We start from the raw sequence: 72,089 nt of genomic DNA on the forward strand, positions 1-72,089 counted from the left end.
ATTATTTGTTATTTTAGGAATCAGCTAGCCCTGGGAAGGGCAATCTCCCCCAGTCAGCAAGATTCCCCAAGATGTCAAAACATCAAAAAATTAAAACATAACTAATACATCTCAAAATACCATTTCCCACTAAAACAAAACATAACAAAAATAACAACAGAAAAAATCAGTAGTTCTTGGAGAAATTGTTGGCTCCTGGAAATATATGAGATGAATCTGGAAGATCTTGCCATACTGTTGTATGTAAGGAAGCTTTCAAAGATGACTTGGGTCAAACCAAAGGGACTCAAAATCCAACTTGAGGAGCCTCCTATTGGCCAAAGATAGGATGACTTCAGAATCAATGAAGAAAAAAACCATAATGGAATAAAACACATCAAGTATATTTAAAGCTACGAGTTAATGTTACTAAAAAGAATGTACTGTTCCCTGTTGGAGGATGCTAGGGAGTCAACTCAGCATTTTGAAAACTGGTAAATAAAGATCCAAGTATGTATTCTGCCTTTCTGAATGAACTGAGCCCCTGGTAACCAAACAGTGAATGAATGGTATTTTCTTTCTTTAAGTGCTGTATAAGGAATGATGGAATTAGACTGTTGCCATTGGATAAGCCCTAATGTTGTAAAGGGTCTTGGTATTGAGTGTCAACATCTGCTATAACAGAAAGACAACCAGTCATAAAGAGCCTGCTGCTGGGACACACCACTACTCAGGAAGCAGCTTTGCAAGAATACTGAACCTGAATCTGGACAAGCCTGTAGCTCCAAAAACCAATTTATAAGAAATTCATAGGAAAGGCCAGGGAAAACACATGAAATGTTGCACCATAGAGTTGTAATCAGCAAAATCCAGGCTACTGGAAACTCTCCAGGCCAAACAGACTGTTGTTTCTGACAAATTAATTTCAATGAAAAAGTTTTAAATAGGGCAGGGATGGGGGACATATGGACTAAGAGACTAATTATAATCAATCAGTTACAGTATAGATCTAATACAGATCCTAATTCAAATAAGCCTTTTAAGAGTTTTAACTTATTTTGTTTAGGGAGGCAATTTAATGCTCGGAAACAAATATAGAAAGTCCAACAAAATGAGGAGACAGAGGAATATGCTCCAAACAAAAAAGTAAGACAAAATTCCAGAAAAAGAACTAAATGAAATGGAATTAAGCAATCTACCTGAAAAAGAATTCAAAGTAATGATCATGAAGATGTGCACTGGACTTGAGATAAGAGTGCATGGACTCAGGGAGGGCTTCAACAAAGAGACAGAAAATATAAAGAATGAATCAGAGATGAAGAATACAGTAAACAAAATGAAAAATACATTAAATCAAACCAACAGCAGATTAGGGGATGCAGAATGGATCAGGGATTTGGAAGCCAAGAAATGGAAAGCACCTAAGCTCAACAGCAGAAAGAAAGGAGTATAAAAAGAAATGAGGATAGGTTAGGGACCTCTGGAACAACATCAAACATCCTAACATTCACATTACAGGAGTTCCAGGAGAAAAGAGAAGAGTGGAAAACTTATTTGAAGAAGTAATAGATGAAAAATTCCATAACCTAGGAAATGAAACAGACATCCATGAAATGCCAAGAACTTTGAATAAGATGAACCCAAGGAGGTCCACACCAAGGCACATAAGAATTAAGGTGTCAAAAATTAAAGAGAAAGAGAGAATCTTAAGAGCATCAAGAGAATCAATGAGTTACATACAAGGAAAACCTGTTAAGCCTATCAGCTGGCTTTTTAGCAGAAATTCTACAGGCCAGAAGGTAATGGCATGATACATCTGAAGTGTTGGAAAAAAAAACCTACAAGCAAGAATACTCTACCCAGCAATATTATCATTCAGAATTGGAGGAGAGATAATGAGCCTCTCAAATAAATGTAAATTAAAAGAGGTCAGCAACACTAAACTGGTCTTTAAGAAATGTTAAAGGGACTTCTTTAATGGGAAAAGGAAGGGCCATAACAAGAAGCAAGAAAATTATGAAAGGAAAAAAGTATACTGGTAAAAGAAAACATATAGCAAAGGTAGTAGAACAATTGCTTAAAAGACAATATTACAGTTAAAAGGCAAAAGTAGTAAAGTCAATTACATCTAAAAATTAAGGGAATCACTAAATAAAGAGATGTAAAAGAAGACATCATATACATAAAACATGGAGGGGGAGTGAAAAATGTAGTGTCATTAGGATGCATTCAAACTTAAGTGGCCATCAACTTAACGAAGATTGCTATATATGTTGGATGTCATATTGAACCCATGGTAACCACAACCCAAAAACTATAAAAGATACATAAAAAATAAAAAAAAAGGAACCCAATCATAACACTAAGGAAAGTCATCAAGCACAAGGGTAGAGAGCATGAGAAGAAAGGATCAGAGAAAAACAACAAAAACAACCAGAAAACATTTAACAAAATGGCAATAAGTACATACCTATCAAAAATCACTTTAAATGTAAGTATACTAAATGCTCCAATCAAAATACATAGGGTTACTGAATAGATAAAAACATATAAACAAAAACCAAAACCTATGTAAATGCTGCCTACCAGAGATTCACTTCAGACTTAAAGACAGAAACTGAAACTGAAAAGGATGGAAAAACATATTCTATGCAAAAGGAAATGAAAAAAAAAAAGCTGGAGTAGCAGTACTTATATCAGACAAAATAGACTTCAAAACAAAGACTGTAACAAGAGACAAAGAAGCACATTACATAATGATTAGGAGTTCAATCCAGTAAGAAGATACAAGAATTGTAAATATCTACACACCCAACAGAGGAGCACTCTTCAAAGTCTCTTGAATGTGGCAAAAGCACCCCCATGAGGGAGGTTTATAGTGTACATGCCCACCTCAAGAAATAAAAAATATCTCAAATAAACAACCTAACCCTACATGTAAAGGACCTAGAAAAAGGATACACAAAGCCCAAACTTAATAGAAGGAATGAATTAATAAAGATCAGAGTGGCAATAAATGAAATAGAGGCTAAAAAGACAATAGAAAAGGCAAATGAAACTAAGAACTAGTTCTTTGACAAGGTAAACAAAATTGACAAAACTTTAACTAGACTAACAAAGGGAGAGGCCTCAAATAAACAAAATTAGAAATGAAAGAGAAGTTATAACTGACACCACAGAACAACTTTTAAGAGATAATTATGAAAAATTATACATGAACAGATTGGACAACAAAGAAGAAGTGGATAAATTCTTAGGAACAAAATCTTCTAAGACTGAGTTAGGAAGAAATAGGAAATCCGAACAGACTGATTACTAGTAATGAAATTGAATTTGTATAAAAAAAACTCCCAACAAACAAAAGTCCATAACCAGATAGCTTTACAGGAGAATTTTACTAACATTTAAAGAAGAGTCAAAACCTAACTTACTCAAACTATTCCAAAAAACTGAAGAGGAAGAAAAGCTTCTAAATTCATTTTACAAGGCCAGCATTGCCTTGACACCAAAACCACACAAAGACACTACAAAATAAGAAAATTGCAGAACAATATACCTGATGAATATAGATGCAAAAATCCTCAACAAAATATTAGCACACAGAATTCAAAAATACATATAAATGTCACTAACAACCAAGTGGGATTTACTCTAGAGATACAAAGATGGTTCAATATCCATAAATAAATCAACATGATACATCACATTAACAAGAGGAAGGATAAAAACCATATATATGATCATCTCAACAGATGCCAAAAAAGCATTTGATAAAATTCAACATCTATTCATGATAAAAGCTCTCAACAAATGGATATAAAGGGAACATATCTCAACATAATAAAAAGGCCATGTTATGAAAAACCCACAGATAACTTCATACTCAACAATTAAAAGCTAAAAGCTTTTCCTCTTAGATTAGGAACAGGACAAGGATACCTACTCTTACCACTTTTATTAACATCATAGTGGATGTCCTAGCCACAGCTATCAGACAAGAATAAGAAATAAAAGGCATGTAAATTGGTAAGAAAGAAGTAAAGGTGTCAATATTTGCAGATGACATACTATATATAGAAAACCCTAAAGATTCCATCAAAAAGCTATTAGAATTAATAAGTGAATTCAGTAAAATTACCAGGTACAAAATCAATATACAGAAATCTGTTGCATTTCTGCATATTAATAACAAATCAGCAGACAGAGAAATTAAGAAAACAATCCCATTTATAATTCTTCAAAAAGAATACTACCTAGAAATAAATCTAAAAATTGTACTCTGAAAATTATAAGATGTTGATAAAATAAATTGAAGATGACATAAGTAAAAGGAAAGGTATTCCATGCTCATGGATAGAAAGAACTAATATTGTTAAAATGACCATAGTACCCAAAGCAATCTACAGAATCAATGCAATCCTTATAAAAATACCAATGACATTTTTCACAGAACTAGAGCAAATAATCCTAAAATTTGTATGGAACTGCAAAAGACACCCCAAAAACCAAAGTAATCTTGAGAAAGAAGAACAAAGCTGGGGGTATTACTCTTCCTGACTTCAAGCTATACTACGAAGCTACCGTAATCACAATAGTATGGTACTGGCACAAGAAGAGACCCACAGATCAATGGAATAGAATAGAAAGTCCCCACACTTATATGGTCAATAAATATAAGACTGAGGGTGAAAAATATACAATGAGAAAAGGACAGTCTATTTAATAAAATGTGTTGGGAAAACTGGACAGCTTCATGCAAAAGAATGAAACTGGATCACTGTCTTACACCATACACAGAAATAAACTTGGAATGGATTAAAGCCTAAATGTAAGATGTTAAATTATAAAACTCCTAGAAGAAAACATAGGTGGTAAGCTCTTAAACATTGGCATTAATAAATTTTTTTCTGGATATGTCTCCTCAAGCAAAGGAAACAAAAAGCAAAAATACACAAGTGGGACTATATCAAACTAAAACACCACACAGCAAAGGAAACCACCAACAAAATGAAAATACAATCTACTGAATGGGAGAAGATATTTGCTAATGATGTATCTCATAAAGGGCTAATATCCAAAACATATAAAAAACTCATACAACTAAATGCCAAAACAATAACAAATAGTCCAACTAAAAAATGAACAGAGGACCTGAATAGACATTTTTTCCAAAAATACACAGATGGCTATCAGACATATGAAAAGATAGTCAATATCAATCATCATCAGGGAGATGTAAATCAAAACCACAATAAGATATCACCTCACACCAGTCAGAATGGCTAGTATCAACAAGAAATAACAAGTTGGTAAGGATGTAGAGAAAAGGGAACCCTCGTATGCTGCTGTTGTGTTAGTAAATTGGTGCAGCCATTACAGAAAGCAGTATGGAGGTTTCTCAAAAAGCTAAAAATAGAAACACCACATGACCCAGTAATCCCACTTCTGAGAATTTACCCAAAGAAAACAAAATCGTGAATTTGAAAAGATATGTGTGCCCTTATGTTTATCACAGCATTATTTACAATAGCCAGGATATGGTGACAACCTACGTGTCCATCAACAGATGAATAAAGAAAATGTGGTTCATATATACAACAGACTATTACTCAGCCATAAAAAAGAATGAAATTTTACCATTTAAAACAACATGGATGGACCTAGAGGATATTATGCTTGGTGAAATAAGTCAGACAGAGGAAGGCAAATACCACATGATTTCACCTACATGTGGAATTTGAAAAACCAAGCAACCAAGCAAACAGAACAGAAATAGATTAATAAACAGAGAATGGACTGGTGGCTGCCCTAAGGCCTGAGGGTTGAGGTGTGGGCAAAATAGGTGAACAAGGTAAAGAGCAACAAACTTCAAACTGCTGTCAGGCAGCTGCATCTGGGGAGGTCTCCCTGGGCACTTGGTGAAATCCTAACCCCAGGTGGGTTGAGGGTTGGTTCTTGACTCTGAGAAAGAATTCTCAAACAAGTCAGATGAATTTAGGTAAGGAAGGGATTCATTAAAGTGAGTAGTAGTGAATGGCAGCAGACATGCTGGAAGTAGAGAGCAAGGAAGAGCAGAGGGAGAAAAGGAAAGTTCTTTGAACTCCTGCTCTGCACAGGGCAGATCCCTTGTCAACTTCTGAAGCCAGAGTCACCTGACATCCAGTATCCACTTGAATCTGCATGGTGTGGGAAATAAGCACCTACCACCAGGATTTGGGGGAGCCACAGAGTCCTGGATGAAGTGAGATTATGTTTTCAGAACTTCCCAAAGGCAAAGAAAGGGGATTTTCAGGAAGGCTACTAAAGAGCATGATTGTATAGTTGCAGTTTCTTTCAGGTCCCCCAGGGGATGAGAACTTGCAAGCCCAAGTCAGAGATGTTAATAGCCCTTCCCTATTTGTCTGGAGTTGGACAGGTAGAGTGAAGACTACTGCTTAAGTCTAGAAAACTGAATGAAATAGCAAAGTGACAAAGACACGTACCACTGGAAGAGCGCAGACAAAACACAGTAAGTTGAGCAGCAAGAAGGCCTTATTTAAAGCAAAGAACACACTCACAGAAAGGGTAGTACAGGCAACCCCAGGGGGGAGGCACACTTAAAATTTAGGATTTGTGTCTTTTAAGGATTTCAGGAATGGAGCAAAGGGGGAGCATAGACTTGATGTGTGGTTTCATGATGTCTATGTCCAGTGAGAGACATGATGTCACCATCAGAGTCAGCCCTCTAGATATTCTGTAAGATGAACTCAACACAAGGAATTCATTGATCCTGTTCTTCAAGAAAGTGGTTATCCTCAAGCAGTGGAAACATACCATTCAGGACTACCTGCCCTGTTTTAAAAAGGGTATGTTACTGACTGATTACCATAAAATATATTAGTAATCTTACCTCCTAACTCCCTGGTTTTTTAAATGCAACTTAGCCTTAAGATGAAGTCCCACCTGTTCTACTATACTATTTATATCTAGGCATTTTTATCATAGGTAAAAAGAATTAATCAGGGATGGAAGTACAGAATAGGGAATATAGACAATAAGATTATAATTTCTGTATATGTTGACAGACAGCAAATACAGTTGTAGTGAGCATTTAGTAATGTATAGAATTGTCAAATCACTGTGCTATACATCTGAAACCAATATAATATTGTATATCAACTCTATTTCAATTTAAAAAAGAAACAGCATACTCCAAACCAATGAAAGATCCATCATATTATTGCTTCAGGCAGGGGGAGATGAAAGGAATGAAGTCCAAATTTGGATGGAAAGTACTTTTGTAGGAGTTGGTACTGAGAGAGAAGGCTTAGCCAACAGAAAGCTGACCAGCTACTAGTGCAAAAGTAAAAGCTCCCTGTTGCTGGAGCACATTGCCAGGGAATGTGGGTGCTGGTGTTGACAGGCAAGATGATCTCCTTGCTGGGCTGCCGCAAGGTCCCTGCCAGAGCAAGAGTCACCTTTACCAGGACAGAAGCAAACTGTCCCAAGTTCTCTGGAGAGCTGTTTAGATGAGTAAGAGTCCCCTTGCCCAGACTGAACACTCTTAGACAGCCCTCACCAAAGCTTGGATGGATAGTCCAAGTGTCCCTTCCCATAGCTGCTGCTTCAGAGGATTTTACCGAGTGAGCTCCAGCACCGCCCTCAGCAGCTGAGCTACTCAGTGCTTACCAGTGGGAACAAGTGAGATGAGGATGAGGATTTCCTGACACGACTTACTTCACTCTTATATTGAACTACTTCTAAAAACTTTATTTTGTCTTTGTTATAAACAAATGGATTAGGACAACTTAAGTCATAAAAAAGTGGATATGAAATAATATCAAACCAACACACAGCATAACTTTATGAAGCAACTGGAATTTGAACTCTGACTGGATGTTTGATTCTATTAAGAATTATTGTTAATTTTTTAGATAGAATGGAATTTAGGGGATATTTTAAAGAGTCTTTACCTCTTAGAGGTATATACTAAAATATTTACGGATAAAATTATATGACATCTGGCACTTGCTTCAAAATAATGCAGGAGTGGTTGTGAGTGGTTATAGAAGAAATAGGATTGGTGGGTGGTGGGTGATGAATCATCCATCGGTAGATGATGAATACATGAAGGTTCTTCATGCTATTCTGCTACTTTTGTATTTTCAAATTTCCATAATAATAGTTGTTTTTTCTTAAATGAAAGAACACAAGATAACAACAGAAAGTGAGCAATTATTTTCTCTGTTTCCAGCCCCTCGCTTCTAGGTAGCTTGTAACCCATTAATGTAAAAAGATCCAAAGACTAGCAATCCATTCGGCCAGTCAGGATTCAGTTTTCAAATTTTTCCTTCATAGAACTTTGCAGGCACATTTATAACATCTTATTAATTTTTATGGAAATGAGATAGTCTAGATTTAATTAATCATTTGGATAACTGAAAATGACCCCTTTAAGTTAAATGCGAGTTATTTTGATTAAACTTTTAAAAAAATCTCTTCTATCATCCCTCATCATAGGAAATTGAGTTACTAACAACTTTCATGACTCAGTCATTGTTAGGAAATCTCAGACCCTAAACTGGTTATAATCTAGCTTGAGGGCTATTTAATTATCTGGTGTTATTAGTGCTAATTCAAAAGCTCTGAGGTTTTTATTCTTCTCTAGCTGGTGATCTACCTGTTTCCTCCTTGCCGCAGTCAGCGTACCTGCTCCTCCTGCCCCCATGTGACGGGAATCTGTTCTCTGCTTCCCATGTACACCCCTCATCATGGCCTAATAGGTGCCCTGTTCACAGTGAGCACTCAATAACCATTTATAAACCTGAGGAGAATGGGAGGTTGCCAGAAGAAATCAAATAATTATGTTTATTAAATCATTAACCGTAATTTTAGACACCTCACTTAGGCTGCTGAGTGTAGTTTGGGAGTTCATACTTGAGTTCCAAATGGTTGAGGCTGCCAGGAGTCTGGCTGTTTAATTAAATGGGGGGTATGGTTCTATTATACATTAAAATGTATGTTTGCAGGCACCATGATGGCTGCTAATTTGTACCAGAGGAAGAACAAAAGTGGTAAATTGATAAAAAGAGTTCTATTTCTATTTCTAATATGAAGACCAGCCCTTGATTACCTTAAGTACACCCCCACCTTCATTGTGGAACCAGTGTATTAAGGTATCGTTTGTGAAATTCCAAGCTGCTTGTTGAAATCAAAACACATTTTTATAAAAGATGAAATATTTTGACTGAAACAAAGAATTAGGTACATTGTGTGGAAGGAAAAACAACCCATAATCTTCATTTAATTGGTCTTTTCTACTAAAGCATTTGATCTTTAACTATGAAATGTATCTTTGTATATCTTTAGTAGGCCGTTAATCATTTCTCACTAAATATGGTTGTGCCCAGGCACAGAATCGAAGTCATCCTAGATTCCCTAGATCTTGTCTCACATCCAACCCATCTGTAAGTCTTGCTGGCTCTACCATCAAAATCCATCCAGAATCCAGCCATCTCTACACCTCCACTGCTACACTCCAATCCAAGTCACTGCTCTTCTTCTCCTGAGCTTTGTTTTAGCTTCTCATCTGTTTGGCTTCCACCACTGTCTGTTCTCTATCTGAAGCTGGAGCAATGGTTTATAAGAAGACGGTCTTATCATATCTTTTCCCTGCTCAGCACTGTGCCCAGTGGATCCCATGACACACCACCTCTCATCACCGTCTACACAAGCCGGCCCCTGCCTGCACCTCCGGACTCATTTCCTCTACTCTCCCCCTCAGAGGCTCTGCCCCAGTCACAGAAGCTTGCTTGCTGCTGTTTAAGCACACAGTAAATATTTGTTGAATGAATGAAATGCAAGTTGCTGAATGAATGAATGAATGAGTTATCATCAATAACAGTTTGAGTTGTTGTGCTGGACCAGACCAGCCCTAGGAGATGCACTTTTACCCAACTTCACCTAGTACCAGAATCACCTGAGGGCTTGTTAAAACTCAGATGGCTGGTCTAGAGTTTCTGATTCAGTAGGTCTGGGGCAGGCCTAAAAATGTGCATTTCTATTAAGTATGGGATGATGCTAATGAGGCTGATCCTGGGACTCACTTTGGCCTAAATATTCCAGCCAAATTGGAAGGCCAATTCAACAGTCTGAGGAGAAATTTGGCAAATTTTGTCTGGATGTTCCTGTGTGCTCTTTGGACGAAATGATTAAATTGCATAAATGTATGGGGGGAGAAAACCTTAAACCACATTTTTTGACACTTAGCCACAGGGTGGCCCCCTAGCTCCATAATGACTCTATTGCCCATCCACTCCACACAATTAAAACAGCTTTTATTATTTGAAGAAGTTCCAAACATTTCTCCTAAAAAAATAAAAATGAAAATAAAAAAGTGAATTTAGCTGTAGGACCAGCAGTTCACTGTCACAAAATGCGGTCTTACGGGGCATGCTAGTGGCTTCCTCAGCAAAGTAAAATTCTGAACTCTTTTGGAAGTCACTCTGTCACTCAGATGGAAGAGACGCATGGGAAAGCAGGTTTGTAAGCATGAGAAGACATCCGGATGAGAGATTTCATTGTAAAGAGGAAGCTCACACAGGGCAAACGTCCAGCTCTGTGCAGCCCATTTACCCTACACCTCTTTACCCCTCCCAAGCCCTCCTTCACTATGGCGAGAAGGGCCAGCACCTTCTTCTGTGCCTTCACCTCACTCCCAGCCAGACAGGGGGCCCAGGACCAGCAGGAGTGGAAGGAAAGTTCAGAGGACTGGGGCCTGGGCAAGCTGCCTTCTTGGGCAAAGCATTAGTACCTCAGGAGGTGCTAGGCTGGCAGCTGGTGGGCCGAAGCAGTAGGACATGAATGGACTGAATGTATGGCTCCTCCCACTTCTCCCCTGCACAACTGTTCTCTGGCTTCTCTTTCTTTATAGACAAAAACCTGATTTCATGCATTAATGGAGTCTGGATAATGCCTCCAGGCAAGAATGTGCTAGAATATTAAAAATAGCCTTCCATATTACAAGGGGGGTTTCAAATCCCAGAAAGGTAAACAAGCCTATAAAATTCCTAATGACACTTGTCCACTGGACATATTCTTCAGTAATATAGTTTTAGCAATTTTAATGTGTTCTTTACATGTGAATAGGTATTTGATCTTTTTTCTTCAATAAGGGTCTCATTGACATCACTGCTTGACTGCTGTGGATACTACTGGTTATCTTATAATCTTTCACTTTTATTAAATTTATAAGACCTATGCTTCTTATCACACATTTTACCCTCATTTCTCTGTTTTCTACTCATTTGAGAGACTAAAAAAAGTACAAGAGCAAGTACAAGTTCAAACAGCTGTGAAAAAAATATTGCTGAACAAAGACAGTGACACTACAGAAACAGACCTGCCAGCTGGTGGACAGTGGCACTATGAGAGGGTTTGAGGTATTCATTCATTTGTGAAAGTCTGTTGTATGTCACATGACAGGCATTGAGGGGAATCCAGACCTTGTCGGGAATGGGGTTTGAGTCCTGTAGATGGGAGCAGTGGGAGGCCCTGCCCACTGGCCCCTCAAGACCCGTTCAAACTCCCTTGGGTGTCCCTTCCTGAGCAGCAAAAGCTGAAGAACCAGAAGCCACTTTCCTGTACTTCCTGAAGTTCTGCCAGGAGGTGGTGTCTGTGTGATACTCAGAAGGTGAGTCTGGGAAGGTGGAAGTGAGGAATACAGGATAGAGTTACACTGGGAGATTGGGATGCAGTAGCATGGGGGGCGCAGAGGAGGGGTGTGTGTGCATAGCCTGGTTGCTAATGTCCCATGTGTGGGGTGGTGGGCAGTGGAGCCATGGAACTTCTGTTAGGGCAGGTCTTCTAGAACTCAGAACTCTGAGCTGCATTGTTTCTAGCTACTAGCAACCAATATGTTTCGCTGTCCTCAGAAATTCTATAGTTTTCTTACTAGTACCCTGTAATCAGTGTTTTTTTGCTTTTCATAACTAGAGTGGATTCTGTCATCTGCAAGTTGGAATCCTTCCAATAGATTACTCTATCCAAATCACAGCTGTTCAGCCTGGGCTCAAGGAGATGTGTTGTGATACCATTTTTTTCAAATCCCCTGATGTTGTGACCAGTCTCCTATTACACTCTCTTCTAGTTACGGATCAGAGCCTTGATCTCTTCCTCCCACGTGCTTTGACGCTGAGCAGTCAGGGAGTTTCCAGCACTCCCTACCTGGCTGCTGATCTTTTCCTGTTTCCTCATCCTATTCTCTGAAGGTTTTCATTTCAACATCCAGCCTCACACTCTTCCTTGGCTCTGTTGAAGCATCTCCAGCACTGTCACTTGGTTGTCTTTTGACAGGTACAACCATGAGAACACAAACACCACAGAGAAGTAAATACATTGAGTTGCATGACTCAAAGTGGAAAAAAAACACAAGAGCTCATTGACCAGAGTTTCCAGTACGGCATCCCATGAGCACTCTCTTCAGCCAAGGCATATAATATTCCATCTACCAGCTAATGAGTGGGTATTGGGAAAAAATCTATGGTAACTCTATTCTTCAATACTGTAATTCCTCATGTGAATGACACTATCAGCTTTGCATAGAATACTACATGTAGTATACTTCTGTTGTACAAAAGGTCAGATGGCAGGAAAAGTGAATATAAGCCCTAAAAGCTGACTAGAGATGTTTCAGGTCAATAGCGCTAACTAGACAGTGAGAGAAGGCACCTGTGCTAAAAAAGGATGTAAAGTAGTTCTGATTCTAACACCAAATTCCAGTGTGTCTCAGGTTTTCCCTCACACCACCAAGCAATTTTCCAACATCAGCAGAGTGTCTGACAATTCATCTCAATTCTGACACTATCTACTCAGAGACAGAACAGATCCCACAGATTAAGGGCTCAGTCCCACAAGGCTGCCCCCACCTCAGATGCCCATTGCAAGCCCAGGGTGTTACCTGTGCTTCGGACTGATTGGCTGAAAATCAGTTTCCCACAACCCCTTCCTCAGGTTTGATTCGTTTTCTAGAGCAGCTCACAGAACTCAGGAAAACATTTACTTACTAGATTACAGGCTTATTATGAAAGGATATAATTCAGGAGCAGCCAGATGGAAGAGATACATAGAGCAAGGTATGAGGGAAGGGCGAGGAGCTTTCATTACCTCTCTGAGGTGCCACTGTCTCTAAACATCTGTGTACTCTCCAAGCCAGGAGCTCTCCAAACCCCGTCCTTTGGTATTTTTATGGTGGCTTCATTACGTAGGCAAGATTGATTTAATCACTGGCCATTGACGATCAAGTCAACCACCAGCCCCGTCTTCCCTATTCGGAAACCAGGGGGTGGAACTGAAACTTCCATCCCTCCAATCAGATGGTTTGTTCTCTGGGCAGCCAGCCCCCATCCCTAGGTGCTTTCTAGAAGACACCTCATTAACATAAACCTGGTTGTGGTGCAAAGGGACTGGTTAGGAATAATAAGACAACCATTTAACCTTTATGGCTCTGAAGCTATTTCAGGAACTGAGGACAGGAGATCAAATATTAATGACCGAGGATGCTCTCATTGCTCTTACAGCTCTGGAAAGTCCAAGAGTTTGGGAAGCTGTGAGCCAGGAACTGTGGACGAAGACTAAATATATATTTCTTATAAATCACAATATCACACTAGCCCAGTGGTTCGCAGCCTTGACTACACATTGGAATCACCTGGGACTTTAAATAAATGTAAATAGGGAAGCCTGAACCTAGACGAATTGAAGCAGAATTTCTGTGGGTGGAGCTCAGGCAGTTTTTAAGCTCAGGTGGTTCTAATGAGCCTGCAAGACTGAGAACCACTGGGAAGTGTTTTCTATTTATCCTGTGAAAGTGGATTCTTCTCTTTATGAGGGTGTCTTAGGATATGAGGCAAGGTAACCACACAGGTTTTTCTAGGAAGTAGCATTTGTGGCTGGAGGTTAGCTTCTGTTTGGACTCTTGCACAGATCAGGCGGATTTGGTGTGAATGAGAGCCAGACAAGGGCATGAAACTGGCAGCAGGGACCGCTGGGCTACCTTGGAGTCCCCCTTAGATGGTGCTTTGTCTTCCAGCCGGCAAAGACTCCAACAGCCAGCCCACAGACCCCATCCGCTGTCCTGGAATTGGGACGGCTGAGTCCTCTTTTCAGGGCTGAACCTGAAGGCACCATTCACAAGGCTTTTTAGTTTCTACCAAAGAACATCAGCGGCAAATGGGTCAGGAGAGTGGGAAAATATTTTCTTTAGAGCAGGAGTTGGCAAATTTTTCCATTAAGAACCAGAGGGTAAGTTATTTAGGCTTTCTGAGACAAGAGGTAAAATCAAGGCTATCGTGTAGGTTCTTATACGACAAAAGAGAAAACTCCTGCCCTGCCCTGTCCGACCCCAGACCATTTGTCTGGGGTGGGCCATCAGCAGTGCAACAGCTTGCTGGCATGAATGGAATCATACAACATACAGCACTGCACTCGTTCGTGTGGGCTTCTGTCAGTCCTGGCAATTGTTGCACTTGTGTTTCTGTAAGGACTGAATGTAGTGGACACCGCTCACAAGATTCTGGGGCTGCCTTTTTGTCATGAGATTGGCTCTTTTAGAGGAGCTTGGCTGGAAGTAAGGAAGGCCTGTGAGCGATCCAGCCGGCCAGCCCAGGGTGCTCTGCAGACAACCAAGATAAATGGTACACTGATGCTACAAAAGTGCCTCGCAACAAACCAGTTGCCTTGTGACAGGCACACTAACCAGGAAACTGAATCTGACCAGTGAAGTTGATTAGGGAGGTCCCTCTTGACCTGAATCCTACTGCCTCAGAGACTCATTAGCCTCCATTTACTTAAAATAAAAAAATTTTTTTTACAGGGCAGACATATTCTTTTTTTTTGTAGGAGAGCAAGGTACAGGCTTTTATTTAGAGATAAAGTGAGAGAATAGAGCTCCTGGCTCATGCCAGGAGGGGACAAGAGGGTCCCCAGGGCAGACATATTCTGCAGTAGAACAGCCTTGTTGTTTCACTCACATATTCTGCCCTGTGAGTGAGTGTGAGTCAAATTTTTTAACTACAACTCATTTCCAGAGTTCAGGGCTGCTCTGTATTACCGTGAAGGAGCTGTGCACTGCATAACTCCAGAGAGCACCATTTACCCAGGATGCAATGTGAACAGCTGCCTGTGGAACCAACCGCACAGTGCAGGCAGCAGAGTGTTAGCAGAATCCATTGCCTGGACACAGACTACATTTTAACTTAGCATATGGTCCTGATACATAAATCTTCATCAGTTATACATGCTTGGGGAAAAGGCTCTTCAAATTAGCTAAGTATTCTGGGTAACCCATTAGCCAGAAATCCTTTCTTAGAGGGCCAACAGATTAAAATGATTGACCTGTATTTGATAACTAAGATTGTACAGTATCTCCTTTGGGTGTGTATGTGTGGAGAATGAACTGTAGAGAAGGTGGGCAGTGATTACATTTTGAATATCCTGCTACTCTATATCTGATTTGAGAGTCAACACTGACAGGGCATGTTCCAGATGCCACACACCTTTCTGAGCACTTACATATGTTAGTTCCCCTATTCTTCACCATAGATTGTGCCATTGGTACAATTATCCCCATTTCAAAGATGAGGAGACTGAGGCCCAGTGAGGTTATCCTGCCCAGGGTCATACAGCAAGTTCTGGCCCTAGAACCCAGACAGTGCACACACCCACTTCCTACATTGTTCATGCCATTCATGAATGCACTCATGAGTGCTTGGAGCAGCCTCAGGTGACCCAACAGATCCACATACCTCCTCTTCGCCTGGGAAGGGGAAGCTTATGAAATTACTCCTCTTGATTTGGCTGCATTACAGTTGAAATCACTGAGAACTAATCGCAACCTCCAAACACTTTCCATGACAGAGAACCAGGGCAGCCACACTCCAGGGTGGGGATCTAGTAACAGGCCCCATCAGGCCCTTGATCTGTGCAAACTCTCTTCTAATCCCTTTGGGCCTTGCTCAGAAACTAAACCAGTTTCTGTATGACATGAAAAGCTGGAAATGTCCAGGTCAGAACAGGGACCTGAGGCCCCAGGGTCTAGACACTAAGGCTTCCAGTGTGAGCTTGCAGGATAATCCTATTATGACAGGCTTCTAAATCCCCTAATTGTGCTGGAATGTGGTATCACTAAAAACCAGATTACTGAAAAGAATGGGCCAGGCAGGTGTGGGGGTGCTGATGGTGGAGGCACGGCAAAATGTCTCATGCAGGGACTTCCTAGGTAACTGTATGGACAAGGGCATTCTTCCAACTTGGCTCTTGGCTTACAGATGTTGTTCAGTTAAGGTCTGTCAACCTAGTTGTTCTAACAAGACCTAACTTTATGGAAGGATGTGGCAAAACCACTCCCTTTTTGCAAGAGCTCTGGTAATGTTGAAGAGGAGGAGTCCAGAAGCAACCAAGTACAGCCACGTTACTGATGCTCTGCAGGAGCTTTGCCCATCTGAGCAGGTCTACCCTGCTTCAGGGGGTCATGCTGGCTAAAAGCAGCTAGAAAAATCAATTAAATCTTCGGCAGGCCATCCCCTAGAAGGGCTCCATCAGTAAATGCCATTTCAAAGCACAAGAAAGGAATAAAGGCACATGCAGATCCTAATAGAAATAGTGTATTCATTTTTGAGGACTGCTATGTTTTAAGGCAAATGTCACACACAGAAAACAGAGACGAACAGTATTTACATGTTAGGAGACAATAGTGGGGGAGGCATCTACAGACAATGAGACAGTGGGAGTTTCTCCAGCTGGGTCACTTCCGGTCTGATTCCTCTTGTGGACTAAAAAACAAGAAAAATGGCACCTCCTCCATCCCTGGGCAGAGGTGGGGTAATCACATCAGGATTTTACACAGTTGCACCATTCTCCAGGCTGCAGCACTCTCCTCACTGCATGTCAGGTCAGAGGATGCGAGGTCACTGGCTCTTACTGTCCAGCTCTAATTTCCATGTTTTGTGAATTCACCTTTAGAAACAGGAGAATCAGGGTACGAAAGCCACACAACCTGCAATCAGCTAGCCTCTGTCCAGCTCAAACTTGCTTGCACTGGAGCTGAAATAATACACCACACATGCATATAAATGCATATATATGTGGAAGAAGGAAAGATCTTCTTAAGCCTGGAATATAACAACTCTTCATGTGCAGTTTGGAATCAAACAGTGTGACTGTTTCCCCTTTAAAAACAAAGGGTACCATACCAGTAACACGCTCTAGGCAGAGGAGAAAGGTTTCCAGGCCCCTCTCGGCACAGTTCCAGGTCACTCCTGGCTGCGTAGGAAATGCAGGTGGCTTAGCTGATTTGAGTTGGAAGAACTGGGCCTTCCCACTGGTAGTTCAGCTCTGCACCCCATGGCTCATCCCCGCCATCCTGCTTAAGCTCACACTCTGAATTTTAAAGTGTTAGAGCTTGACTGTGTCTGTCCTGTCTGCCATTCTCATCACATCACCATGTGACACACATTGTAATGGCATGTTCCTCTCCTGTGACAGGGCCTGGGTGACAGCAACAGCATACACAGCAACAGAGAAAACAAGGGAATGAAGGAGGCCGAAACTTTGGGAGTGTTAATAATGGCCTGCTGTGGGGCAGCAGAAATGGTGCCTGGGTCTGGGAGTCACAGGGAAGTCAGGAGCCCGGAAATGTGGTGCAAGGCAGGTAATGAATCTAGGAGCACTTGAAGGACATTGGCAAGAGGCTGCATCTGAGCTATCCAATAACTACAAAGAGAACAGGTGGCGAGATGAAAGTTGCTAATCATACAGAGAACAAAGCCCTGCTCATAAAAAGCTGTCTTCACCAGAAAGGTATCATTTAGTGAAAAATAAAAAGAGTGTAGGGGTGTTAGCACTTGGTATCCAAGGAGTGAAATGGTTGTTTTCACGGATTCACTCAGTTCACCTGGCCACATCCCTCTGGGATAGGTGAGAGGCAGGTGACATCAGCCCCATTTTACAAATGTGGTAAAGCGAGGCTGCAGGACTTGCTCCATGTCGCACCACAGACACATGCCAATAGCCACAGCAGTGGTGTGCCGTTAGGTCTGCCCAGTCACTGGCAACATGGGTCTTCTTTATAAAGCCCCCTCACCTGGATGCAGACCAAGTCAGCAGGTATCTGGAGGAACGTGGACATTTGGCTTGTAATTTTAAACTTTGATGTACTGGCAGGAAAGGGAACCAAGTCCAAGGAAATTAGTGGAAGCCAGGGGATTTGGGGACATGGGAACCCAATTGGTGGGTTCATGATTTTTAATTTAAAAAATTATTTTTCTTAAGTGCAGCATTTTAGGGAGAGTTTGTTGAATTAAAATAATAGACTAGTAACCTAACAAGGGTCCTGAATAACATGGCCACATCTCACCTCCCTGGAGGAAGAGGCCCTTCTCTGGCCGGTTGCCAAATCTGAATGGATGGGGATAAAGCTACAGAGTTATCAGAGGCCCAGGTCATGGAAGCAGAAAATCTCCCCAGGACTGGGATGGGAATGGGGACAAAAGTATATGTGTGCATCCTGTCTTGATTAGGGTACTTCCCCACCCCTTGCAGACTGCACTTCCCTTCCTTTCTTGGACCTCAGAACTCAAATTGTCTCCCTAATGCCACTGACCAGGGACCTCAGCAGTGCCAACAGCCTCTGGAGTATTTCTGACTCGACCATGTGCCGCACCCCCAACTCACAACAACCAGATTCAGAAGCTGGCCACCCCTAGCTGTCGCACAACCTCTGCACCCCTCGTGAGCCCTGTCAGCAAATTCTAGCCAAGGCAAAGAATTTTGGAATTCTTCCAATTATTGCGCCTGGTGAGGCGAGGTGACAGATGATGGCAAAACCCCCAGGTTGCCCAGAAGGCACCCAGTGCAGAGTGGACAGGGTGCAGCGAGAACATCTGCATTTATTTTCCGAGCTTTAGCCACCAGGTCTCTGTGAGCCCGTCACTCCCCTGAGCCTGGCAGCTCGAGGGTATGTCTCCAAACAGAGCCCAGTGCACACACAGTTGTTGCACCTGGTTGTGGATCAAGCCAAATGTCAGTGTTCTGGTCCTTGGTAACCAGTTCCCACTGGGAAACCTGACGCCTGTGCCGAAAAGTACCCCTCACACCCGTGACCGGGCCAAAGCGCTGCTTGGGAGGCTGAGAGTGGCACCCAGGGTCCAGTGGTGACTGACAGGGTGGTACACCACAGCTGGCAGGTGAGCCCGAAGTCCAGCACCTTCACAGGACTGATTCCTTGGATTCCATTTCTGGGGCGCTGGCCACAGGGCCAGCAGGGTTCTGGTGTGTCACCAGCGGTGAGGTCTCCTCCTCCGACTTGGAGTTGGGGACGGCTTCCACTTTCACCTCGCTCAGCTCCTGCTCCCCCTTCTTCACCGCCTTCTGATTCAGGTAGTGGAGGATGCCCGCACCCAGGGCATCCCCTTCCACGTTCACCACCGTGGTGGTGCGGTCCCTGGTGGGAAAAGGAAAGGGCAGGTGTCATAGCCGATGCTGCCTGGCAGTTGGCTGCACACCGCAGAGGGACCACCACTCTGAGTGGCCCTGCTGCTGTCCAGGGAGCATGCTGCAAAGGACACAGGCCTTGCCAGACTCCAAATGGACCTCCTTTAAGTATTTTTACTCTTAAGAAAGTAATAGGCCCTCATGGTAGAAAACGTGGAAGAAAGAGAAGTAAACAAGTCTTTCACCCTTACACCACAGCTGAGCAAATCAGAATTAATCTGCTTCCTTCCAGGCACCTTCCTATGCATGTATTCTATGTGGAACGGACCCCATCATATAACCATTACATAGAACTGGGATGACGGTATAGATAGGATTTTGTGCCCAGCTTCTTCTCCCACTCACCATTACACAGTGGGAGCTTCCCTTCCTTTTCCCATTTTGACACCACATCTCTACTGAGTATCATCCTCAGATGCATTCCCTGGCTGTTGGCAACCAGCATCTCACAGAAAATAGCACTTTTCCAGAAGCTTACCTTCCCATAGATTAGCCCAATAACCATTTGTCGCTGGAGCCAGGAGGAAATATTGTGCCCATTTTGAAGAGAGGAGAAAAAATGTGGACTTGCCTGGGGGCACTGGAGAAGCAGGGGGGCCAGGGGAAACACAGGCCACAGGCTAAAGGGCTTGTGTGACTTCAAGTCCCTACTGGGCAGCCTGCCTGGGTGCCTGATTTCCTCCCCTAGTCCTGGCGAAGCACCCTGTAGATGCCTGCCTTCCCCATGCAGAGGAGGCAGCTGGTGAGGAAGGGGTCGGGGCCTTGGATGCTCTGCTCTGGTTGTGTCCAACTCACCAGCTCAGGGTTCCCTCTGATGAGCTGCCCCTTTCACCGGCATTGCTCTGAGGAGCCATAAGGATTCTAAGAAACCCCTTTAAATTTCTAGGGCTTGAAAAAAAAGGTGGAAACCCACTGTTTCCAACCACCATGGACAGCAGAGCCCCTAGCCCAGAGCCAAGCCCAATGTTTAGGTTACCCATGCCTGCCTCTGACTAGTGTGGCCACAGGTGTCTTTTTTCACTAGTGTTTGCTGAATGCTTTACCACATGCCCAGAACTGTTCTATGTGCTGTGCATGTACTGACTCTTTAATCTCTACCACACGTCTGGTATGGGTTCTACTATTATTCCCATTTCACAGATGAGCAGAAAAAGCACAGACCAGCTCTTACCACACAACTAGTCAATGGCAGATGTAGGATCTAAACTAGGTACTTGGGCTCTAGGACTCATTTTCTTATCCATATGCTCTACTGTCCAACATCAGTACCTCAGCTGACCTTCCCTATAAAACAGGTATTATTTATACCAGGAAAGGTATCACTCAACTCAAGGAATCAACACTCAGACACTGTTCTGTGTCTTTCCAGGAGCCCTGGTGCTAGGGGTCTGGGTCACACCTCCTCCCCTGAGCCCGAGCCAAGGCACTCATGTTAGTGGGGTTCATCTTCTCCGCCCTGCTTGCAGAAATCACCCTTTGGGCATTCCCGGCCAAGGACGATCATTCCTGGAAGCTCACTGCTCTAATGGCCATGACTCCTATACTGCCAATAATCTCCTTAGACTCTTGTGTCCCCCTGTGCCTGCACTGGGAGCCTGGTCTGGGCCTTGGACCCCCACCTCCCTGGATGCTCTAGGCAAGTTCTCAGTAATGACATTTCAGTCATTCACAGGCCTTTGACTCTCATATTGTTTAGTTTTTCCTACTCTAAATTTTGTCTTGCTGGAGCACTATGGGCTTCTTTATGAGGGAGGGAGCTTTTAAGTTTCTCTGCATGCCCCAGACCCAGCAGAGTACCAAACTCCCAAGGAACTCAATACAGACCTTCTTTTATTCGGTGCCCTTAGGACTTGCTACTTACACAATCCAGTCCACAGCCAGGATTAGAGAGAGGTCCCGCGTGGGCAGCCCAATGGCCTCCAGGATAATGGCGATGGTGAGGACTCCTCCAGCTGGTACACCTGCTGCCCCAACACTGGACGCCGTGGCTGTCACTCTAAGGGATGGCACAGCAGGGGCAGCTGTTCACACAGGGCATGGAGTGGGCGCCAAGAAATGCAGAACACAGCAGCCCTGGCTTGGAAATTGAAACCCACCCGACCCTAGGTTCTGCTGGCTGAGCCCTTAAAGATGATTCACTCTCATCAAGTAAATTCACCCTGTCCTCATTTTATAAACACCTGAGTACAGCTATCTGTAGATTTTATAGATACCAGAGTCATATTGAGATTGGTATTCATGAAGTTTTTCACAAGAAAGCACAAGAAAAAACTTAAGTTTCGACCCAGGCTTAAGGATGAAGGAAAGAATAATGAACTTACAGAATCGTGAAAATCTGTCCTGCTCTCAGCTCGATGTTGTTGAGCTGGGCAATGAACACTGCAGCCACGCACTGGAAGATGGCTGCTCCGTCCATGTTCACAGTGGCCCCAATGGGGAGAATGAACCTGCTGATCCTCTTGTCTACACCATTGTTTTCTTCAATGCACTTAATCATAGAGGGAAGGGTCGCTGAGCTAGAAATGGGAAAACCACCACCCATGAGAGCCATCCTTCCAGGTCAGGCTAACACATTACTCAGACTCGGGAACAGAGCAGTTAGCACCACCCTTGTTTCTGTAGTTCTCGCCTTGAAATTAAGAAAAATCAGAATTGTTTCAAAAGTTCTGTCACAACATGGGGTTCTGTCAACTCCCAAAGCATCCAAAATCTGAGTCCTTATGTATATGTGTTATGTTATTTGCCTTGATGTACCTGTGCCAAATTTCTCAAGAACCACACATTGCCTCGTAGTGCAAAATGTTCTCAAGAGAACAAAGAACTACTTATTCTATAGGTGCATCTCCTCTGTTGAATGTTTTTCCCTAAACACTAAACAGCATACTATTATTTATTTTTTTATTTTAATTTTTTTTGGTATCATTAATATACACTTAGATGAACAACACTGTGGTTACTAGATTTCCCCCATTATCAAGTACCCACCACATTCCCCATTACAGTCACTATCCATCAGCATAGTAAGATGCTATAGAATCCCTACTTGTCTTCTCTGTGCTATACTGCCTTCCCCGTGCCCCGCCCCCACATTATGTGTGCTAATCATAAGCATACTATTTTTTTTTCTTCTGAGCCAAGAAGCAGGAATGGCTGTGAGAGTTTGAAAGAACAAGGCCTGCCCTCTCCAGCTAGCTCAGTAGGCTTTTGCAGAGGGTGGCTGGCAGAGCTGAGAAGTAGGTGTGTTTCTGTCCAAGCCAGAGAAACTTACCTCCCTAATTCTTTTTACCACCACAACCTTGTCATACAAACAGCCATTTGGGATGGGAGGAAACACACAGCAGAGAGGTAAAAACTCTGTGTGAATGAAATGAAGTGCTGCTATCCTTTCCAAGTTTTCTTCAGTTCATTTGCAAAGCCAGATGTTTTTTTGAAGGATGTCCAATAATGACAAGGTCCGTATTCTGAGCTAAATCAGATGATCCCATGGTACTCTGGACTCCTAGAGAGCCAAGCACACGTCTGCCACCATGAGGCCTTGGTCTTGTTTTCTGATTCACACATCCAGAGTGAGAATTGGGCAGGTGTCATTCTAGGAACTCCCCTGCAATGCCTTCTGAGTTAAGTGGCTGCCTTCTTTTACTAAGGCAAAGGTTTTACAAATGATGGTGAGAATCTACAACTGGACTAAATAATAATCTGATTGACTTCTAAGGCACAAGATGGAGAAAGGAATGAGGCAATCCTTCATGCCGGCAATCCCAGAAATCCACTTCCAAAAGGCACTGGGGCTGGTAATACAAAAATACTGGTCAGAAGAGACCAACTTGGAGTTATGAAGGAATTAAAGTAAGTCCAAGGCATATGAAATACAGTGAAAAATACTGTTATATCTTTTATGTTGAGAGATGGCAACCACATTAGCATGGTGAGGATTTAGCAATGTACAGAATAGCTGAATCACTAGGTTGCATATCTGAAACCAACATAATATTGTGTATCAGCTGTATTTCAATGAAAACAAAAGTAAATGAGGAAAAACTATGATTCCTAAAGAATGAAAAACTTTAATTTATATGAAAAAAATTAGTCAAACAGGAAACTAAAAGACAATTATAAATCCATAAAAATTAAACAAAAAATTATGTCCAGATATCGGTTATGCATCTACTACTGGGCTCACGAGGGTCCACAGTAATGTCCCAGAGCAGCCAAGGCACCAAAAATCCACTTACCTGGAGCAGGTGGCAAATGCTGTTGCAAATGGTGTGAGGAGGCCCACAAGGAACCTGAATGGGTTTTTTCGTGTGAAAGCAAAATAAGTAAGTGGCAGAACAATTCCTCCATGAATAAAATGGCCCAATATAGAGGTGAAGATATATTTCCCAAGGCTGGTCACGAGCCCAATGATGTCCTTCATTTCCACAATCTTGCTCCCAACCAGGAACATGATGCCCACGGGCACATACCTAAGGCATGAGCACAGACTACTTGTGAGTAAGAGTGGAGTGGCAATGGGGCTGGGAGACGCAGGCCTGCCTGATGTAAAACATGGAGACTCTAACTAGGTGGTCTTCAGCTCTCCCTAGGATGACCCTGAGGAATAGAAAGGGTGGGCCCATTTTACAGGCCATGAAACTGAATAAAATTAACATGATAAATCACCAATGATGATGGAGTCAGTATCAAAACCCAGGCTTCTTTCCACTTGGATATATGATATTCTTGAGGATGAATGCTACAGACCACACAGGCTCCCAAGCAGGGAGCCCAGGAACTCCTCAAGGTCAAGCCTCTGGGACTGTGAGCTTGACTTGCACCTTTGCTCAGGCTATTCTGAGAACTCAGTAACATGAGAGACTAACACCTATTTTGCAGAATTGCTGTGGTACAGACTTGAGCCAAAGTTGGGACTTCTGTGAAGTTTTAAATTCTTTGTGGTTTGGAAAACATGATTCCGTGGGAAAAAGTCATTAACAATGACCCTCTGGGAACACTTGTGGAACGTGAAGATTTTTTTAATATTAGGATGGGAAGAGGGAAGGGAAGGAATGAACTATGGGAGCTACAAAAAACAAATATCAGTTGCTTTGAATTTAATATAAATCAAGTAAGAATTTTATAGCCATTGACTTTCTTGGTCAATTTTAATTATATTGATAATAATGTCACATAGTTCAAATTTCAAAGGGTACAGAAGGGGAAACAGTGTGAAGTCTCCCTTCTACCTCTGTCCCCCAAGCACCCAGCTTCCTTTCCTGGAGATAGCCAATGCCATTGGTTTCTTGCATTTTCCTTCCAGACATATTCTAAGGAGTATTGTTAATTTTAAATCCCATAATAGTACATGAATACATTCTCCTTTCAAAAAATTAAAATACAGTAGATAGGCCCAAATCCTCCTTAGGCACCATCCCAAGCTGGGCAGACCCTTCCTCAAATAACCGCTCCTACTTCCTATGCATCTGGACCCATAGCTGCATATTTAAATCTTTACATTTTAAACCCCACATAATGTCTTTGAGATCTTTTCCTATCAATACATAGAAATCAACCTCATTCTGTTTTTTTAATTGTGGTAAAATATGCATTTTTAACTACTTTCAAGTGTATGGTTTAGTGGCATTAAGTGCATCCATATTGTTATGCAACCATCACCCTATCCATCCAGAACACTTCCATTCCCATACTGAAACTTGGTATTCATTAAACAATAACCTTTGTCCCTTCTTCCCCTGTCCTGGTAACCACTGTTTCTGTCTCTTTGATTGGACTATTCTAGATTCCTTTTATAAATGGAATCATACAATATTTGTTATTTTGTGTCTGGCTTTTGTTGCTTAGCACGGCGTCTTTGAGGTTCACCCATGTGTCTCATGGGTCAGAATTTCTTTCCTTCTTAAGGCCGAATGATATTGCACTGTATGTATATTATCCACTCATTTGTGAGGGGACATTTGGCTTGTTTCCACCTCTACCTCATTCTTTTCCAATGTCATCCTCCGAACCAAAATACTATAAATTATTTTGCCATTACCCTGCTGATGGACACTTCCATTACTCCCAGGTTATCATCAGTACAAACAAGGCTGCAAAGAGGTTCTTTGTGCCCCCATACCTGGGTTCTCTAGAAGTGGAGCTGCTGAGATACAGGCAGGGTGTGTGTGTGTCACATTTTAAATTTCAGTGAATACCGACAAACTGTTCTCCAATATGGCTATTCCAAGTCACGTTCCCACCAGCTGTCTATGAGAAAAATCCCTTTCCTGGACCACTGACTCTCATGGGGAATGATTTTGCCCCTAGGGGAAATTTGGCAATATCTGGACATGCTTTTGGTTGTCAAAACTTTGGGGATGAGCAGGTGATGCTGGTACCTAGTGGGTGGGGGCCAGGGATTCGTCAACCATGTTACAACACACAGGGTGGCCTCCAAAGAATCCTCCGACCCCAAGTGTCTAAGCATGCTGCTGTGTAGACACCCTAGTCCCACCCTTATCAATGCCTGCTAAACCAAGCTTTCCATTGCCCTGATCTCTAGTAGGCTGGACAGCCCTCAAAATGTTTATTGGTCATTCAGGTTTTCTCTCCTGTGAATTGCTTGCTCACATATTTTGTCCATTTTCTAATAGTTTATTCAGCCTTTTTTCATTTTCAGCAATCAGAACTCTTTATATTAGTGCTTCTCAAACTGTCTTTGTGAAAGGCTGGTTTCTTTCTATCCAATCAGTCATGGCCCAGTGTTCTTACAAAAGACACTAAGAATATTAGAAAAATGATCATGTGTTTTGACACTGCAGCAATAGGAAATGGCTATAAAAGGTTTTGAACACTTATTACCTCTAAATAAACACCACTGCAGACAGTTTGTAAGCTGGCTCCAGTCCTTTGATCTAATGTTTTGAGACTGTGTGTGTATATATATATACACCATATGAAATAAATATCAATGTTTTTCAGAGTCTTGTCTTTACTTTGTTCAAGGTATCATTTGCATGCAAACCTTTTGTATTTTTGATACCGTCAAATAAACAGATTTTTATGGCCTTTAGTTTTTGTATTTTGTTTAAGACTTTCCTACCCCTGTATTTTTTTTAATACTTTCAGAGGAACTCCCTCCTTTTTTCCTCTTTCCTCCCTGGATAGAGTAACACGTGGGTTGACGGCATGAGTTTTATAGGAGCATGGCTATGCTCATTCACTTACAAATCTTCTAAGGTGCTTTTGTCCTACAATGGCAGAGTCGGTAGTCGCCATAGAGATCTCAGGGCCTGCAAAGTTTGCTGACCTTGCACTTAATCCATGGAGAAATTATTCCTGTGAATAGGTGCTTTGACATCAGAGTAGGTAATTAGCATAAAGAGCTACTAGTGAAGATACTTCCCACACTGCTTGAGATCCTTTAACCAGCAAAGGCATTTTAAACCCCAATTCTGTTTGAGATGTGCTTTCTGGGCCACAGGTGTCCCACTGTAGTTAGACGCTTTACAGGGTCTGCTTTAGTGAATAGTTGCTTATATAACTAATATCAAATTGAACGAAGGACCACTGATTGGTTTCCAGGATGAAAATAAATGTCTTAACAAATGAATATAATTTTCTTGCATAGAGTTTCCTTTAATTCAAAGTTCGGGAGAGTTTTAGACTAAAAAAATAATCCAGGAGAAGAACTTGACGTATGAGGAAAACACTTTTTCCTTTCTGAAAATATTTTTCTCCCCAGAAAAACAACAATCATATGTAGGGTCATGGTTGCAGTGACAGAGTCAGACTCTGGAATTTTTGGTTGAGCCAGAAAATTTAGTTGAGCAAGAAAAACACAACTAATGGGGGCTCTGATCATAGTGTCCCACTCAATTCCAAACTTTCCTACCAAATTCCAGACTTCTTCCCTAAAATCAGTCCAGCGGCCACCCCAATGCCATCTGAGATGAACTCCTGGGATGTTTAAGGGTTGATGATATGGAAAATGCTTTATGAACAAAAGGATAAACTAGTTTCTTGGCAACGAAGAGGCAGAAGCTAATACCCACAGAAGTTTGGCGTGGGTAAAACTTACTAATGGAATTGCTTTGATTTCTGAGACATTACTTTGAGGCATCTGGTCAAATTTTTACTTTATAGCCAGAAATCGATCTAATGGTTTTTATTAAACAATTACCCTTTCACTGATATTACATAAAGAAACATTTATGTAAGAAAAGACCATTTTAAGTTAATATATGCATGGGGTGAAGATGGATTTCTCTTACATGTTGTGAAGTACTAAAGCAGCCCCTTTGAAGCTTAAAACCTATCATTTTAAGGTAAATGAACCTTATTTTATGCAGCTGATAGCAAATTTATGGAATTCATTGCCCCATAAGATGATATGTGCATCCCATATGGGATGATAGTAGGAACTCATAAATACATCAGCAGTGATAAAACCATAAGGGGGTCACTAAAGGGTGATAAGGAAGTGACTGGTAACCATGGCACATACCTGACTCTGAGGTCCTGGGCAAGAAGAGAAACTGTCTCCCCCTCCATCACTCCCTATACCAAGACTGGCCCAGGCACATCAACCATATAGGGACCTGAGCCAGGTGACCCCGCAGGAGTGACCTGGAACAGCAAAGCCGGGTTCTTTTCTGGACGGCAGGAGAAGTGAAGGGGAGACTCACCACATAATCCAGGATACCAGCACCATTGTCGCTTCATTGAAGGAATTGAAGAAACGGATGAGTTCTTCTCCTTCAGAGCCAAGTTTCTTTAGGGCCACTCCTAGCACCAGGGCAAAAAGGACCAATCCTAAAATGTTCATCCCTTCGATCTCAGTGCCAATGGGGATCTGCAGGATCAGAGGGGACAGCGGATCTAAGTTTACAACAGATGAATGAGAATTAAAGATGCATCACTTTGTCTCCACCAGACTGAAACTATGCCCAAAATGAGAAAAGACTTATATTTTCTTGGATCTTCAGCAATTTCACAAATCAGGGGGTAGGAAACTCAAGGGATAATGGAATTGGAAGATACAGAGAGTTAAACAAACAAAAATTTCACCTAGTTGTTAACTCTTAAAGCTGTTCAAAATTGGCAGAGGTTGAAGCAAAAAGTAATGAGCTTGCTGTCAGTGGACATATTCAAGTAGAGGCTGGACAATCACCTCAAAGGGTTGCTTTTAAAAGAAGAGCTGGTTGGTAAAAAAGTTCCTTCAGATCAAGTGTCAATGACTGTAACTTTTCTTCTCAAATGTCAACAATTTCTTTGTTGTTAGGCTGTTACAGTGGCCTCTTAGCTAACAATTTTCACAAAAGATTTTCAGGGTCAACATGGGTATTTTCAGGATATTTTTCCTAAATCACTGACTCAAAATGTATGGATATACTATATTCTTCATGTTTTCCAGTAATGCTGACTCTCACTACTACAAGCATATATTAGACAAACATTTTATTCCATCAAAACACATTATGAAATTCTGAAATGGAAACATGTCAGTTTGATCCGAGTTCTAGTCCCAACCCTGATACTAAAAAACTTCTCTGAGCTTCAGGTTCTTCATCTGCAAGATGAAGTGAACTTGACTAAAATAGTAGCCTTAAATTCTTTTTTTTAAGTAGAACTTTTTCTTCAAGCAAAGAAAGGTTAGTACACAGAACACCTCAGTCCTGGGAGGTATATGTGAGGGAGTGGAGGAAGGGAAAAATACCTCCTCCTTCCACTGACAGCTCTGTGGCTAGGTGGGATAATCCTTGAGGTCCCTCATCCCTTCCAGCTCTGTCCTGAAGTCTGGGAACCTAGTCCAGCATTTGGCAAACAATAGCTGCTCAAAAAAATATACACGAATGAATGATGGCTAGAGTGAGTGAAGCCCTTAAGACAAGTATGTCTACGTAGGAGTAGGTTAAGTCACCTATTAATTAATTATATTTCAGGACAGCAGGAGTGTTACAGAGTATTTTTTGGAAAAAGCGGATGTTAGTTTCAACTTGATAAAATGGATCTGCTAAGATTCTAATATTACAGATGCTGGCCTTTGGCCACGATGGCAAATAACCAAATGTGTAAGCCTACCCCATGTGCTTGCCTAAACTATGTGCTTTAAACAGTCCGTTCCAACCCCAAAGTTTTCAGCCTTGCTAAGAAGAGAGTACATATCACGTATATTCCTTCAATTAAGTAGCACTATTTGCTTCACACATATTTATCACAAGTGATCTTATAAAGAACTTTACCTTTTCATGGGTTACATTTCCAGAGCTTGTGTTGTGGGTCAACTCTTTATAATCAGTTGCATACTGTGAACAAGAGGAAGAAAAACCCACTGTCAGTTCACAGGTGGAGACTGGCCCAGAGGAGTGCTGGGCCTCTTGCTACTCCGGCATTATTCACTCCGAGTGCTCTGGGTGTTCCTCACTAGGGTGGCCTGATAAAGGCCTCTGAAAACTGTACAAAAGGTACTTAAGACCAAGGCAGCAAGTATTCCAAGAGTTATCTAGGGACCCGAGGAAACAGAGAGTTTCCTCAGGTCCTTTGGACAAAGGTTTGGAAGAGGAGGTTGGAACAATTTCATGCTGATAATTTGGTATTTCAAACAGCTGACAGTTCGTATTATTTGGGGAACCTTGGTATTGATTCCATAATGCCAAAAGTCACTTTTAAATGTGTCATTTTATTTTCATTCATTTATTTATGTTCCACTTTGTTCCAGAGCTTCTTTGAGCTTGACAGCTTTTCAGCATCTGTTTCTAATCTGCCTTGAGCCTCCACTCCCCAAAGAAAAGGCTGTGAGGCAGGATGGGGTTTTCTGGCTGACTCTTCTTGACACTCACTTAACAGAAGAGAAATGGCTCACGAAATTTTGGTCCCGCAGTTGACTCCACATACAGCTACATGGAGTCTTCCTGCGGCAGTACGTACCACTGAAATCTGTTATGAAACTCACTTCCTGAGCCCTTTAAGGACACCAGACTTCTGAACTGTCCAGAGGAGCCCACCAGATGGTACAGACCAGAAGGCCTGCTCTGTGCCTGCCCTGGTCTCTCCTGGCTTTGATTTATCAAGCTTTCAGATGGGCAGAGGTGTTCAGCCATCCTGTGATCAAGGGGGTGGAGGAACAAAACCCACTCACACCTTCTGTGACAGGCACTGAAAGCACCGTAAACCTTTTGTTTTCTCCTACGCCATACTATATACATAAAGCACAGCTATGCTTCTATGCAGATTGTTTTTAAAAAGACAGAGGCCATAAGTAGAAACAGAAAAGTTTTTAGTTGAAAAAGGTAATCAGATAGGCCATCTAATCTAGACCTTTGTATTTCATCTCTGTGTAAAGGATGGCCACCAGCATATTACTCTCAGCCTTGCCAAAATTAGGAAAAAACTAGAAACAATCTGAACGTCTATCAACAAGGGACTGATAAAGTTATGGGACACTCATGCAGTGGAATATAGCCAATAATATTATGCAGAAGGATATTTAATCAAATGAGTTCACAGTATACTGCCTTAAAAAAGAAATTACAGAACAGTATCTGTAGTTTGTGCAATACTAACAATATGTGTAGTGCAATTGTTTTTAAAATGTGAGCAAAGGTAGAAAAAACACACCTGAAGGCTGTACACCAATGTGACTTCTATTTTCTTCCAGTTTTTGTATCTTACATTTAATTTTTTTGCAATGAGCACATATTTCCTTTATAATCAGAAAAAAAACTAGCAATGTATTTTTTTTTTTAATTCTGAAATATTTGAGAGATCGCCAAAATGTGATTTGAGGGTACTTCTCAGGTGATGTGAAAAGATGCTGGAACCAGTAGCATATTTTAGAAAAATATTTTGGTTTTGGTTTTGGTTTTGTTTAGTTTTAGTCCAGAGCCCATCTATGAAAATGTTCACCAATGTTACCAAGTTCTGTTAACAACACTATCCCTCCTTGTTTCATCTTGCCTAACCCTACAGCAGTAAATTATACATCCTCCCTGTACCCACGACTAAATTCCATATTTTTTAGCAAAGCATAAGCCCTACCGTACGGAAAGCCGCAACCACAAGATTGGAGGGAAACAGGTTTCTGTTGAGAAAGAGAGCATTTTGTTAGTAATCTTAAAACTCAGTGTTCAAAGTGTCTGCTTTAAGATGCCCCTTCCTGCCTCCTAAAACAATATTCCCTCTCTACCCGCAGCACAGACTGCAGCCTGTCCTTAATCCAAGCACCCATCTGTGCCTCAGCAGCTGGGCTGCAAGAGATACTTTGAGGGCACCGATTTTTATCCTCATCTCCATCACAGTACTCCTTGGTATTCAGGCTCCCCTGTGTCCCTCCAAACCAGAAGAGTTGCCTCGCCTTCCCTTCCCCTAGAGGCCAAGCCCAATGCAGTGGTTTTCAGTGGGAGTGGTGCTGCCTGCTAGTGAACTCCACTGGAGTGTTTTTCTTTTCACAGTAACTGGGGGCATTCCTGAAAAGGGGAGAGTGTGTATAGGGGCATGTGCCAGGGCCTGGCCATTCATTCTGCTAAATGTGTCAAGTCCTGAACAATAAATGGTCTCAAAGCCCTCATGCTTCCAGTGTTGTATGACATACCTGTAGAGGAAAACCTTATTTACCTGCTCCTCCAACCTAATTGTTCATCAGTAGATGAATGGATAAAGAAGATGTGGTACATACACACGATGGAATACTATTCAGCCATAAGAAAGAAACAAATCCTACCATTTGCAACAACATGGATGGAGCTAGTGGATATTATGCTCAGTGAAATAAGCCAGGCAGAGAAGACAAGTACCAAATGATTTCCCTCATCTGTGGAGTATAACAACAAAGCAAAACTGAAGGAACAAAACAGGGGCGGACTCACAGACTCCAAGAAGGGATTAGCGGTTACCAAAGGGGAAGGGTGGGGGAGGGTGGGTGTGGAGGGAGGGAGAAGAGGATTGAGGGGTATTATGATTAGTACACATGGTGTGGAGGGGATCATGGGGAAGGCAGTGTAGCACTGAGAGGACAAGTAGTGACTCTGGCATCTTACTACACTGATGAACAGTGACTGCAGTGGGGTATGGGGGGACTTCATAACATGGGAGAATGTAGTAACCTATTGTTTTTCATGTAAAACCTTCATAAGAGTGTATATCAATGATACTTAATAAAAAAGTAAAATAAATAAATAGAAAATTACCTAACTTAACCCTTTCCCATATTCTGCAGTGACCCTGTTTTTTCCCTCATTTTATGAGCCATCCCACAGCTCCTCTGCTGTGTGTTCTCTTACAGCAGCAATTTAATAAACAAATTCTGTCCATCCACAAAAAAGTAATAATAATTACCTGCTCCTCAACTAAATCCAAAACAAGGTATTTTTTGCACAATTTGAACATACACTGAATTTTCTAGGAATGCAATTACTATGTAAAATGTGGGACAATGATCCCTGTATGGCCCCGGAAGATGACTGGTTAGCCAGAGACGGGTAAGATTCCTCAAGGGAGGAACAACCTAAGACAGGCACAGTCGCAGGGGGGCCATCAGGTGAGAAATTGGGGATCAACAGAGGTGAGGCTCAGAACCTCACCCCCCGTGTTTTGAGAGAAATCTTCTGCATCCGTGGATGTTTTGTTGCCCTTGTCTAGCTTGGATTAATACTTAATCTATAGGCACAGACCTGATCATCTACATTTGCTTTCTTACAGCACTAAACTATGTTTTCTACCTTTATCTTGCATCTACCTACCACTTCAACATTTTATTAAAAAAAAAATAATAATAATAATAATAATAATAACAACAACAACAATAAGGGAGAAATGTGGGATTCACATATAAATCAAGTATAAAAATTAAATGAATATTCATATTTGACCTGATTGTTTATAGTTCATAATGCGTGATCAAAACCGAAAGTTTCTGTGATGACTGCCCTTGCAGTGTTCACCATGTAAGAACTTATTCACTATGTAAGAATTTGTTCATCATGTAAGAACTTGTTCGTTATGCTTCAGAAGATTAGAGACTGATGAGAATTAGGCTTGGGGTGGACTAATGATTGTGCATTGAGTCCCCTATACAGAATTTTATTGTTGTTAACAACCATTTGATCAATAAATATGAGAGATGCCCTCTCAAAAAAAAAAAATGTGGGACAATGATCTTTTTGTTTTGTTTTGTTCAGAATGTTTCCAAGAACTGTTTGTTCATCTTTCTGGAAAATCACCTCACCAATGGCAAATTTTAGGATCTGGGTCCTTAATCACACACACCAGTATCAAGTATTAGTCTGAATGTATAGCTGTCTCATTATGGTGAATTTAAATTCAGAGGCAAGCAAATAACCAATCTGTTGTAGAGCACTTACATACTGAAATGCATTATTTTTATTATAAATTACTCTTTTTAAGTCATATTGATGTTTTGCAATTATGTAAGTAAATTCTATTTATGGATTTCATTTCAAAATAAAGAATATAAAACATTTATCAAAGGAAGAAGATGGAGCTGATCAAGTTAAGCTAGATTTTGAAACCAATATCTATTCAGGTAGACAATTTTTATTGAGGGCCCCCTTTGGGTCAGACCCTGTGCAGGACACTGGTCTTGATATCACTTGATAAAATCCCAGTGACATCTTTTTGCTCTACTTACTTCCTATAAGAATAACCCTAGAAGAATGTCTCTGGATTATCCTTTACAATTTGTGCCTAACTTATGCACTGATTCTTACTTACATGGATGAACTGTTTACCTAGCACCAGAATCTCTTGCAACGCATTTGGTTTCAGAGGTTGGCAGTTCTGACTGTAACCCAGTGTGGCAGGAGTCTCAGACGGCCTTCTGGTAGTCACACCTTTGTGTAATCCTCCCCCCTTGAGTGCGGGTGAGGCCTATCACTTGCTTCTAGCCAACAGAACACAGCAAAGGTTTTGAGCTGTCACTTTCAGGATTTGGTTACATAAAATTGGGGCTTCCATCTTGCTAGAAGACTCTTCAGTGCCTTCTGGGCTTGCATGTCTAAGGAGAAAAGCTGCCATGCTGGAAAGGCCCACATGGTAAGAAACTGAGGGTGGCCTCTGTCTGACTGCCAACTAGGAACCTCCCAATCTAAACTTCAAAGAACTAAATTCTGCCAATAACCATGGGAACTCAGAAGTGAATCCTTCCCTGTGGAGCCTTCAGATGAGACTCCAGCCATGGCTACCACCTTGACTGCCGCCTTGCATATGGCTCTGAAGTGAGAACCAGCTAAACTGTGTCAGGATTCCTGACCCTACACATACTGTGATTCAATAAATGTGTGTGATTTTAAGTTGCTAAATTGGTGATAAATTTGTTATAAAGCAATATATAACTAACAGGATGAATGGGATGCAGAACAACTTCATTAGAATCCTTAGAGTCCTTCCACAGCATAACTGGCATCTATCTAGACTATAACATGGCATTTCCCAAATTACCTTGTCTATGAAAACTTAACTGTTTTTCATATACTTAGAGATTATCAGCAAGTACAGACCTGCATTAAGCACAACAATGTTATCTTCAGTTAAATTCACCATTGCAAAATGGCAATCAGAAATTTGATTCCTATCACAGCATATTTACTTAAAAAAGAAGGTACAAACAGACCAGCAATTTATATTGGCTATTCTTCTGTGTATAAATGAATAGCAAATTACATATGCCTATCATTTCCATTACAAAGCACCTTCCTTACATATTTCCATCTTGTGAGATAGGTTTGGCATCTCATTTCCATTTGCTGTTCTAGTTAGACACAGAAACAGGCCCTTAAGGAAGGATTCCTTTTGGCATCCACCACATGACAACTCTCAGTTGTTCCCAAACTGAGCTGGCCACAGGATTCTCTCCCTAAGAGGGCAGGGAAGTTAAAGGAAGAACTGGGCTCTCCAAGTTCTCACACGGAACAACTTCCCCTGCAAGAACCATTCCTCTGCTGATACAGACATAGCTTAGCCTTTCCCACAGCCTTGAACCACTCTCTTCCAAAGAACACACACTGGTTGAACCCTTCTATCTGGCCTGCCTGGTCTCTTCAGCATGAGCAATAACCCAGAGCTTTCTCACCCAAAATGGACCCTGACCCTGACCTAGAACTTGCAGACCAACAGCCACTGACACACCAAGCTGCTGTAGACAGTCTACAAAAATCCAGTGTGCAGAGAGGGGTATATACAATGCTAGAGGCAAAACGGCAACTCCTATCAAAAAATCAAGTTCTTAAGAAGAATACAGTGTGTTCTGGCAGTTTCTTATAAAATTAAACATACATTTGACATATGACCCAGCAATTCTACTCTGAGATATTTATCTAAGAGAAATGAAAATAGATGTCTGCCATAAACTTTCTTTAGATTATATAGCTCAGCTCTCAGATATTAATGCATGGTAAGGAATCACACTTGGGGCAGTGAGCTGAAACTCACACACTCACAGAATCCTTCTCCTTTACCCTGTCCCTCTGGTTGCCACAGACCAGGAGCAGGAGGAGTCCCGACCCCTGCACCAAGGGGCGAGGAGTTTAGGCTGTGCAAGTAAAGCACAACTTTCTCAGCACTCTTCACGGTCGTGCCTTTGGTGTGGTATCTAAAAAGTCATCACCATACCCAGGGTCACATTATCATCCAGAGGTTTTATGGCTTTATATTTTACACTTAGGTCTGAGCCCCATTTTGAGTTAATTTTTGTGGATGGCGCAAGGTTTGTATCTAGATTCATGTTCTGCAAGTGGCCATCCAAGCTGTTCCAGCACCATTTGCTGAAAAGATGATTTTTGTGCCACACTCTTGTCAAAGATTAGTTGACTGTATTTACAGGGGCTACTTCTGAGCTCCCTATCCTACCCCACTGACCTGTCTGCTCTTCTACCACTACCACACCGTCTTGATTACTGCAGCTTTACAGGGTCGTATAGTCGGCTCCTCTAACTTTGCTGTCTCTGCACACTTCCTAGCCCCTTTGCCTTTCCTTTTTAAACATAGATGTTGCCATGAACGTGGGCTTTTTCTTAGTGATGAGCTCTCCTGAATTCAGGGATCAGCTGCTTGTAAAGCAACAGTTTTGCCCCCAAGGGCTCTCTTTTCAGGCACTTTTCCCAGCTCCTCACAATCACACGGCAACTTCGTGGGTTTTCAGAATGAGGGACATTTGAGCTGGAAGAGATCTTGGAGGTGATTAGACTCCCTCACTTACCACATGGAGACACCAAGGCCCAGGGACATTAAGTTGATTCATTTCCCATTCATGCTCCATCCAGACCAGCACTGTCCAAGAGAACTTTCTGTATTTGTGCTGTCCAATATGGTAGTCATGTGGCTTTTGAGCACTTGAAAATGGCTAGGGCTACGAGAACCTGAAATTTTCATTTTATTTACATTTAAACTAAATTGAAGTAGCCATCGGTGGCAAGTGTCCATCACACTGGACAGTGCAGATTCAGAGTTCTGACACCCAGCATCTGGAAGCCAAAAGGTCTAAATGGTCTTCTCATGCTTACCTCCGCACAGCACTCCATTTCACTGGGTATTAGGGTGCTTCTAACCATTGAGCTCTTTGTCTTATTCAAATTTCCTAAATATTTCCTTTTTCTGTTATTTGATCCTGAGAAATGTATTTGAATTACATAACACCAGATATACATCAGACCAAAAATTCTCAACCATTAGTAGGGCGTGAAATCAATTTATTGTCTTACACCAGCATTTTATAAAAGATGTGATACACTAGGCAGAATAGAAAGTCTCAGCATGTATCACATTTAAAATGTTGTTTTGTGGAACTTGCGTTTCAGGCTGTGTACACAGGGGTAGGGATATATAAGTGTGGATACTGTAATTTAAAAATGAACTTCTTTTAGTGGGTATAAATCAGAAACATCTGCAAAAATGCCAAGTCAATACTAGTAAATCCAGAGGTCCAAATCAGACCAAACTGGGAGAGAATGAATGGACAAGCCTTCCCAGTGCTGTCAGAATCTTTGGGTGCATTACTTAAACAGAAAAACAGGTATGAGCCGAGGCTGAACTAGCAAAGGATGAAGTGCTAGTGGTATCGTACAGACTCTTGCAGTTCACATGATGAGAAACTTCAAAAATGTTCCTCCTTTACACATTTGGTATTGTTTGTTCTTCTGACCCTATTGTCAGGGCGCTATGCATTTCCTTGCTCTATCTGAGAAGAATGCAAAACAAACTACTTTAGCTTAGGTATATTTTTTGTTCCACATGTGCTTCCTTTTATTTAAGTTCAAAAATTCTTTACTGAATTTATGAAAATTTCAAAGACTCTTCAGAACAGGATACAGCACAGTATGTATGCCTGATAAACATTTATTATTCCTCATGTTTATTGTTACAGAGTCAGGCAACAGGGACATGTCCCTTCAGATCTTGGTACCCCCTACAAGGCTAAGAGCAGAGGAAGGGCTGGGGGTGGTGGGCACACCTAGGGTGACAGTGGGGGTTGAGGGAGTAATCCACCCTCTTTTTAAGGCCCATGTCCAGTTTTAGATTCTATTCAGAAAGGCTAATGCTGGGTCCCTGGGGTGGGGAACTTTTTAGGAAATAAGGCTATGAACAGCACTAATTTTCTTTATCAAGTAGCCATCAGCTGTCCCTGAAAAGCTGGGACATACTGGAATATTAGCAAGATAAATATTAACTCATTTAATCCTCCTAACAAGTTTAGATGTATACTATTATAAACCTCACATTACAGGTAAGGAAACCAAGGCACAGAAAGGCTAAGTGACTTCTCCAAACAGCTAGTAAGTGGTAGAGCTGGATTCAAACCCAGGTGGTTGACTTCAGCATCTGCTCTCAATCACTTCCCACGCTCCCTCTATGGGTTTATGCTCTTTTCGGTCTCTGAGCCATTCAGGTATTCTCCTGGCTGGTGGAAGGAATGGTGTCACATTAAACACACACACCCTACACTTTTTTAAAAATTACAAGCTGTCATTTTTTTCCCTTTAGTGACTAGTTAGGCTGAGAAACCTCCATTAATTTGGATCCTGTCAGATTGGCTAAGAATCTTCATCTTGCCTGTAGGAGAGAGGGAGAGAGACATAGGACAAGCAACTTGCCGAGATCATAAAAGAAATTACTCACTATTCACTCCCTTGGCTTCAACCTAGGGGCTACTATTAGACCTCAGTCTCCAGTAGGTTTCTTTGCACCTATTAAAGAAATGTGTCCTTTGCAGTTTGAGAGGCATATTCATCATATTCACACCAGTTCTTGGGAAGAAAACTAAGTCCCACAAGCCTCCCTCTGTAAAGGGAAAGGCTCATGCTACAGTTCACTGTTGAGAAAATGAGTGTAAGAAAAACAGGCAACAGGTAAACTCTTAATTATGTCTCCCAGGAATGTGGCAGGACCCTGCTATGCTTCTGCAGAAGACAGAGTGACCCAAGGCCACTGACTCTTCTGCCACTGCATACATAGCCCTGGGCCAGCAGCTGTCCCTACCTGCCTCCTTTGCAGATAAGCCTCTGGTTTTCCATTTGGAAGCTATAAATTTCAGCATCTGGACGAATGTTAGAGGCCAGCTGCCTCAATCCTTTCCATTCGTAGATGAAGAAAACTGAGGTCAACTTTGGAGACCGCAGCACATAATGCAGGGGGAAAACATGGTATGTTGGGGAGGATATGAGATGATTTCTGCCCCATTTCAGAATGGAAGGCTTTTCTATTAGTTTTGACTTTTCTCCACTTTCCCAGCTTGCCACAGTGTTGATTCTATTAGTCCCAAAAACAGTCAATGTGCACTTTTTCTCCAGGCTCCAACATGCTTCCTGATATGATTAAAGACTACATGGGCTCCAAGTCATCTTGAGCTCCCCAAACACTCCTTTTCTCCCCAAACACTCTCATTTATTTCATACTATGAAGGGAGGGCCATCTCTATAAGTGCACAAGAACTGGAAAAACCTAACCGCTCTGTAATAGCGCTCCATTTATAACAAGAGTAAGCATATATTGGGCCAGCCCTGTCCTAAGAGCTTTACAGCTCTTATCATTTATTCCTCAAAACAGTTGTGTGAGGTAGGGGCTATCATGATCCCCATTAGGAAGATGAGGAAGCCAAGACACGAAGTAGGGACATGCTTGAGGATGCAGCAATAGTAAGCATTCTTAGGGACCAAGAAGTTCCACAGTGACTGGGTTTCTGATAACCTGTTTCTGTCTCTTTGGTGTCCAGACCATTTAATTTGGGATGAAAGTCACAGCTCAATCACCCGGCTCACACATGGATTTGAGCATCCTATAATGGCTCTGGGTCTCCAGGCACAGAGCTCCAGGCCAGCTGGGATTCTGTGAACGTCCCCCCTGCCAGCTGCTGTCCACAATCACTTCTCAGCTCTCAAAGGGCTTGCTTCTAGAGTCAGGGCCTCATACCCACTCCCCAGTCCACTTTCTTATTTCCAATCCTTTGTGTGTTGGGAAATCAAACCACTCAGCAGGGACATTCTGAATTTTCTAAAAGGTATAATAAATATCTATTAGCTTCACTTCTTTCTGACTTGTAGTTCCATCTTGAAAAAATAAATCAGAAATCATGGCAGAGAGCCCATGGGAGTTCTGAGGCAATGCACTAAATTAGCAGACCTTTCCTACTCCTTATAGATGCTTAGGTTCTGGGACGTTACCAGGTAGGGCCTGCAGGATAACTGAGGTGTTGAGTGGCGCGGTTGCATTTCATCCATGTGCCCACGGGCAGAAAGGCCCGCACCCTGCCTTTGCCAAAGAACACGCCCGGAGTCACACAGAACTGACACTGGTGAGGCTTCTTTGAAGGAAACAGTTTTGAAATGTTTACCCAGAGACTCCCTGGACTCAAGAAGCATTTCTACATGGCTCAGGACTCAGTTTCCTCTTAGAAGCTGCCTGGTGTGAAAGCCAAATGGACACTTTCCTTCAGGGAAGGGGCTCCACTCCTCTGCTTAGAGGAAGTGGGCATCTGCCCTGACCCCATCACGCCCTTCCCTCAGCCCAAGGCAAACATTTCTGAGACAGTCGGACTAGACAAGCAGCATAGTATCATGACTACAGCACATTGACTCAGGGAGGGGAGACTGGGAGAAAGACAGCCCTGTGGGGACAAGATCCAAAATTCTTCTAATCCCTCTTTTGATAAACCACTCAGTGACCTTGAGCAAATCACTTAATCTCTATATCAGTTTCTCAGAAAATAGGACCATCCCACCTGCCCCACCTTTATCCTTGAGTTACTGGACTAAATGAGGTTGCTGTTGGAAGCATTATGAAACTACCCATTGCCAACAAGCCAGACACAGGTTCTCTCAGTCCTTCCCTCTATCTGCAGCCCAAGTCACTGGCAGGTCACACCTACACTGATGGCTGAGCCATGATGCTGGGTCGCCATTCACTTCAGAAGCAGGCGCAGAAGGGGCTTGGATCTAAAGCCAGAAAACCATGATCAAGAAATAAGATGTCCCATCTGGGGCTGGTGGTAATATGATAAGGCCCCCTCACAGCCTGCCGCATTGTTAGGTCATTTCCTATCTCCTGAGCCTCCCCTGAGGGGGTACCACCAGCAGGTCAGAGCTGGGAATCCACACTCCCTTCCCTGGGCCACTGATCCCTACAAGAAAGAACCCTTCAACCCCATAACCAGCTTCCCTCCAGGATACCTGACTGACACGCTGAAGTCAGCAGTAAGTCAAAGGCCCTCTCACTCCTGGCATACTTTGTTTTCAGCGCCCACCTAAGAGTCCCCAAACTTTAAGGATCTCTAAGGCTGTGATCTCATCAAAGTCTAAATAAGCCATGTTCCCCTGCCTTTTTGGTAAGAACTTTTTGGTCCCCCTCATCGTTTTTTTTCCCCTAACTGCAAGTGCCTTGGACTTTTGCTGTTGTTACAGTTTTAAGTAAATAGTCTCTCTCGTAAGTGGCAGACGGTCATCACATTTTCCAGTGGAAGAAATTCAAACAGTAGGAAGTCAAATCACTTCACCCAGAGTTTGCTGTTTCTCACAGCCTCAGCAATGAGGAACTCTGCCTCAGTGACTCAAGACAAAGCATACCTCCAAGGCTCCAAATCCAGAATTATCGGAAACTTAGAGGGGGAGCCAGGGGAGCTCCTCACTCAGCTGAACCTAGCCAGGTCAGTAAATGCCTTCAGGCTGCATTTTTACATCTGTGAACTCTGAGCTAATGGAGAAACCAAGGCAGGCTGAGGCTTTGGATGATCCACAGAAACTACACTATGCCTCAGGTGAATAAAATGCAACTTCTAAGGGTCATAAAATGCAGACAAAACTAAATAAAGATAATTTTCTTTCCCTCTCTAGACCTTATACCTTCCCACAAACAAGGCCTCTTGAAACTTACAATACTCTACAGTGGTCCCTACTACGGAGCAGGCAGCAACCTGTCCCAATTTCCCAGGAAAGGTGTATTTCTGGGCAATGGGCTCCACACAGTCAACTCCAGCCTTGGGATCCCTAGGTCCACTGACAACCCTTCAAAAAAAATTGCCAGTTCCTCCCAAGCAAAGAGCTGAAAACAGGGAAGGCCACCAGGTATAGGCAAGGATGGCTCAACAGGCAACCTTTACTCAATGCTGCCAGAAGCTTTCAGGCACTGTGGGAGAAAAGGGGTGAAGAGGTTGGGGCGTTGGAACGTTTTTCCCAGGGAGGGCCGCCAAATCTAAGGTGAGACAGCTGCCTCTTCCCTAACCAGTCCCACCTAACGGGAGGGCTGGTTCTTGCTTAAGGATGCAGCCCTGCTCCTTGAGATTGTCAGTGCACCCCGCTGATGTTTACAAAGGTGCGGTCAGCATTCAAAGAACCAAGACGTTATTTTGATATTTTTTAAATGTTAAAGGCCATCACAGCAGCCAATTAAGAAGTATATGAGAGCTTGCTTGCGTTAAATACTGGAGTGCATTAGAGAGCTGGCGTCTCCCACTGTGCGCTTAGGTGAGGTGGGGAAGAGTTACCTGGCCAGGTCGAGGAAAGAGTCCACTGTCTCTTTGGGAACCGGAGTGGGCCCCAAATCCTCCAGCCCCAGGTCGCTGGACTGAAGGGTCTGTGCGCCAGACCCAGGCTTGATGATGAACGCCAAAGCGACGGCAAGCGCGGAGGCGCCTAGCGTGGTGAGGCCGAAGTAGGCAATGGCGATGCCGCCCAGGCGCCCAAGAGAGCTGGCATCGAGGGAGGCGGCGCCCGACACCAGGCTGCAGACCACCAGCGGCAGGATGATCATGCGCAGCATGCGGAGCAGCATGTCGCCCGGAAAGGCCAAGTAGGTGACCTGCGTACGGCTTAGCCCGAGCCTGCGCAGCGCCGCGCCCAGGCCGGCGCCGGCCAGCACCCCAGACACCGTGAGCAGCACTAGCGCGTGTCGCCGCAAGAAGCCGGTGCAACGTCGCGCGCGTCCCGCAGCCGTCCCAGACGCGCCAGGCCCCGCTGCAGGCCCCGTTTGGACGCTGTCTAGGTAGCCATCGGTCTCGCTGCTCTTCTCCATGGCGCTGTCTGCGGCTCCCAGCTGGAGGAAGCGGGGAACTTGGGCTCGGGGGAAAGACAGGGCTCTCAGTGAACGGATCACGCAGAGGGGCGAGGACTGCCAGCTATACCCCGCGGGTTCTGGGAGCCGGCCCGCTGGGGGGCTCCCGGGCTGGGAGCAGGAATCAGGTGCGGAGCCGGCCAGCAGAGGCGCGAGCGACCAGCAGGAGTCCGGGCCTGAGGGGATAGCGCCGCGCCCAGCCTTCCCACTACGGCCGGGCTGCGGATGATGCAACGCGCGAGCCGCGAGGGAGGACGCGGATGCGAAGAACTGCCAGAGCTGGGAGGGACCAGAAGCCCCTGCCTTCACACCCGGCGCCCCGCCCTCCGCGGCTCCAGCCAATCAGTGCCAGGGGCCCCCGCGCGCACCCCTCGCTCTGGCCGCCGGTGCCGGTGGAGGGGAGGTCGTGCGGGGGGCGCTGCCCGAGGCCGCTGGGACGCGGGCTGAGCCGGCCCATCCCCGCGCCCGCCGCCGCCTCCGGGCCCTGCTAACGGGTGCCGGCTCCCAGCGCCCGCGGGGTGGCACAGCCTGAGGGACGGCTCGGGCTCGTTGGCACCTGCCCAGACCGCTCGGGCCGGCCGGGGTCTGGGCCCTCGGGGTCAGAGGGCCCAGGAGAACCTGGAACGCAGTCGCGTTCCTTGTCCTGTGGGCTGGGGGAGGAAAGGGATTCCCTCCAGAGTTGCAGCTTTCATGCGCACTCGGCTCGTCGTGGGCGCGAGAGCACACCGGCCTCTCGCATAGGGGCCGGCGCGGTGAGAGGGCCCCCGGCTGTCCTTCCGCCGTTTAGTTCTCCATCAAATCCTCCCCTCCAACAAGAGTCCTGTGGGGTTAACAGCTGTAAAGCATGCCGGGGTCCCCAGCGTAGGCCCTGGCCCCCAGACAAAGGATAGCTAGCTGAATGAATGAATGAACTAGAAAAGCCTTTACTACCCGCTCATTAGGGCTCCGACAAAGTCTCGCCCGTTAAGCGATACGGATCAGCCAGCGTCCGGTCGGGGTTAGCGCACATTAGCCCGCTCAGAGGCGCGTGGCTTGGATAGGCCCTGGATTGCCCGGCAGCTGTCTGCAGTGTGTGGTTTGAAGATGCAAAACTCTTCTAGAAGAAACAGATCTCTCTCTCCAGCACTGCAGGCTGTTTTTTTACCACATAACTCGACTGAAACACACAGCCACTGGATTTTTAACCTCTTCCATTCCCTGGCCTCCAGGCATCGTGCAAAAAAAAGTGCGAACAGCCGTTTAGCCCCCCTGCATAGATGGTTCTTTCATGCTCACATTTGATTCATTTCCTTTTTTTTTCAACTTTTATTTGATATCTGCTCTGGTCATGGCCATGAAAGAGAAACCTCTGCAGAGTCGTTTTGCTCTGGTACATTTACTAAATTTTTTATATTTTCTCATTCTGCTTTTGAAAGGAATCGTTCTTTTAAGACCTGTTAAAGGAAAAGTCTTACATGTGGCTAACCTGGATGAAGGAGGAAGGCAATTTACAAACAGGGTGTACAGAAAAGGAGTCATCGTAAGAAGTCATACCATATTTGTGTAAATCAAAATGCCTTCCCAAGGAAATTTAAAGAGCTGTCCAAAGCTTGAGACAGTAAGCATTTTGCCGCTTGAAGCCCACCAGCCAGCCACCCACTATTGGACCTTGAAGGTTTTTTTTGAGGGAGGAAACAGAGTTTGTGTCAGGTGAAGAACTATAAATATTTTTATCTGATTTTGGAGAATGCAGTTTATTTCTCTGTGTGCACTAAAAAGAGAGGAATTTCTACAGACACACTCTGTTTTGCTAACCAGCAGTTCCTTTTGTTTTGACTAGCACTTTTATGGGAAGAACTCTCAAATCATGCTCCAGAAATTGATTTCCAGTTGCTTGATGTCCATCTCCACCTGGATATTCTGCAGGCATCCAACTCAACATGTCCAAAACTGAACTCATGGTTGCATTCCTCCAGCCTGCTCATCCTTCTGACTGCCCTGTTTCTGTTACCAATGTCACTGACTGCCCAGCAAGCTCTGCTTGAAACCTCAGTGACCTTTGATTCTTACTTCTCCAGTGTCTCCTCTCATCTGATCAATTGCCACAACCCACAGACACTGCTTTCACAATATTTATCACATCCACCCCTCCTCTCCATTCCCACTGCTACCATATGGGCTCAGTTCTTATTTCCTCACTTCCTATCTTGACTATCAAAGTGTTCTCCTAGTCTTACCACTTCCAATGTTCCTCCTGTTCCAGCCATCCTATATTTTGTCTTGCCCCAGGCCAATCATCCTAATGAATAATACACATGTTAAGATTAGGTTCAGCTTTCATCCAGCAGGGGATTTTTTAAAAAAAGAAGAAGAATGCCATCTGTCCCTTTAAGAACATTTCGTAAAAGCTGCGCACACTATATCCTTTATATTTCATTTAGTCACATGACCTCACTTAGCAAAAAAAAAGTAATATTTATTTTGCACAAGCATATAACCAGTTAAAAATCAGGGCCTCTGTTACTAAGGAAGCAGGAAAGAATTATACTGGAGGACAACTTCATATCACTTCTTGTTCGAAAGCTTTCAGTGGCTCCCAACTGAATTAAGATTAGGCTCTTTATCCTGGCCTTCAAGACCTACCGTGATCTGGCCTGAGCTCACTCTCCAGGCTTGTGCTGTCTATACATGTTACAAAGACAGGACTGTGTGCTGCTTCCACATTTTCTTGCTTTTCCATTCAGTCCCAGTTTAGATATCACTTCTCTCCCAAAGCCTTTCTTGGTCCACTTTGCTCCAGTTCTGCTGGCTGCCCATAGCTTTGTGCTCTTCCTGTGCACCCCAAAACTGTGTTAATTGCTAACCCTCAGTTGGGACTGGGGAACTCCCTGCACTGGACATAAATGTGGTGCTGAGTGGGAGAGCAGTGTTTGGGGTGCCTTCTGTCAGTCCTAATGCCTCTCTCATTGAACTAGCAACACCTCTCCCTGAGGAGGAGCTCGTCTCTTGGGCCTTCTTTCAGGGACTGGCTGTTCAATAGCTGCTCTGCCTACATGTGAGGCAAGCCAAAAAATAGGTGTCCACTCCTGGCCTCCCCAACAGTTGGAAAGGGTTTCACTTTTTGCCTTCTTTTTCTTTCCTTCTTCCTTTCCCTAATCCTTCTTCTTTCGCTCTTCCCTTACATTTCTTTTTGTCTTTTCATAATTTTACATGTCTCCTGCTTATAAGTACTAAGTACACACAACAAAAGTTTGATTCCTGTATTTAGACACCTTCCCCATAACACTTACATATGCTATCTCTGGGTTGTAGATGTATAAGTACCAAATTGCAAAATACCTTAAAAGGCGTCTAGTCCGGTACCAGTCACGATCACCACCACCATCATTGGGGGCTTGTATGTTTCCACAGGTTAGAGTATTGTCCAGCAAGTATTTCCTTTCTCCTTCCTCTCACTTGGACTGAGTGTACTTCCTCACCCTTTTGACTTTGTGCTTGACCATGGGACCAACTGGGCCAGTGGAATAAGTTGATGTGAAGCAAGCAAAGACATCAAAATATTTTTGCAGAGTCGTGCAGGGACTCCTGCCTGCACGTGACTCAGCATGCTTCAAGTAGATGTTGCCTCTTCTGCCTGGCATCAGAACAAAGAGGAGTGTGCCTGAACCTACCTGGTAGCCCTGAGCAAGCCCAGCTTCCCTACCTCCTAAAGAAGAGTACCCCAGGCAACTCACAAACCCATGAGTGAGAATAATAAGCACTGTTGTTAAATCCACTGAGTCTGGGCATCGTAAGTGCTGTATTTCTGTGGCAATAGCTGAATAATACAAATTCTCTCTTCAACAACTGTTCCAGTTACCTGTTTTTACATAACAAACCACCCCAGAGTGTAGTGGCATAAAATAATATCCATCTTCTTATGCTAATGATTTGGTAGGCCAGAATTCAGACAGGACACAGCAGGGAGTCTCGCCTCTACTCCATGATGACTGGAGCCTCAGTTGGGGTGGCCTACTGGCTGGAGATGGCTGGGAAGATCTACCTGGGCCATATGCCCAAGGCCAAGGTTTTGGCTGTCCTCTGGGAACCTTGGTTCTTTCCCACATTGCAGCTAATGAGGCTAGAATGTCCTCAATGACTCTTGCATTCACACCAGTGGTGCCTGGGCTAGTGCAGCTAGAATAGGTGGGGCTAGCTGGGTATCTCTCTATCTGTGTGGCTAGCTGGGCATTCTCACAGCATGGCAGTCTCAGTGTAGTCAAATTTCTTATATAACAGTTGACTTCCCTCAGAGTGAGTGTTCTAAGAAATCTAGGTAGAAGCTGCAAGACTTCTGAGTGAGCCTCAGAAGTTCTAGTACATCGCTCCCTTCACATTCTGTTGGCCAAGCAAGTAAGTCACTAAGGCCAACCCTAATTCATGAGGATGGAGAACTAGACTCTACCTCTAAAGGGCAGAAGAGCAAAGGAAAGCAGTTAGACATTTCCTTTGGCATCATTTAGTCATGTTCTTAAACCCGTGACTGTGTCATCCATCATGAAGAAGAATCCGTTTTCCTGATTAAAGCAATGGTATGGAGTTTTTACTTATGAAGGGATGACAATCATGGTTTCCCTACCCTGTCAAAGCAACTCTCACTCCCAATATACTTATGTATTGTGAATAGTTTGTATTGTACACACATGCTGGCTTTTGCCAGTAAAGAGGCTATCTCAGTTCTAACTTTACATTGATGATAGTTCAATATTTTCCATATTCTTTCACTAGAATTGCTAGTGCATCATTGGAATTACATGGCAGGAATTATTTTCTGCCATAAATGAACTGAAAAGGGAAAATTGTATCTTTCATCACAAGCAAATTTGGATTCTAGAGTACTTCTTTACCTTACCAAGACATACCAGACAGTTTAACTAACAATTATATTAAAAAGGTTAAACTATAGTTTAACTCTTTCCATGTCAGCAAAACACAGCTTTGTAGAAAATGCAATGTGATTTTTGAAAAAGAATATTTGCCTTTGAAATAGATCAGATGATTTAGCACAAATCCAAAATAAGTTTTTCTTTCATGGTGAACAACTTAGTATTCAGTGGCATACTGGAATCAAAGCACTAGTGATGGTGTAATTTGCAATTCCTCCTCTAGACTCCTGTCAGTATCATTTCTACCCACCAAAAAGAAAAAAGGGGCCATAAAGATGCCCCTCAAACCAAAAGGTCAGTCACAGACTCAGATAAGCAATGTGAGTCATAGTAAAAGGGAATTTGGTCAGAGTGGGAGTAACAGGCAAGATGAAACAGAAATAAGGTGTCTGTATGTTTTTAGAGAACAGCTAAAGCTATGTTAACAGACTGGTGAAATAGAGGAATCGAAAGAGTTCAAAGATAGGAATGTAAATTAGGTTGATGTCTGTGTTTTGTGGGCAAGGGTTCTACGGGTAAGAAGTTAATTCAGCAACACAAATCAGATGATTACTGAGTTGTTTACTAAGATAAATCACTGTGCAAGGCCAATAGATTGAAATACAAAAAAAGGGGAGCAGGAAATACTTGGAGAGCAGATTAAAATGCATATTCTTGAGTCTAGAGGATGGCCTAAAAGCTGCATTTCAACAAGCCAATCTTCCTATCTTCTGCACCTGCCTATGCCCCTATGACCCAACCTGTTGACCCAATCAGAAAGTATTTACAAAGACAGTGAATTAATGAGTTTAGAATTAAAGAGAAGTCCAAGATAAGGTCTAGAGGTAGACTTTCAAGGCCTGTCAATCAAGTCCTTTTTTTACTGAGTATTTTTAAGATGAGAAAAGGTGGCATTAGAGGGAGAGGGATTGGGTAGAGAAGAAATGCATGTCAATTAGAATGAGTTACAGTTCTCCCAAGAATTTATTATGCTTGGCGTTAGAATTCACTGAAGTCTGAGAAATAGCCATGGACCCCTGAAAAGACAATTAACCTTACAAGTGGTCTCAAAACTTGAGTCCCATCAGAGTCATCTAGAAAGAGTTTGAAATGATAGATTTCAGGCTCCAACCCTGGAAATGTTTCTGTAGCTCTAGGATAGGACCCAGTCATTTATATATTTTTTATTCTTCCAGTTTATAGATTAATGTGATGTAACAACCAAATGCAATGGAATCTGGATTAAAAGAAAACTAAAGCACAATTCTGAGACCAATAGGGAAATTTCATGTGGACTGTGTATTGAACTTCATGATGAGTTTCTTTGGTGTGGCAATAGTGTTCTGGATAACAGGACAGTGGCCTTATTCTTAGGAGAGGATGGAGAAGTATTTGGGGGCAAAGGGTCACTTTCTGCACACCACTCGTGGATGACTTGGCAAAGAGGAAATGTGTGTAAATATAAAGAGGGCAATGCAGTGGGTGAGGCAAAAGTTAATAGCTAATAAAACCAGGTGAGGAGTATATGGGTGTTCACTGTTTTGTTCTTGAGACTTTACCATGGCTAAAATTTTTTCAGAATTACAAAACATTATTTTCGTTCACAAGAGAGAATATAGGATGGAGTTGGAGGAAGCTCCATCCTTGAATTTGTTGCACAACACATTGAGCAACTTTGTAGAAAGGCATGGATTACAGAAGCTTGGAGCAGTGAGAAGTTATTATGGGCTAAAACTGTGGTTCCCCACTCATTTTCCACTCTGACACACATGGCTAATGATGCTTATACCCAGTGCCCACAGCCATGGGTAGACCTATGCTTAGATGTAATTCCTGGCTGCCAACCTATAATACAACAGATTTTCCTCCTACTTAAGAATGTTGTCCTGCAAGTGATATTATCAGATCAATAAGTTTGAATTCATTCAAATTTGATTTTAAAATAATGTCCAAGTTTCTCTACTTTTGTGAGGAAGGAATTTGAAAAATTTTTAAATCATTATATAGATACAGATACAGATATAGATGGATAGATAGAGATAGAGACAGTAAGGTTATTTGCTATCAATAACTGATCTATTCTTTGTCATGGGCAGTCACAACATTGGGTCATTGTGGGAAGGATAAAATGGCTTTAATTTGACAGTGAATATAGGAAGTCTTTTCCAATTTGAATAGCCTCATATGGATAACTTAAGAGCCTCAGCATTTCAGACTTCCTCTCTACGAATTACTGACTCTACAATGGTGTAATTATAGAAAATTTTAAGAGAGGTTACATTTTTTTTTTTAAATTGAGAAACAGTGGTGCTTCACTTATAAGAAAAATGTGTGGACATTGTGGTAAATTATGAAGATAGTCCCATTCTCAACATCCCCCTGTATCCTGACCCTTTGTCATGTTACTTCTCAGGATCCTCCAACTCAACCTGGGCTCAGCGATATGATTTTCCTTAACCAACAGTTATAGCTGACCCAAGGCTAGCAGAGGTTTGAAATAGGCTTATATGTTAGGCTTTTCTCTTATGCCTCTTAGATATAATTCCTGGCTACCAATTTATAACACAACAGATTTTCTCCTACTTAAGAAAGAATGTTGGCCTGAGAATAAGTGATATTATTAGAATGATAAACTTTGAACTCATTCAAATTTATTTTAAAAATAATGTCTGAACTTCTCTACTTTTGTGTGGAAGGGGCAAAATGGGTGCCACTGCCATCAAAACATGCCTGGATTAGCCAGCTAGAGGATGAGAGACATGTGAAGTGCAGCCGAGTCCCCAGTCATCATCACAGCAGAGGTCACCCTAGGTCAACTACCAGCCAGTTGGCCCCACGTGTGGGAGTATGCCCAGACAAGTTTAGCAGAACAGTCTAGTCAGTACCCCAAGACATGTGAATCATAAACACTATGGTTGTGTGTCATGGAGGTTTTGTGGTTCTTTGTTACTGTGCTAAGCCAATCCTCTAAGAAGCAGATTCCAAGATGGATAAAATATACAAGAATTTGATTCAGGAAATACCTCTGTGAGAGAAATAGGGAAGGAGCGGCAAAACAGGAGAGCTGTCAGAGGCAATGCAAGTCTGACCCAGGTGAAGGGAAGAGGGAAGGAAGTTTGATAGAAAAGTCCTAGACTGCCATGCAGCCTAGGAAAGCTCAGCAAAGCTATGGGGAACCTCAAGCCAAAGTCAGCTGTCAGAGGAGTTGCCAGCCTCCTGGGAACAGGTCTGTTTAGCATTCCCACTACACTCATGCATTGGCTGGGAGCAACGTGTGGGCAGCATGGCCTTGGTGCAAACTTGGCAGTGGATTTCAGAGCACACTACTTGGCCAGTTAGACTAATAAGCCGGTGAGGTCTTTTTCTCCTGGTTGCCACAGCTACGTGGCATTATTGTGGTAAGACAACTAGTAGAGATGTGGAGGCTCTACTTACCTGTAGAACAGCAGTTTTTAATATGGGTGGTACTGCTTCCTAGGAGGCATTTTGGAAATGTCTAGGGGAATTTCCTGGCTGTCCTCATGATGGAGGGTGTGCCGTTATTTAGTGGGCATAGGCCAAAGGTTCTGGATGGCCTGCAAATCTCTGGACCATTCTGAACAGCAAATCACCCCTTGTCCTTCAGAAATTTTTCATGTCCTATAAGATATACACAATGGGAATAATCTATTAAAAATTATTTGAGTCAAGAACTGAATTATGTTTTACACAGAAACATCAAATAATTTTTCCCCAAATAAATATGCATGGTGTTTCTAAGATTACAATTGCTGTGGATATTGAAAAAAGGTTGCTGTGTTTCAAACTTTACTGTGTTTTTTGCCCCAATTAGGAAATCATTCCACCAATAAACACTATTTGTGGTATTTGAATTATTAAAACAATGTTCCTGAGACAGTCTACTTTTATGGCTGTGGCCACCATGTGCTATGTGCAAACATTTGATTACTTCATTATATTCAATCTGTGATCATTCCCAGGTCACAATAAAACATACATTATTTTATTATAATGATATTCCTGAAATTAGGTGGTATGTAGCCTATATTATTTGAAAGAAGGTGCTACATTTCACATGGTTAAGAACCTCCTATAGCATGTGAGTCAATAAGCTATAGAAGTAGTATAAAAGAGACAGAAATATACACCCATTTTCATAGGCGTGTAATTCACAATGACATAGCCAAAAAGGTAGAAGCAACTCATGTGTTCACTGACTGATAAATGGATCTTAAAAAGCCTTAAAAAGGAGGGAAATTCTGACACATGCTACATACAGCATGGGTGAACCTTGAGGACATTACATTAAGTGAAATAAGCCAGTCACAAAAGAACAAATACTGAATGATTCAACTTGCACAAGGTACCTCGAGAAGCAAATTTGGAGAGACATAAAGTAGAATGGTGGTCGTCAGGGGCTGGGAGCAGAGGGGATTGTGAGTTATTGTTTCATAGGTACAGAATTTCAGTTTTGCAAGTTGGAAAGAGTTCTGGAGATCCATTGCCCAATAATATGAATATGCTTAACACTACTGAACTGTGGACTTAAAAATGGTTAAGAGAGTTTTAGGTATATTTTACCATAATAAAAACAAACAAAGAGATCATGGGAAGATGGTGGCTGAGTAGTTCAAAGGAAATCTCCTCCCCAAAATATATATATTTATGAAAATACAATAAATAAAACTATTCCTAAAAGAGACACCAGTGGATGCAGTACAACAGCCAGGCTACATCTACATCTGTGAGAACTCAGCATCACATGGAGGGGGTAAGATACAAGCCACAGCCAGGTGGGACCCGAATGCTCCCCCACCCCAAAACCCGGCAGGAAGAAAGGAGTTGGAATGGAGAGGGAGTTGAAAGCCCAGGACTGCTAAATAACCAGCTCTAGAAATCCTCACCCAGAACACAGACACAAGGTGCACGGGGTGCTAGATATTAGAGAAACGGAAAAGCAAAACCTGTGGGCAGGTCCCCGCAACCAGCGCCCCTGAGACAAAAGAAAAGCGAGTGCTTTCTGCAAGTCTTAAAGAGACAGGGACCCCATAGCTGGACAAAGTTGCCGCGGCACACATAGCCAGCAGCTGGGAATCTTGGGGAAACTTAGGTGCCCTAAACCCTGGGGAGGCAGTGCAGCTCTGAAGCCCCTCACAGCACTAAGCAGCCTGCCAGTCACTCCTCCAACTGGCGCGGACCCCAACACACCAGCCCAGTAGCGGAAGAGTGGCAGTGTGTGCTGGGGACGGTGGCGCCGGAAGGGACTGAGAGCAGAGCCATGCACCAGCGGTGCCAGACAGGCCAGGAGAGGCTTGCACGAGCCCGCAGTGGCACAACCAAACAGCCCAGACATGACTTGCGTGCACCAGCAACAGGGGAACCAGAGGAGCCCGGTAGAGGCCCGTGCACACCTGCAGCAGAGCCAGAGGGAGTAAGCATGCTCCCAGCAGCTGACCAGAATCCCAGCCAAAGGCATAACCATCCGGGCCAGACCCAAAGGCCACTGGTGGCACAGAGCTGCCCGGCAGGGTCGCCGCTAGCACAGAGGAGTGCACCTGGAGTGCCTGCCACTCCCTGCAGGGCTCCATGCTGCTCTGACAGACACCCCACCCACAGCAGCTTAGGGGACTAACCCAGTGGCTGCTCCAGGAGTGTGGGTAACTGTCACAGGCAGCAGAGAAGGGCAAGGCATCCAGCAAGCAGGAAAAGACTTTCTTCTCCCAGCTGACACATCCACAACCTGCCTACAGCCACTGCTATCACCGTGAAAAGGCAAAAAAAATTGGTCCAGTCCAAGATACTTCAAACAACAGCTGAGAAAGGATCTGCAGAGGCAGACCTAACCAGCCTCCCTGAAAAAGAATTCAAAATAAAAATCATAAACATGCTGACAGAGCTGCAGAGAAATATGCAAGAGCTAAGGGATGAAGTCTGGAGGGAGATTACAGACATCTGGAGGGAGATTACAGAAGTGAAACAAACTCTGGAAGGATTTATAAGCAGAAGGGATAAGATGCAAGAGGCCATTGATGGAATAGAAACTGGAGAACAGGAATGCATAGAAGCTGATGCAGAGAGAGATAAAAGGATCTCCAGGAATGAAACAATATTAAGAGAACTGTGTGACCAATCCAAAAGGAACAATATCCGCATTATAGGGGTACCAGAGGAAGAAGAGAGAGAAAAAGGGATAGAAAGTGTCTTTGAAGAAATAATTGCTGAGAACTTCCCCAAACTGGGGGAGGAAATAGTTGCTCAGACTACGGAGGCACACAGAACTCCCGAGATATGGGATCCAAAGAGGACAACACCAAGACACATAATAATTAAAATGGCAAAGATCAAGGACAAGGACAGAGTATTAAAGGCAGCCAGAGAGAGAAAAAAGGTCGCCTACAAAGGAAAACCCATCAGGCTATCATCAGACTTCTCAACAGAAACCTTACAGGCCAGAAGAGAATGGTATGATATATTTAATGCAATGAAACAGAAGGGCCTTGAACCAAGGATACTGTATCCAGAATGATTATCATTTAAATATGAAGGAGGGATTAAACAATTCCCAGACAAGCAAAAGTTGAGGGAATTTGCCTCCCACAAACCACCTCTACAGGGTATCTTAGAGGGACTGCTCTAGATAGGAACACTTCTAAAAAGAGCACAGAACAAAACACCCAACATATGAACAATGGAGGAGGAGGAAAAAGAAGGGAAAGAAATAATCATCAGACTGTGTTTATAATACCTCAATAAGCAAGTGAGGTCAGACAGTAAGGTAGTAAACAAGCTAACCTTGAACCTTTGGTAACCACAAATCTAAAGCCTGCAATGGTAATAAGTACATATCTTTCAGTAGTAACCCTAAATGTAAATGGACTGAATGCACCAATCAAAAGACACAGAGTAATAGAATGGATAAAAAAGCAAGACCCATCTATATGCTGCTTACAAGAGACTCACCTCAAACCCAAAGACATGCACAGATTAAAAGTCAAAGGATGGAGAAAGATACTTCATGCAAACAACAGAGAGAAAAAAGCAGCTGTTGCAATACTAGTATCAGACAAAATAGACTTCAAAATAAAGAGAGTAACAAGAGATAAAGAAGGACATTACATAATGATAAAGGGCTCGGTCCAACAAGAGGATATAACCATTATAAACATATATGCACCCAATACAGGAGCACCATTATATGTGAAACAAATACTAACAGAATTAAAGGAGGAAATAGAATGCAATGCATTCATTTTGGCAGACTTTAACACACCACTCACTCCAAAGGACAGATCCACCAGACAGAAAATAAGTAAGGACATAGAGGCACTGAACAACACACTAGAACAGATGGACTTAATAGACATCTATAGAACTCTGCACCCAAAAAGCAACAGGATACACATTCTTCTCAAGTGCACATGGAACATTCTCCCGAATAGACCGCATACTAGGCCACAAAAAGAGCCTCAGTAAATTCAAAAAGATTGAAATTCTACCAACCAACATTTCAGACCACAAAGATATAAAACTAGAAATAAATTGTACAAAGAAAGCAAAAAGGCTCACAAACACGAGAAGACTTAACAACATGCTCCTAAATAATCAATAACCAAATTAAAATGGAGATCCAGCAATATATGGAAACAAATGACAACAACTACACAAAACCCCAACTTCTGTGGGATGCAGCAAAAGCAGTCTTAAGAGGAAAGTATATAGCAATCCAGGCATATTTAAAGAAGGAAGAACAATCCCAAATGAATAGTCCAATGTCACAATTATTGAAATTGGAAAAAGAAGAACAAATGAAGCCTAAGGTCAGCAGACAGAGGGACATAATAAAGATCAGAGAAGAAATAAATAAAACTGAGAAGAATAAAACCATAGAAAAAAATCAATTAAACCAAGAGCTGGTTCTTTGAGAAAATAAACAAAATAGTTAAGCCTCTAGTCAGACTTATTAAGAGAAAAAGAGAGTCAACACACATCAACAGAATCAGAAACGAGAAAGGAAAAATCATGACGGACCCCACAGAAATACAAAGAATTACTAGAGAATACTATGAAAACCTATACGCTAACAAGCTGGAAAACCTAGGAGAAATGGACAACTTCCTAGAAAAATACAACCTTTCAAGACTGACCCAGAAAGAAACAGAAAATCTAAACAGACCAATTACCAGCAACGAAATTGAATTGGTAATAAAAAACTACCCAAGAACAAAACCCCCGGGCCAGATGGATTTACCTCAGAATTTTATCAAACATACAGAGAAGACATAACACCCATTCTCCTTCAAGTTTTCCAAAAAATAGAAGAGAAGGGAATACTCCCAAACTCATTCTATGAAGTCAACATCACCCTAATACCAAAACCAGGCAAAGACCCCACCAAAAAAGAAAACTACAGACCAATATCCCTGATGAACATAGATGCAAAAATACTCAACAAAATATTAGCAAACTGAATTCAAAAATACATCAAGAGGATCATACACCATACACCATGACCAAGTGGGATTCATCCCAGGGATGCAAGGATGGTACAACATTCTAAAATCCAGCAACATCATCCACCACATCAACAAAAAGAAGGACAAAAACCACATGATCATCTCCACAGATGCTGAAAAAGCATTTGACAAAATTCAACATCCATTCATGATAAAAAAACTCTCAACAAAATGGGCATAGAGGGCAAGTACCTCAACATAATAAAGGCCATGTATGATAAAACCACAGCTAACATCATAATGAACAGCGAGAGGCTGAAACCTTTTCCCCTGAGATTGGGAACAAGACAGGGACGCCCACTCTCCCCACTGTTATTCAACATGGTTACTGGAGGTCCTAGCCACAGCACTCAGACAAAACAAAGAAATACAAGGAATCCAGATTGGTAAAGAAGAAGTCAAACTGTCGCTATTTGCAGATGACATGATATTGTACATAAAAAACCCTAAAGACTCCACTGCAAAACTACTAGAAATAATATCATAATTCAGCAAAGTTGCAGGATACAAAATTAACACACAGAAATCTGTAGCTTTCCTATACACTAACAATGAACTAATAGAAAGAGAAATCAGGAAAATAATACCATTCACAATAGCATCAAAAAGAATAAAATACCTAGGAATAAAACTAACCAAGGAAGTGAAAGACCTATACCCTGAAAACTACAAGACACTCTTAAGAGAAATTAAAGAGGTCACTAACAAATGGAAACTCATCCCATACTCCTGGCTAGGAAGAATTAATATTGTCAAAATGGCCATTCTGCCCAAAGCAATAAACAGATTCAATGCAATCCCCAACAGATTACCAACAGCATTCTTCAATGAACTGGAACAAATAGTTCAAAAATTCATATGGAACTGTCAAAGACCCCGAATAGCCAAAGCAATCCTGGGAAGGAAAAATAAAATGGGGGGATCTCGCCCCCCAACTTCAAGCTCTACTACAAAGCCACAGTAATCAAGACAATTTGGTACTGGCACAAGAACAGAGCCACAGACCAGTGGAATAGAATAGAGACTCCAGACATTAACCCAAACATATATGGCCGATTAATATACGATAAAGGAGCCATGGACATACAATGGGGAAATAACAGTCTCTTCAACAGATGGTGCTGGCAAAACTGGACAGCTACATGTAAGAGAATGAAACTGGATCACTGTCTAACCCCATACACAAAAGTAAACTCCAAATGGATCAAAGACCTGAATGTAAGTCATGAAACCATAAAACTCTTAGAAAAAACATAGGCAAAAATCTCATGGACATAAACATGAGTGACTTCTTCATGAATATAGCTCCCTGGGTAAGGAAAACAAAGGCAAAAATGAACAAGTGGGACTATATCAAGCTAAAAAGCTTCTGTACAGCAAAGGCCACCATCAATAGAACAAAAAGGTATCCTACAGTATGGGAGAACATATTTATTAATGACAGATCCGATAAAGATTGACATCCAAAATATATAAAGGGCTCACAAACAAAAAGAAAATAATCCAATTAAAAAATGGGCAGAGGAACTGAACAGACAGTTCTCCAAAAAAGAAGTACAGATGGCCAACAGACACATGAAAAAATGCTCCACATCGCTAATTATCAGAGAAATGCAAATTAAAACTACAATGAGGTATCACCTCATGCCAGTAAGGATGGCTACCATCCAAAAGACAAACAACAACAAATGTTGGTGAGGCTGTGGAGAAAGGGGAACCCTCCTACACTGCTGGTGGGAATGTAAATTAGTTCAACCAGTGTGCAAAGCAGTATGGAGGTTCCTCAGAATGCTCAAAATAGAAATACCATTTGACCCAGGAATTCCATTTCTAGGAATTTACCCTAAGAATGCAGCACTCCAGTTTGAAAAAGACAGATGCACCCCTATGTTTATCACAGCACTATTTACAATAGCCAAGATATGGAAGCAACCTAAATGTCCATCAGGAGATGAATGGATAGACAAGATGTGGTACATATACACAATGGAATATTACTCAGCCATAAGAAAAAAACAGATCCTACCATTCGCAACAACATGGATGGAGCTAGAGGGTATTATACTCAGTGCAATAAGCCAGGAGGAGAAAGACGAGTACCAAATGATTTCACTCATATGTGGAGTATAAGAACAAAGGAAAACTGAAGGAACAAAACAGCAGCAGAATCACAGAACTCAAGAATGGACTAATAGTTACCAAAGGAAAAGGGACTGGGGAGGATGAGAGGGAAGGGAGGGATAAGGGTGGGGAAAAAGAAAGAGGGCATTACGATTAGCATGTATAGTGCATGGGGGGTACGGGGAGGGCTGTGCATCACAGAGAAGACAAGTAGTGATTTTACAGCATCTTACTACGCTGATGGACAGTGACTGTGAAGGGGTATGTGGGGGGGACTTGGTGAAGGGGGGAGCCTAGTAAACATAATGTTCTTCCTGTAATTAATGATACCAAAATAAAAAAATAAAATTAAATTAAAAAATAAAAAAATTAAAAAAAACAAAGAGAAAGGAAAGGGAATTCCAGCTTGGATAAGACTGAATAAAATAGAAATGGATATCAATATGTAATAGTGCCCATTAATGTTATACTGATATTTTAATACATGGTTTCATGTGAATGTATATACATATATATTGATTTTATATTATAATTGATAAGAAACATGACATATGGAGAAACTGGTAATTCAGGAAATATTTCATAGGAAAAGATGTTTTTTCTTTAAAAAAAAAGTTTAATTGGGGAGTCCTAATGACCTCATGACTTTGTTCTGATTATCTACTTACTGTCGCTCCACTCCAGGCCCACCCTTCACTCTAATGTGGGACTGAGCCACATCCCCACATTCCTTTGCCAGCGGCTTCCTGTGGTTCTGGAGGCACTGGGAGTAGTGGGAGGATGGAAGAAAGGGCTTCTTTCCTGCTCCTACCTCCTTTGAGGAGACTGCCAGCAGCTACAGACGGCTCTCGCTCCAGCTTCTGGCTTCTTTCTCAAGTCCCCACCACCAGCCTTGCAAAGCCCTTCTGAGGGCCCAGCATCAGCCAGGCCACATCTTCCTTAGCAGCCAGAGCTCCTACGAGCTGCGCCGTTCAGGGCGGACTGAGCATGTGCCTGTGGATGGCAAGGTCTGGCGTCAGTTCTGCCAGTCCTCCTCTGACATCCTGGTTTCTAGTCACACCGCCTGTTCCTTTTTGCTCCCCAGCCCGGTGTTAGCTGCTGGATTATTAATCTCTGGTTTACAAAGTATTCCTTTTTTGCCCCACCTCCACCCCCCAACTATTTAACACCTTTGTAATCGATCACCTGCGTTATATCTCTTCTGGTGAAAATTCCTAGTGTGATTTCTCTTTTCCTGACCGGATCCTTACTAATGAAATTTTTTAAAGATAAACCACATCCATCTGTTAGTAAAGTGGTCTGACAGAGACGCTGCCTCCACTCGTGTTCCTCAGAACAATCTGGTATGGATACCTAGAGCAATCAGATTTTGGTCTCCAGTATTTTCTACCAGAAGGAAGCAGGGCTTCTTGGAGAGTAGCTCATGCTATGACTCTGTTTGGGGCAGAGAAATGGGAGGGGGTGGGGAAGTGCTTGCAGAGATTTCTGGGACTCCCATTGGCCAGATTGTGATAACTTGAACATGGGGAGGAAAAAAAATTTCTTGGCAAAACGTGAGTATGTAATGATAAGCAGCAGAAGAAACTATAGTATATTCAAGAAAAAGCAATTATGAGAGTTTGCAGAAAGTGCTCTTCGTGCTAGTGCAACTGTATGTACACCACAGTCAGATTTAGTTGGCACCAGGTACCACCAGGAAGACCCAAGAAGTAAGCGTTCAGTTTCGCCCAACAAATACTTGCTTGGGACCAGATCATCCTGGAAAGAGAACGCTGGTCCTGCATTCCAGTCCTAAATTGTAATTCATGTATTCAGTAATTCAACCAATAATTATTTCAATAAATATTTATTGTGTGCTTAATATGTGCACTATTATAGGCACCTGGAATGCAACAGTGAATAAAAATAACAACACAAAAATATCTGTCCTCATGATGCTTAATTTTAGCTAAGAGAGTTCAGTATGCAATATGTTTAATAAAGAAGTAGATGGTAGCTATGCAAAAAAGAAAAAGTAGAACAGGGTATAATGGATTAGGAGATGCAGGGGAGGGCAGTGTGCAGTATTAAATTTGGAGACCTCATTGTGAAAGTAAGATTTGAGCAAAAACTTGGAGATGAGGAGGTTAACCAGTGGATGTCTGGGAAAGAATATTCCAGGCATAGAGAAGAGCCACAGCAGAAGCCCTAACTTGGAAATGAATAGTGTTGTGTTTAAGGAATAGTAAGGAGGCCACCATGGTTGCATGGAATTAATAAAGGGGAGAGTAACAGGAGCTGTGCTCAGAGAGGTGTTGAGAGAACCACATCCTTCAGGGTCTTGTATCCGAGTGAAAGTGGAGAGCTGTTGCAGGGTCTGGGGTACAATTTGGCTAGTTTAAAATGATACGCATATTAAGAATAAGACTAAGTAGATACTAGGTTAGAAGCAGCAAGACCTGTTGGGAGGTTATTATAATCATACAAGTGAGAGATGAGGGTGACTTAAGTCAGGGTGGTAGCCCAGGACATGGTGAGAAATGGTTCAGTTCTGAATGTATATTGAATATAGGGCCAACTATTTGCTAATGGATTATATATAGGATGTGAGAAGATAGACAAAGATGACTCCGGTTTCTGACCTAAACAAATAAAAGGATGGAACTGACATCAAATTGAGGTAGGGAGGTTGACTGCAGGAGGGTTTTTAGGGGGGAACATAAGAAATTTAGTTGTGGACTTATTAGGTTTGAAATGATATCCCAGTGGAGCTACTGAGTCAAGACGTGTGTCTGGAGTTCAGGAGAAAGTGCAGACAGATAAATATTAGTCAGGATGGGTAAGGCTAGGCTGCAGTAACAAACAATTGCAAAATTTCCCTGGATTAACAGAACAAAAGTGTACTTTTTATGCATAGAGCTGTGCTCCATGTCATTTTCACTCTGGAAGTCAGACTAATAGAGGCTCCACTACCTGGATTATTGCTGTGACAAGAGGAAGAAAAGAGCTGGATAGACTCATACCAGCAATGAAATGCTTCTGCCTTAAATGGCCCATAACTTGCATTCACATTTCCTTGGTCAAAGTTAAGTCTTATGGCCACAGGTAACCTCAAGGAGGTGAGGAAGTGCACTTTCTTCTGTGTTCCTAGAAAAAGAAGAATCAGAAATAAGGGTGAGCAACTTTAATGCTCACTAGAGCTAGAGATATACAAGACAGAGTCATCAGCACATAGATAGTGTTTAAAGCCATAGGACTGGATGAGACGACCAGGAAGTGAGCACAGAGAAAATGAGAAGTTCAAGGGAGGAGCCCTGGGACCTCCAATACCGGAGTCGATATATATAACAAATCTAAGATGGCAATTCTGTTCCTCTTGGCTACACAAATAATTTGTAACTCCAGGATGACAAAATGAATCAACAGCATTGATAACTTAGTGTAAACTGTGCTTAAATAAATACAATAGCAAGTTTTAAAAATTTTGTGCTGTTTATGTATGGTTTGTTCTTTATGATGCTTTAAGTTATTAAGTTAATCTGATTTATTTATTAAATTTGTAAATCTGCTTTGGTTTAGAAAAGTCACTTGAATAATGAGGAAGATTTTACTTTTTAGATTGTAAGTCTGCTCTTTGGTGTTTGAAATTCTTGGGAGAAACAGCTATATTATACTTGGGACTGTGGTTTGAAATCTCTAGAGGAATTTAATTATCGAATGTGTAAATGTGTTATATAGGAAAATATTAATTTGTCAAATGCATAAGTTTATTGAGAATAAAGGAGACAGTGAATATTTCTCATTTTAACACAAAAATTACTAAATTTATAAATAAAGTCTGTATGTTGATCCAGAGGTTTTAGAAAAAATTCCTTGTATAAATTTATAAACTAGTACAATATTAATGAAAACAAGAGTAACATCTAGTGTTCTTTTCTACACAGTGACACCCCGTAATGCTGAAAACCCAACCATCCCTCCTCCCCTCCTCCTCTGGTGTTCCTCACTGTGGCATGGAGGGGCACCGAGGTGAGCTTGGGGGGCCCCGTGGGCACTAGCTGCTCCATCCCTGGGGATTATCTCAGGGCCAGTGTCCAGCCCCTCCTAGCTGTTCATGGCTGCCATGGTGCTGACTAGCCTCTCCTCCATCAGGATGGGTAGTTTTTTCTGATGGGTTGGTACTGAACTAATTATTCAACATTTTGAGTATTGTTAGTTATTTGGGGTCATGGTCATGTTCCCATGCCACTTCCTTCTGTCTCAAAGTCACTGCATGCCGAAGTTCTTTATCTTGACTTGAGGTCTCCTTTAGACAGCCAACTCTCCCAGCACTACTGAGCTGCTCATGGGCTTGCGGAAGCTGCTGGATTCCCCGTGCTTCTGGGGTAAGTGAGCCAGTGTGAGAGCTTTAAGCCAGGACTCTGTTTTACTCCTCCTGCTGTTCCCAGCACCGTGCAAGCTTCCGGGAGCGTGTAGGCATGACAGTGCAGTGCAAGGACTTCCTGGACAGGGCCGTGTGGTGCAGTGGTCTGCAGGATGGCGCAGCAGCCTGGAGTGGTGGTTTGCTGAGGAGGAGCTCTATCGCGTGGCGGCTTCTTGAGCTGTGTGGTGGTACGCAGTCATGGTTTGCCAAATGGGAAAGCATATGGCATGAGGTTGTATCCTTCCCTGCTACTTCTTAGTTACGTGATCTTGGGCACATACGTAACCTTTCTGTGCCTCAGTTTATCTTCTAGAAGATGGCAGTAAGAATCTCATCATCTTGCTGAGAACTGAATGAGCTATGCCCATTAGACAACTGCCACAGTTCCTGAGATAGTGTAAAATGCCTACCATATGTCAACTAAAACAACTACTATGTAACAGTGTTATTTTTATTTTATGTGGTTTATTTCCATTACTTGAACTAGGTAAAGTGTCAGGATAAAGAGGGAGGACAAAACAATACCCCAACTCCTAATTCCATCTGAGGAAAAAGAATTTAATTCTTGTTTGAATATTGCAAGGAGGAGTCCAGCAAAACCTTGCAGTGCTGAGGGGCAGGCTAGACATTCTCTGGATAACTTGTCGCATCTAATTTCTTGTTCTCTTTTTTTCTTCCTCTTGTAGTCTGGCCTGGCTTTCCTGGACTCTTGCTGCCTCTGAGGGTGCTGGGAACTGAGTCACCGCTCTCAGGAAGCCATTTGCAGAAGAGAGGGTTTGAAAAATCCAAGCTGTACCATGACAGGTCATCGCTCCCAGACAGGAAGAGGACTGGGCACTTGGCCCTGCTTGGCAGCTGACCGTGGCCCTTGGCATGTCTCCCCTGGTGGTTTGGCATTCTGCTGGAGTGGGCAGATCACCCTGCTCCCTCCTCCCATACCCAGGGCCAGTGCGAAGGTCACAAACCTCTCTTTTGAATCATCTCCATGTTTAGGCTGCCAGAGTCTGCGCTAACTGGGGACACTGGGTATTATAAACTAGAACCAGATCCCCATCTTGATGTGAAAGGCAGAGAGATTCCATTCACAGCACATGAGGAATGGTTAAATCTTCCCAGGAGCCGAGGTCAGTAGCAGCAGTGCTAAGTCATGTAATTAGGTAGCACTTCTGTGGCTTTCCTCCACAAACCCCATAACCCCTGTCTAATCATGAGAAGAACATCAGACAAATCCCAAAAGAGGGCATCCTACCAAACACATGGCCAGCACTCCTCAAAACTGCCAAGGTCACCACAAACAAGCAAAGCGTGAGGAAGCATCACAGCAGAGAGGAACAGAAAGAGACATGAGGACTAAATGTGGCACGTTATCCTGGACGGGATCCTGAACAGAAAAGAACATTAGGAAAAAACTAACGATATCTGAACAAAGTATCAGTATTGGCTCACTAATTGTGGCAAATGTACCATACTAAAGTAAGATGTGAAAAATAGGGCAAAATGGGTGTGGGAATATAAGAAATGTGTATTATCTTCAAAATTTTTCTGTAGATATAAAACTATTATAAAATTAAAAGTTTATTTTTTTAACTCTGAAGAAGTCTCCAGAGCAATACCTTTATCTGTTAACCTGGAAAGGGGGTGCTGCCACTCTGACCCCCCACTGTGCGCAGGGTAGGGTTGGAGAGACTGAGGTAGATAAAATGGGCCAGGCTTGCCCTTGCAGAGCTTACAGTCCACCGGGGAAAGGCTTTGTGTATTTCTGCATTGCTGGAATTTCTCTCAGCAATTATGATCTGCTTTCATAAATTGATTTTTGTGAATTAAAAAAATAAAATAGAAAGTTGAATCAAAGTGTTAAGTAGCAGGTGCTCCTTATAAATGGTAACCTGGATTTCCTAGATCACACCAACTCCTATTCCTGGACTAGAGTTTTTAAACATTTTTTAGATTAGACTAGAGATCTTACCAGTTTAGGACAGTTTCCCAGATTTACTTAATCATGACCATAGAATACTATAAAAATGAAAACGTGCTTACAGAATGCCAGCAGACGTGTATCTGCTTTAATGCAAGTTGGTATTAAAAACCCGGGGTGAAGGGTCTCATGAGGAATTCCCTTAAAATAAAAAAATTAAAGCAAAACATCTTTTACTTTTTCATGTTTTTTTAAAACTTTAAAAATAGTTTTTATATGTGTTGTGTCTTTTATATATTTGTTTAATTTTTTAAATGTATTTTGTATCCTTTAGATAAATATATATATATATATATATATTCCTGTTTTAAATATCTTGTGTCTTTTAAAAATCACCCATCTCTCTACTAGAAACAGCCTTGTTGTGGCTAAGAGGTGTACCAGGTAGCAGCACTATGCTTTCAGCGCAGTGTGTCGTGAAAAGTCCCACCTTACCCAGATACACTGGAGCCACGGGGGAAAGGATGTGAGCTATATGCTGTGTGGTATTTGTACCCCTGTAAATTAGGCTATGCAAATACTGCTCATTGCTTCATCTTGGATAACACATACACAGTTTTTCTTTTAGAAAGTTAAAGCTCAGATTGCTTGTCTTCACTTTAAAGTATTCTATATTTACGTTTGGTTCAGATACCATTTAGATTCCACAAGACCCTTCTTTGCATTTTTAAAGCTTTCTTATTTTGGCCATAGATCTAAGTTAAACACATTACTGTTGTATGAAGTGCTTAATAGTGAACAAACATTGCTTAATATCATGAACATATGCTGAAATTATGAGACAAGTTATGTGACATTTATGATAATCAATCAATAGATGACGTACTTGGGTGTACAGCAGGATTGTGTTTGGCTGCGTGCAACAGGAACCTGACAACAATGGTTTAACTAAACAGTTTTTTTCCCCCTATAACAAGAAATCTGAAGGTGAGCAGACCAGAACTGATGCAGTAACTCTGTGATGTCATCAAGGACCCCAGTTTCATCTGGTGCCTTGGATCACCATCCTTAGCATGTGACTTTCATCCTGTGGTCGTAAGTTGGCTGCTGCAGCTCCAGATCTCAAGCCTGTGTCTCAGGCAGGAGAAAGGAGGACAAGGACAAATGGCAAAGGGCACATAGCAGCTGAGTCTTTCCCTTTCACCAGGAAAATGTCTTTCTGGAAGCCCAGTTTGTAGACATCCCCTTACAACTCACTGACCCAAACTCTGTTACGCAGCCACTACTAGCTATGATGGAGCTAAGAATAATCAAGTCTTATGGCTGGGCCTTGGGCACCCAGAACAAACCCAGGGCCACACTGGTGAAGAAGCCAAGTAGAGTGGGTGTTGTGCAGGCAATTTCAGGGTCTTCCGCCAGGATCTTACAGTGGGTGAATGCTGCCCCTGCCTCTAAGCACAAAGTAAATGTGGTCCAGAGATTGCTCTAGCTATTTCTGCTCAAGGCAAATTATTACATAATTAAAATGGCAGTATTTGTTTACTTGACTTTTTTACATGCATGTTTTTCTAGAAAGATATTTTGGTAAAGAAAAATAGCACCCACATTAACTATTTTCATAGAAAGCATCTTAAATTTCTTGACAGCACAGTTTAGGAAATTCTAGCCTAAGTCATGGAAATAACTTATATTTCAAATGAGATACAATTTGCATTAAGAAAACCCAAAACTTAATTCAAGATATCTTTAAATCACACCCTCTCTTAGATTAAAATTTTAATTTAACTTAGAAATATATTTGTATATCTCAGCACCAAACCTATTGTGTCCTATTTAGGACTATAAATTTTCATTTCCAAATTCCAAATGAATAAATAGTAACACATTGTACACTGCCTAGGTAACTTCTAAAAACAATAATGTACACTTGTTAATCTGAACCTTTCTAGTATGGGCTTCATTATTTTGGTATTCTCCCTGCCACAGTCACCCAGTCCTGGATGAAATTAATCCTCCTTTTCTGCACTCAATTCTGAATGACTTCATTTTTAAATGTAAAAATAATGCCTGTTAGGTAAATAATACAAGGTCATTGGGGAAAAAACCCATAAACATTATATCCTAGCTAGCACAGGTTCTGTCTCATGGGTAACTGTTTAGTTTATTTCTCCTTCCCCTCCCTCAATCTTCCTCCAGTAGTGACATCTGGGAGGTGCTCTGAGAGAAAGATCTGGTTACGCTGGGCCTGGTGCCTTCCACTTTTGGGATAGGCCTGCATTCTGGTTGACATCTCTGCTGTGAAGTACATACAAAGCATTCACCCAACTGAGCCCCAGACTGGGGTATGTGTCTAATTCAGAGGTTTAGCCATTATAAACCCTCTTGGACTAAGATACCTTAGTCACAGTATCTTAACAGCTTTATCAATAATAGGAGTGATATTTTAATTTCCACCTGCCAGGCTCCTGTGTCTGCATCTCAAATAGTTCAACACTCAAGGAAGAAAAAAGGGGTATTATTTCTCTGACTTCCTAAAATCTCAGTAATCTCTGTGTCAAAATTGTCCCAATCCTATGAGAGGCCCAGAGCAAATGCCATCCCTATTACCATCCCCACTAAAAGCGGATGTGATCTGACCTGTTCCAGCCTCTCCCTGTCCTTCCTTGCCTCCCTTTTAGTCACTTAACAAATTTGGCTTTAGAGTTAGCTGTGTACTTGTCATACTTCACTGTCACATAACATAGCTTATTCTTAACTTTAATGGTTGGGCTTCAAGAAAACCTAAACTTCCTTTTCACATTCTCACTGACATTCCCAAACGGAGGGTTATATGCCAGTTTGAAACCTCATGCACCAGCTGACAAAAACATCAGTGTGGCGGTTTGAGAACAATTATTTAAATATTTTATTATATTTGCAGTGGTTATTTTATAAAGCAAACGTAAAATGGAAAGTGAAAATGCTTAGTCTGGTGATAAGGAAGGAAGAGCTCAAACTGGATTCAGTTAGGGCAAAGATGGAAATTGTTAGTCATGCTAATTCCTAGGAATAGTTAACCTCGATTTGGATATTTGTTTTATTTATGGCAGTTGGCTTTGTATTTAACTATGAAGAAAAAGAGCAAAATGAAAAGATAAACCTGAACAACGCATGTAGAACACGGGGTGTTAGCCCGGGTTCTCCGGAGGAACAGAGCCAACAGGACATGTGTGTGTATATATAGACAGATTTATTTTAGGGAATGAGCTCATGAGATTATGGAGACTAGCAAATCCAAAATCTGCAGTTTAAGTCTGAAGCCTGTAAGGCCAGAGACCCAGGAAAAAGCCTGGGTTGTAGTTTAGGCTTGATGACCATCTACTGACAGAATTCCCTCTTGTTCAAGGAAGATCAATCAGTTGTTCTGTTCAGGCTGTCAGCTGACTGGAGGAAGCCCAGCCGCAATTCGGAAGGCGATCTGCTTTACTTAAAGCCCATAGATTTCAATGTTAATCTCATATAACGATATTCTCACAGGAACATTCAGAATAATTTTTGACTACATATCTGGGCACTGTGGCCCAGCCAAGTCAACATATAAAATCAACGGTCACATGTCATGAAAATATTATCTACAAAATTATGTTCAGAAGGCAAGGGATACTATACTTCTAAAATCCCTGGGAATATTTAAATACTATTTTTGTATATTGCTTTGAAATCCCTGGACATAGACAAATGTGTATTTTAGCATGATTCTAAAAATAAGAAAATTAAGGGACTGACACTAAACTCCATGTGGGGAGATGTTGTGTAAAATGGGCATCATTTGGATGTAGATCTAGGTGTGAGGCTATTTGTAATGTTTAGCAACAAGATATTAAATCAAAGCAATTGTCAGCAAACTTTTATCAAATAACAGCCCATGTTGTTTTGTTTTTGTTTTTGTTTTTTTTGTTTAGCACTTTATTTTTTTAAATTTTTTATTAAGGTGTGATTGATATACACTCTTATGAAGGTTTCACATGAAAGAACCATGTGGTTACTACATTTACTCATATTATCAAGTCCCCACCCATACCCCAATGCAGTCACTGTCCATCAGTGCAGTAAGATGCCACAGATTCACTGTTTGTCTTCTCTGTACTACGCTGTCTTTCCCGTGATCCCCCACACCATGTGTACTAAACATACTACCCCTCAATCCCCTTCTCCCTCACTCCCCACCCACCCTTCCACACCCCTCCCCTTTGGTAACCACTAGTCCCTTCTTGGAGTCTGCAAGCCTGCTGCTATTTTGTTCCTTCAGTTTTGCTTCATTGTTATACTCCACAAATGAGGGAAATCATTTGGCATTTGTCTTTCTCCGCCTGGCTTATTTCACTGAACATAATATCCTCCAGCTCCATCCATGTTGTTGCAAATGGTAGGATTTGTTTCTTTCTTATGGCTGAATAGTATTCCATTGTGTATATGTATCACCTCTTCTTTATCCATTCATCTACTGATGGACACTTAGGTTGCTTCCGTATCTTGGCTATTGTAAAAAGTGCTGCGATAAACATAGGGGTGCACGTCTTTTTGAATCTGAGAAGTTGTATTCTTTGGGTAAATTCCAAGGAGTGGGATTCCCAAGTCAAATGGTATTTCTATTTTTAGTTTTTTGAGGAACTTCCATATTGCTTTCCGCAATGGCTGAACTAGCTTACATTCCCACCAGCAGTGTAAGGGGGTTCCACTTTCTCCACATCCTCACCAGCATTTGTTGTTCTTAGTCTTTTCAATGCTGGCCATCCTTACTGGTGTGAGATGATATCTCATGGTGGTTTTAATCTGCATTTCCGTGATGATTAGTGATGTGGAGCATCTTTTCATGTGCCTATTGGCCATCTGAATTTTTTCTTGGGAGAATTGTCTCTTCATATCCTCTGCCCATTTTTTAATTGGGTTATTTGCTTTTTGGGTGTTGAGGTGTGAGTTCTTTATATATTTTGGATGTTAACCCCTTGTTGGATATGTCATTTACAAATATATTCTCCCATACTGTAGGATGCCTTCTGTTCTGTTGATGGTGTCCTTTGCTGTACAGAAACTTTTTAGTCTGATGTAATCCCAATGAGTTCATTTTTGCTTTTGTTTCCCTTGCTCAAGGAGATGCGTTCAGGAAGAAGTTGATCATGCTTATATTCAGGAGATTTTTGTCTATGTTGTCTTCTACGAGTTTTATGGTTTTGTGGCTTACATTCAGGTCTTTGATCCATTTTGAGTTTACTTTTGTGTATGGGGTTAAACAATAATCTAGTTTCATTCTCTTGCATGTAGCTGTCCAGTTTTGCCAACACCAGCTGTTGAAGAGGCGGTCATTTCCCCATTGTATGTCCATGGCTCCTTTATCATATATTAATTGACCATATATGGTTGGGTTTATGTCAGGGCTCTCTAGTCTATTCCATTGGTCTATGGGTCTGTTCTTGTGCCAGTACCAAATTGTCTTGATTACTGTGGCTTTGTAGTAGAGCTTGAAGTTGGGAAGCATAATCCCCCCACTTTATTTTTCCTTCTCAGGATTGCTTTGGCTATTTGGGGTCTCTTGTGGTTACATATGAATTTTAGGATGGTTTCCTCTAGTTCATTGAAGAATGCTGTTGGTATTTTGATAGGAATTGCATTGAATCTGTAGATTGCTTTAGGCAGGATGGCCATTTTGACAATATTAATTCTTCCTATCCATGAGCATGGGATGTGTTGCCATTTATTGGTATCTTCTTTAATTTCTCTCATGAGTGTCTCGTAGTTTTCAGAGTATAGGTCTTTCACTTCCTTAGTCAGGTTTATTCCTAGGTGTTTTATTCTTTTTGATGCAACTGTGAATGGAACTGTTTTCCTGATTTCTCTCTCTGCTAGTTCATTATTAGTGTATAGGAATGCCGCAGATTTCTGCATATTAATTTTGTATCCTGAAACTTTGCTGAATTCAGATATTAGGTTTGGAAGGAGGCAGGGGTGTATCTCAGAATTCCTGGGCAATTATGCCAGGTCTCAGGCAGGACTAGAATTGGGAACTTGAAGGCCTTTGGGACTCTTCTGTCTCCGTTTTCTCTGTGATTCTACTTCACCCTCATTCTCATTCTCTCTACAGCTTGGTCTCCTTGTCTCTCTGGCCCACAGAATGGAATATGTTCACTGCCTTCCTCTCTCCATGTCTCCCAAGTTTACTTGACAAGTTTTACTCCCAAATTGAGAATAAGTCAGTCTTTTGCTCCCAGTTCCATATTCCCAAGAAGGGAGAGGTGATGGGCACATCCCAGGATGGGTGCCCTCCCCTGGTCAAGCAGTGTTGGTCAAGGGGTGGTACAAACATGGCTGTTTCTGAGAGAGGAGTGGCTGAGCATGTACCTCAGTGTCTAACATTCAGCAGTATCCATCATGCCAAGGCAGATAACATTCCTCCCTCAAGTTCTAGGCACACAGTAATATTCAGTTAGACAAAGATGAAACAATATACAACAAAGGAATTACGTGATTAGTAGATGAGTCAGGGTCACCTCCTCTCCTCCTATACAACCAAATTCTCCTTCTTGGGAGAGCCTGTTACCTCACAATGGCTGAAGAAGTGGAGTGTTTTCAGGCTCTAGCCTTGAGGGGAACACAGTAGATACTCTGTGTTGACAAACACCTGCTCATTAAGTCTTAGTCCACAGCCCTGTCTGCTTTCTCCCCTTTATCTGTGTCCCACAGACCCCACCAGCACTAACAGGCTTTGCTGTGGTCAAGGGAATCCTTTGCATTTGGCCTTTTTCCTGCTCTCTTCCTCTTTGTGAGTTTTTGGCCAAGGAGAGAGTGTCTTCACGTCCTCAGAGAGCTTTGCTCTCTGACCCTCCACAGGCCCCTTTCCTGTGGCCCTTCCTGCAATGGCTCTGAGTTTCCAGAAAGTTTCAGGGTTATAGTTATCCATCCTCAAGTCTAATAGGTATAAATTTGCTTCACAAGATTCAGGTGTGAGAAATAATGTTCTTTTTTAAAAAAATCAAATTAATCCATCCAACTGTGAGCTCCCACCTACAAACTGATAAGAAGTCCAATATGGCCGTTACATGTGGCCAAGGGATCAGATGATGATCCTGGAGTTTACACCATGCCAAGAAGCTGGGAGAACCTGATCCCTGGTCCCAGGGAAGGGCCAGCAAGGCACTTTCTCCCTTTGCTGCAGGATGTGGCTGCCAAGCTGGGCCTACCATGTGTCA

General features: G+C 42.3%; 1 protein-coding gene across 1 annotated transcript; it reads right to left on the reverse strand.

Moving 5' to 3' along the window:
• Positions 1-18,882: 18,882 nt before the first annotated feature.
• On the reverse strand, positions 18,883-43,310 carry SLC1A4 (solute carrier family 1 member 4). The gene is made up of 8 exons (XM_017645629.3): positions 42,467-43,310; positions 31,522-31,564; positions 29,727-29,789; positions 28,170-28,336; positions 23,739-23,972; positions 21,828-22,022; positions 21,368-21,502; positions 18,883-19,456 (listed from the first exon to the last, which is right to left on the reverse strand). The coding sequence occupies exons 1-8, from the start codon at positions 42,991-42,993 to the stop codon at positions 19,222-19,224; spliced, it is 1,599 nt and encodes a 532-aa protein (XP_017501118.3). The 5' UTR covers positions 42,994-43,310; the 3' UTR covers positions 18,883-19,221.
• Between the last annotated feature and the right edge of the window lie 28,779 nt (positions 43,311-72,089).

This window comes from Manis javanica, chromosome 1, assembly GCF_040802235.1.
Source record: "Manis javanica isolate MJ-LG chromosome 1, MJ_LKY, whole genome shotgun sequence".
In the NCBI taxonomy this organism is placed as follows: Eukaryota; Metazoa; Chordata; class Mammalia; order Pholidota; family Manidae; genus Manis; species Manis javanica.

Bases quoted from the DNA above. Each gene is read 5' to 3' on its own strand.
- SLC1A4 (XM_017645629.3), bottom strand. From the start codon at position 42,993: ATGGAGAAGAGCAGCGAGACCGATGGCTACCTAGACAGCGTCCAAACG. The intron at 29,790-31,521 runs GTAGGGCTTATG...TCTTGTTCACAG, and splicing joins TGGTTGCGGCTTTCCGTACG to TATGCAACTGATTATAAAGA. The intron at 21,503-21,827 runs GTAAGTTCATTA...GCCATCCCTTAG, and splicing joins GGACAGATTTTCACGATTCT to AGTGACAGCCACGGCGTCCA.